This window comes from Botryllus schlosseri, chromosome 9 (assembly GCF_051294905.1).
Source record: "Botryllus schlosseri isolate E-star chromosome 9, Bs_hap1, whole genome shotgun sequence".
NCBI classification, from domain to species: domain Eukaryota; kingdom Metazoa; phylum Chordata; class Ascidiacea; order Stolidobranchia; family Styelidae; genus Botryllus; species Botryllus schlosseri.
This window is the reverse complement of record NC_137244.1, coordinates 21,539,020-21,599,467: the sequence shown is the minus strand read 5'-3', so window position 1 is coordinate 21,599,467 and position 60,448 is coordinate 21,539,020. Positions and strand designations below refer to the sequence as shown.

Sequence of the window (60,448 nt, the reverse complement as noted above, 5' to 3'; positions counted from 1 at the left end):
AGGTACACAAATTTTTTTGTGCCGCCGAATGGTATGGATGAGACTCACGAACTGTTCCCTGATAAATTTATGCTCGGATCGGAGGCATGCGCTGGTTACATACCCCCAGATCCCAATAAAGGCGTTCTGCTGGGAAGCTGGGAGAGGGGTGAACGATACAGTCATAACATAATTGAGGTATGATGCTAGATTGCTTCGCCATGAAAGTATTATATTGAAAATGTCACATCAATATGTGCAGGATATTAATCACTGGGTTACCGGATGGGTTGACTGGAATATTGCACTGAACATGGAAGGCGGCCCCAATTGGAAAACAAATTTCGTAGACGCGCCCATTATAGTTAACAAGGATGCTGAGGAATTTTACAAGCAACCCATGTTTTATCACATGGGACATTTCAGGTAATATCTACAGATAAATACAGAATATAATGATATATTGTTTATCTGAAATAGTCATGATAGAAATGAACGTCTACTCGACAAGCAGAGGTGATCGAAATAGTCAAGAAAGCTACTCAAGTAGAAGTAACGACGAAAATCTCTACTCAAGTACGAGTAGAAGTACTTCTTCCATAAGAAACCTAAAACTGCTTGAAGAAGAAGTTAGAATTGACTGACTTTAAATCTACTCAAGTATGTAGTTGTGAAAACGATCGTAATTAGGTCGCATGGACTGTCAAAAGCTGTAAATTGAGCTATGCGGAAGGTGCAGAGCTTGATTCGTATTGATGCATACCATGAGCGCATGCATGCATACCATGAGTGCACCTTGCATACCATGTAAGTAGATCACAAAATATTATGAAGTAGAAGTAGCAGTAAGATCTACTTGAGTAAGTACCCAAGGAGCGGAGAACTACTTGAGTACTTTAAAAAAAGTAGAAGTACTTCGTTACTGGCCGCCTCTGTCTACAAGTCACTGAATTTTAGTAAATTACACAGTACAATATACCTGCTTCTAAAATTTGTGTCTAAATTAGAATCATCAAATGTACTTGAGTAATCTTACATGCCTTTCTTCTCTACGTTAACTTTGAGTAGGCTATAAGTTTTGTCATGTCCTGAAATTGGCCACTTTCGCTAGTATAATTGAGTAGGAGCCTGCGCCGTTACTTCTATTTGAGCTTTCTTCACAGCAAATTCGTGGAAGAGGGATCAATCAGAGTGAAAAGCTGGACCGAAGGTCTGGAATCTGCGGTTAACCACGTGGCATTCGTGAACCCCAAATACGACCTCGTCATTTTGGTGGTGCTGAACAGATCCGAGAATGAAATACCGGTCAACATCCGAGACACGAAACAAGGAGATCTACATGATACGCTCCCGGCAAAGTCAATTAGAACTTACATATGGTCGAACTAAATTTTAAGTTTACTGAAGAATAAATCACTTACTCAACTCAAGTTTATTGTTGGCCACGGAGCCAATTGAAATTTTTGAATTTATTAAAATAAATTAAGAAATTTTCCGTCTTTAAATTTTACTGGTAATCCCATGAAATTTTCAAGTTGTCTACAAAAACGACGCAAGAGAAATTTGATGCAATTCCAACCCGTCGAAGCGAAGTTATTTGAGTTTTTCATCAATAATTGTAGGTTACCCCTACCATCAATGCTATTTTTGCAAATCCAAAACTTTCAGCTGTAATAACTTCGCTTCTACCGGTTGTAAGTAAGTAAAAATTGTTATGCATCGTTCTTTTAGACAGCTTAACAATTTCATGGGGTTGACAGTAAAATTTGAAGATTATTTTTTAAATAAATTTCAATTGGCTTCGGCTGGTTTGTTTGTGGTATTCATGGTGTTTGTCGACTACTATGGTCATTTACGCCAGGCCGATATTCTTCAGTATTTACCGTAACTGCCGACTTATAGCACGGCCCACCTCTAGGCTTTTTGTAAGACGCCGCTTACGCGGATGATGTGGCGAGGAGGAGCCTAGGTAAGCCTCCGACACTTAGGTATCGTAATTCTGAAGTCGACCTCGGTCGGATTCGAGGCTTTGGCTGGTTGGAATCGAGCCAAATTTGGTGTGCAGCTTTTTTTTTAGGCAACCCAACAATTTAATCAGGGAATCCGGAAAAAAAGCTGTTTTTGAACAACCCTAGCTGGACACGTGGACAGGGACGTGGACACTGAATAGTGACAGTATGTAAATTATGCAGAGGTGGTCAAATTAGTCACCTTCGCTACTCAAGTAGAAGTAGAAGTAACGCCGGGATTTCTACTTAAGTAGAAGTAGTGGTTCACAAGTAAGTAAGTAGGTATTCTACGCTTATTTTTGCCTACAAAACTGAAAACTGTCAAGTAGATGTATAAGTAGTCTAAAATCATAACTACTTAAAAAGTAGTGTGAGTTGGCAAAATCTACTTCAAGTACTTCAAAAAGTAGAAGTACTTCGTTACTGACCACCTCTGAAATTATGTAGACACTAGAGGTCGACCGATATTGATTTTTACAGGCCGATACCGATACTGATATTTCGACGCTCTCAAGGCCGATAACCGATATCATAGGCCGATATTAATATGGAAGGAGCAGAGAACTATTTCGCCAAAAATATTATATATTAGGCAAGGTGGCACTTGTTCATGCCACAGAAAGGTGAATAACAAACGAGAAAACTGAAATCGAAAAGACTTATTGCTTAATTGTGAACATTCGTTGAAATTTGGGATAACCCGAAAATCAAAACATGATACAGAATTGCAGATCAGTTGAGAAAAGGTAGATTGTAGTTAGATATAAAATATCGGTCGCGATATCGGCCTAGATTGGCCGATACCGATATTCGAGAAAGTTCCAAATATCGGCGCCGATAATCGGCCAAGCCGATAATCGGTCGACCTCTAGTAGACACCCGAGATCAAATGCCGGCTTCTACTAAACTTGATTGAAATCTAACGGCACTGCTCTCGCTTTACCGAAAACCAAAAGGAGGTAAAAACGGTGGAAATGTCAATGATTAGAATTTCAGAGTCAAACACCACAATTGCGCTAAGTACCAATGTTCCCTCAAGCTTAGGCTTACCATATTTTGGAAATCTAAAAAGAGGACACTTTTTCAGAAATTTGAGACTTCCAAAACCGGAGAAGAATTCTCAAAAACCGGTGAATTTTTCCCACTTTGTGATCGGTTGACTAAAAAAAAAAAGGTCATCTTTTTCCGCTCAGAGCTCAAAATACCGTTTTTCTTTCCGCATTGCTAGGTGGATGACTAAAAAAAAGGCCATTTTTTCCGCCCAGAGCTAAAATCACCGTTTTTCACTCTGAAATAACCGCCGGAGCGTCACTTCTGTGCTAATTTACGGCATATCACTCGCAATTTGCTCTAAATCTGACCTAAAATTTCAAAAAAGAGGGCAAAAGGGCGTCCTCCGAGGACACTTTCAAAAAAGTAAAAAAAGAGGACAAATCCTCTTAAAAGAGGACGTATGGTAACCCTACTCAAGCTGCACGCGTGCGCAATTGCGCAGTGCCGACACGGCCTCTACGCACAGAAAATCGAAGCTGTGCACAAAAAATTCGAAGTGATGACCATTTTTAGTCGTCAGGGACTGGTTGTCCAAGGGACCACGCAGTGAGCTGGTAAGTGCGCGCAGAGTCGTGAAGTATGAGAGGGAACATTGCTAAGCACTATTCTGTGATAACCCGATACCACCTTTTGTAAGATTGAGAGCTTCGAAATAAATTGACTTCTCAGATTGCCTATCAAGACATTTATTGTTGAGGTGAATAAAATAATCTAATCGTCTGCGAGAATGAAAGAACAGCGGTTTATCACATGAACATAAAATGCGCAATGCACTGTTACCACTAGAGTCGGAAGAAAATATTGTACATAAAATCTCGAATAAGTGACGGTCCTGATCATAAAAAACACAGACCAGGAAATAATGTTTGATATTCCACGAACGTGGGTGGCAAGCACTATGTGCCTATGGTGGTAAGGTTGGTTGATCACGCGGTACGTTTAAGACATCGCGAAAACTTTGCCTCATAGTTTGTTGCAGATGAGATCTTTCTGCGCTGGCTTGCACGATCTGAAAATATTGAGGATAGTCAAAGGCTGTCACAAATTATGCCAACTTTTGGTAGCATGAATTGATCAACATCGTTTTTTTTATAACGACCCAGATATTATACTAAAGACTGAACCTTTAGGCTAGACGCAATTTAAGTCACCATCACGTTTTTCAAGTCAAGTCATTTCAAGTTGCATAGTTCAAATCAAGTTGAGTCATCTCACAATAGACAAATGATTCAAAGTCATCAACAAAATTGTATAGTATTTCTAGTCAATATCTCTCCAGGCTCCAAGTCACACAGGATTATTCAAGAATAGTATGTTCAATATTCATATTATTGAATAGTATATTCATATTGAAATGTACCCGAATATTTTCGGCTGACACTCGTCAGATGTAATTGTCAGCAACTTGTAGAGAATTGGAAAGTACATTGTACATCAACAATCTTATCACAGATGAAAGTGAGCCTCTGTGTGCCTTGGAGTCGAACTTCATCAAAATACTTCAGCCCAAGCTTTGTCTACAGAAGAAGTTCGTGTACCATCTTAAAATAGTACATTGAACGCTCTCTTATTTGAGATTTCATTCCATGCTGGTGACGTCATATTTTGCGATACAATTGTTGATATACAATGTTCTTTCCAATTCTGTACCAGTTGCTGACGATTACCCCTGACGGGTGTCAGCCGACAATATTCGGGTTCATAAATTACTGTCGATAAACTTACATATCAACAGAAGAGTAATTAGTAACCATTTGACATACATGAGTTGAGTCAACTCAAGGCTCTATATAATTATATACCAGTAGAGTAGGCACAGAAAAAATTACCTTGATTTTATAATTTGAAACATTTGTGTCTTGAAGTGCTTCCGCTATAATTGATTTCAAATCGAAATTCAAGCGTTGGTCAACGTCTCTGATCTCGATGACATGTATTGTGTTGTCCGTCGCCCACAAAGATAGCAAAGTCGTTTTCTCCTTGAGAATAGTACAATATTTCAAATGATTCAAGGGAGGTATTCATATGCGTATGTCTCAATATAACTATATTGATGTTTGCAATGATACAGCATCCGGTAAACGGAGATGGTTTATTTATCATCATTTTGTTGTAGAGTGATGAGGGAAAGTATCCGAAAAATCAATATAGGTAGGATGTTGGTAAGATCTGAACGATTTCGAATCCATTAAATACTTAAAGACAGAAGAACTTCTACTTTTTCGGAGTACCCAAGTAGGTTTAGCACTACCTACTCAAGTGTTTATCTTTTTAAATGACTTCCACTTCCACTTCACTATTTACTTTTCACACTTTTGATTTTGTGAAGTATAAAGTAGTTTGAGGTTATGTTTACATCACTTTGAAAGTCGAAATAGCCCCCGTCTCACGATAGCTCAATATATTTGCAAATATTGCATCTACGTGTAGTGACATCAGCCCTTTTGAGTCAGTTGCGAAAACGCACCATGCAATTTTGAAAGTAGCCACGTTCGATTAATAGCTAGAATTACGCGACCTCTCGACCAAATCTGCTTTTTGAAAATGTTTACTAGAGGACTTCTAATTACGGTTAACATACCATTTGTCCTCTTTTAAGAGGATTTGTCCTTTTTTGGCAATAAATTAAAAGTGTCCTCGGAGGACGCCTAAATGTACTATTTTTTGGAAATTCGTCCTCTATTTCTAGAAAGAGTATTAAAATGCGATCACGAAATCGACCCCGACACAGCGAACGTCAGAGTTCTGTAAAAAGTCCGGTTTTCACATATTATCGTAAAAAAAAGAGGGTAATTCGGGAGTCAAGCCGAACTGATGACCTTTCTTTCAGTCATTACAACACTGTTGATTAAAAAGTTTTCAAAATCGCAATTTTTCTTTTCCAGTGCTGCAGCTTTCAGAATTTTTGAAAATTAGGTAGCCCTACTTTTAATACCTTCATTTACTACTTCAACATAAAGTAGTTTTGGCTTGTCTTTGAGATAGCTACTTGTACTTGGAATTGAGTAAAAATTAATGGTGTTACCTCTACTTCTACTTCATTACCAACACTGAATACGTTGACCACCTCTGTTGAAATCTCAGCCAAAACCTGAAATGTAAAATTTACCAAATCACGAAGTCACAGAAATTGAGAAAGTAGCCACCATCTTTCCTTTCTCCCAATCCTAAAACGACCATGATCAGTATTACTCTAACCTCTACGTTATCCTTGCTCGAGTCGCTGATATAACCGAAACTTTGTGCGCTGTAAGTTTGTCTTCTCCACTCCGCACATACAATGTTATCGCACGAACAGTTCTGTATGTACCTGTACGGGATCATAACCTGAAATATTAAAGTACCTGTGTAAGCGATATTATACGATATTGAAAGCACAGGCACTGTTGTAATTTAGCAATAATATATGCCACAACACGAGTTTCTATAGGAAAACGACCAGGATTTAGTGAGCAGGAGTAAGGTTCGAAATAGGTTTCTAAACCACACCTCGAAATTGAGAAATGCAATAAAATAGATATTCGAATATCAGAAATTGACAGTAACAGGTATTCAGGTATTCCAGCGTTAACTCAATATAACAACACCATGATAACCTAACACAATCAAGCAATTAGCACAGGAAAGGAACTCAATGATTTTTGAATATAGATATGTGTTGTGTATAATACAATGAAACACTAATTTGGCAAATCCAACAAGTTATGATAATTATTAACCTCTTTCTAAGATGCGCATTAAGTAGACTTTCATATATTACTTTTGCAATTCATACCTTGGAGCCATTGACACAAGTAGCTGACGCAGTCCTGTTTTCGAATACGACCGGCTTACAGCACGCGCAATACTGATTGAACTGTCCAGTGAGACCCCCATAGTGAGTGCTACTGGAACACTGACCCTCACAATGAGGCATCAAGACTTCTTCGTCGCTGGTACAGTCGTCTACTGAAATTCTCGTCAGAGTTCCAGATCTTGGTTGACATTCACGCTTATCGAATTTGCCTGGATATATTCAATCAGTGAAATGTATACTCAACGTCACATAATGAAGGGGAAGTACTTACATGTCAAACAGCAACCACTTTCATCTAAATCGACTTCTCCCTGTTTCAAACAAAACAGCATAACTACAAAACAGTATACCTTCTAGATATGTACTAATAACAGTCATCTATGAATGCCACTATGTATGTCATATCGCAAGACCTGACCAAAACTCGTGACTCAAAACGAGAGGGTGGGGAGTCAGTGTCAGAGAGTTTGGAATCTGATGAAAATCCATCCCGGCCAACTCAAAACAGGCCAAGGGACTCATGATTTTACAACTCTTTTCAAGTCAAGTTTGAGTCATTCAGTACTAGATGATTGACTTTAGGTATGAATCAAATTAGTTTATGATGTCATTTGTTTTAGATCACAAAATCTGACTACGTAGCAGCATAAATCAGCATCCTAGATCATGGTACTCACCCCTTGCTCAATACAAGAGTCCTTGTTGATCTCAGGACAAGAAACATTAAGCTTTGCAAGGACAGCAGCATCATTACCATCATTGAGGCACTTGTAAATTTCACAGTCTTTGCGAATCTCCTCGCCGATCTAAATTTATGAAAAATGACAAATGGGTTTCATGGAAACACTTTAGTAGAAAAAGAAGGCCACATGGAAAATGTGTTTCACAAAATATGGAGCGATGTCAATTTCATACTGCAATGAAGAAATACCAAAAATTGGAATACTTCGAAGTGTGTTGTCTGTCTATCATCCCCATAACCAGAAGTGTTCAAAGTAGTCAGCGTTGGTGCTCAAGTATAAGTAGTGATTCTCAAGACATGTCAAAGCGAGTGGAGTAGAAAATATACACACAACAACTAATCACAGTACAAATACATACACTTTTCGAAATTATATGAAGTTACTGCGATTCAGGTGCTATTTCACAACTATTATGACAAATCTCACTCTAAAAAGTGATGCAAAACCTATCCCTAAGATACTTTCTAGTCCACAACAGTACATTTTCCTGAAAAATTGTGAAGTGAAAGTAGTCTAAAAATCTACTTGAATACTCCAAAAATGTAGTACTTCTTTACTAACCACCTCGGCCGATAGCACATAAAATCGTATACCAAAACGTTCATGACATGACAACGTGTCTATGAGTAAACTTACCTCGAGCTCTGTTTCGTCGTCTTCTCCCGAGATTTTGCAAACAGTCGGAATACATTTACCGCAACAAGATCCTTCCGTCATGTGCAATTTGAAGCCCTGCGAAATCGAGATAGCTTCACGTTTCAGAGAGAAGTTGAGTTAGAGTAAGATACCTTTCCACAGGGTTCACAGTCGACGGTTGTACATAAATAGTTGTTAAAACCGTCACTTCTTTTTTCAGATTCGCACGTACAAGTCGTGCATTCGTTTAGTGACCAATCGAAGCCAGGTTTCTGTGCATAAACCAGAATTACCAGTTAAAATACCAAAATAATATGACTAATACACTTACTCGGATGGTTGTTCCATTGTAAAGACAAACGTCGTCCGGTACTGTAACAAATATGAAGGGTCAGAAATTTTGTTAGTATTCAAGTCGGTACCCACAGTGGTCGGATTCAGTCGGTTCACACCAGTTCAATAGAACTGCCTAAAAAAATTTCATAAGCAAACTGACTAGCATTGCTGGTTACTGCTAATGACGTTATGTAGCAGAACCGACTGAAAAATACGACTTTTGTGATAGAACTGGCAGACAAAAATAAATTGTATCCCATCACTGGTTTCCAGCCTTGAGTAGGTTGCAAGCATAAGTTGAGGTGATTATTTTTAGACAACTGTGACGGATCAAGTTGCTATACCCTCTAACATTTCAGATTATGTCAAAAAGAGATTAGTTTTTGGACAAATTGGCATATCATTAACAAAGAATTCATCATATCCATACAGTAGAGTTCTTGTGTCACAATAATGAAATAATGTCAAAACTTGCCAGTATTTGGAGCACGTTTAGTCTGCAAGAGACAATCAGTAAGATTTTGCGATTGAAATTGAGGTCTAGCATAATTGACAACTAAAATCTGGGGGTGACATCCCAATCAACAATCAAAACTTTAAATTTTAGCATGTCTTAGAATTGTTCAATAACAACACCATTACTTTTACGACTACTCGAGCAGCTTCATTAACTATCTTCACTCTCTCTGGTTAATAGCGGAAGACTCACCGCATTCACAGTTCGGACAGCAAGGGTCGTCATTGCACTGCACTTTGTAGCCCAAATCGCAGGCAGTTGCATTTCTGTTACAAAGCTTTCGTTCTGCAACTACCACTGGTTGATTTGCTCTCAACACGCATGTCAAGTTTTGACATTGGCTTTCACTCCATACGTCACCGACCTGAGGAAATGAGCAAGAATTTGACAATCACATTTAGCAGCATTACTACACAGAAACGTACTCTGTGTATGGTTGACGTGCCGTTTTCCTCGGTGATTATGCAAGATTCCGGAACACAGTCTGGGCAGCAAGCATGCTCGTTGGACACTTCCTTGAATCCCTGTCAGATTAAAATTAACAATGGTTTTAACACTACATACTTACATTTAACAGCAATCTTCACACAGCACCCTTATAAATTATGCCACAGTACATGTATCGAGCTTTGGATTGACCATATAAGAATATCAGTAAGGAATAAAAAAAATGAGATAGGGTTGTATCAGGCCTTATTCACACAATATTAGTCAGCTGTGGTGGATGGTGCGTGACCTATATTTGGATTATCTACGTATATAAAATATAAGAATGCAAAAAACGAGAAAGAATGCTACATCACTTGAAATATGGTCAAATATGGTACGGAATATTTATTTACAAATAAGTTAAAGCACAAAAGAGAAAATGGATATTTTGTAAACTAGGCATATCATAATAAATATTCTTGAAAATAGACAGGATAGGTACGCTGACTGAATGCCAGGGAACTAGTTGGTGCTTCATGAAATCTTTACTGAGAGAGAATCTCCAATAGTCACCAGTGAATTTTGAAGCAAAACACAAACGATTGATAGCCAACTGCGTCCAGTTCGTATCATAATTGGAAGTGCCTCACAATAAAATATATTATACAGTAGACAAGTTCACCTCCTTGCATTCTTGACAGAAACTCGAATTGTCGGTGCAGGTAGTGTTGAACATCACAGAGTCCTTATCACCTGTCCTTTCGCATTCGCAAGACCGACACAAATCCGATGGATCTTTCCAAACTTCTCCGACTGTTCTTATGATGGTTTGCAGACCATCGCTCAGAACGCAGACAGGCATTTTCTCTAAATTTTGAATACAAAAAGATTACGTGGTGCTCGCGGAGAGTAGAGAGTCTCCTGCTCACCGCAAATGACTTTCGAGCAGTTGCACCTGTCCGTGTATATTGTAGTTGAATAGCCCTGTATGAAGAAAGAGATAAAAATCACACCAGCAATAAATCACAATGTCTACATATACCAACCACATCGCATTGGGTCTCATTTCCTTCACATTCCGGACATTCGCATTCAACTTTCGAACAGCAGGTGGTGTTCAGTTCCTTTGCTATCATCGGCGATTCACAATTTGATTCCTTGCTCTCGCAACGTTCCGAATCGCACACGCATTCGGCAACTGGCTGACAGCTCTCATTTTTTGTGGCGAAAGACAGGACCATGCCGTCCTCACAAGAGTCTGGTGTTATCGGATCACAGTCGTCATAATCACACACTGAAAATTAGATATAGACATGTTAAGATACCTGCTTATGAGATAAGAATTAGGAATTGAGGCGGCAAGAAAATGTAACATGGAAAGGTCGATGATTTCCTGATAGATGGTGGCCAGTCTTGCCACACGTAATCTTCTTGTCAAAGCAAAAATGTAGAGTCGAAAACTGCCTCTGAACTTATTCTATGGATGCTATGCAGTATGAGACAACAAGTTTGATATGCGATTCCTGTTAATGCACAACAATAATAATTACTCAAATCCCACATTGAACAAAGTCTTTCTCTCTTGTAAGAGATTCCATGTGCAATTGCCGCTTGCATTTAAATTAGATTTGGATTAGATTTTGAATCATTGGCCAAGAGATCAGGGTGGTGTTTTTCAGAACGACTGGCCCAACTATAATATTAGTCATACATTAACAGTATTTGCAGTCATAATTGGGAGTTTTTTCTACATTCTACAGTCCACACTATTCCAACCATATTAAATCTCACTTCGAACCATTAATAATAATAATACAATAATTTATAGAGCGCCAAATATAACAATATATCATTACTACACTAGGGCGCTGTACACAGGATGAAATGAAATAAAATTCCATTTATTAAAACATGCCAAGTGACACATTAATACTAATAGGAAATGGTTTTTATTGTTTCATATTAGATTTTAACAGTAAAGTTTCCGAAATTTCAAGGTTTCTGCTCATTCAATACTAGCTGAATATCAAGTAGCTTGATATATCAATTTCAGCCACAAACGATACTGTGATACGCTTCTGAACCCGTCAATTATTTCCATACGAATGTGTGATTCCTCATTTTAATATGTTTTTGATAGTATTTGTACTCCAAGATGTGTTTCATTATTATTAGACTTCACCACTTCGTTTCGAATCCTACCTATCTTTTCACTGTACTGCAATCGTGCTGTGTTTTAAACCGATAAAAATATTGATAATTGAGCAGGAGCAATTTGCCAAACTCATAGAGTGCTTCAAGAGGAAGCATGGAAAGTATAGACCTAGATATAATTCTTACCGCATTCATATTCCGGACAGCAAAGATCAGAAGTCGCTTTCAAAGCCATCTTCTCACATGCTCCACAAGCAGGCTTGGTAGGCGTGGACGTGCATGTTTTCGGTCGACAATTCACTTCAAACGTTTCGGAATTGCACGTACAAACTGAGCATGAAACTGACTCATGTATCCAAAAATCGCCGGGCTAATAATTTGAAAATAACAATCGATATCGCGTTACAAGGTTTCCGAAAGTTGCCGCATACTTCTTTGAAACTGTCGCTTTCCTTATCGTAGCACATGGTGCAGTATTTCCGACCTACGCACGTCTTGTTGATGACCACCTCATCGAGATCGCATTCCATGAAACAACCCTCTTGATAATCTGGTACTTCTGATGACTTGATCGAAGATACATTTTTACATGAACGCTCATATGGCGATTGTGCGCAGGCCTTATAGGCAAGCCCCTCCGTGCAATTGATGGCTGCAAGAAAGTCATATCATAACCGACAAGTATTAATCCTATTATATTACACTTACGGCACAGATTTTCTGATCGCCAGTCGGCACAGTGGCCTTGATGTCGACAAATATCGGCAAATTTCGACAACGATTCGCACAATACCTCTGGATGCTGGCAAACAGCTACCTTGCACGAGTCATAATACAGTTCTGAACATTGATCAAACGATACTTGACATTCAGCGTGGAGAAATTAGAATAAAGAATTACCCCAGTCAATATTTTCTCGACACGTTTCGAATTCAGGCAAGGTTCTGATCAATTCGCATTGGGTTGTGCTGCCATTTATGCACGGGGGAACCTCCTCATTGTGGCAATCTTCACCCTGAAAATGCACCATTGGACAACTGACAGAATACCTTTACTGCTGTAATATAAATTATTAACAGGGTGGGCGAGTATATTGTGAGTATACATATTTTCATAGACCGGTATCCAAAATTGTGCTTTTTCAACATGATCACATCCAACTACCAAGAAAATCAACGAGGTATCTAGAAGAAAATGGGCCTGATGCACTTACTTCATCCATATCTACCTAGATATTTACAGAAAATCTGTTGATATAGCCTGCTCCCGCCATGTTGTACCAATGACAGGACAGATCTTTTGCATGGTACATCAAATTTAGTGATAGTGACATAGTAAACACTGCATATGGCACACATTACCTCTGTCCAATCGTCTACGAATTCTGTGACATTTCCAGCCTTGTCACCGTTGCGTAGTCTAAATTCATCTTCCGGTAAGTGGTTGCAAGTGCCTGTTTAACACAAAATTGGAGAGAAATGTTGACAGACTATTCCAAAAGTGAATGAGATTGTAAGATTATAAAGAACTTTTTCTCTAACATTTAACTCCCCAGTTTACTAAAATATCAGGTCACTCAAAAAACTATGCCCACCAAATTTGTGTTATTTCTGACAAGTTGAAGTACAATAATGAGAAAATTCGAAAGTTATACCATTTATTGAAATTTTATTTAAGGACCCCGACCTTCACCGATTAAATTTTCCATCTTACCACACAAGCCCTCCGTGTCATCACTCCAAATATGACCCGGCAGAGACAAGATGACGGCATTATTGTCTGGAACATACTCCATGTGAAGTCCGATTTCTTCGATTTTAACCACAAATTTGAGTTTGCCAACAAGATCAATTTCAACTGATTCATTGAAATTCTCCGGGTCAATTGAAGTGCCGTTCAGTGTCGTCTGAATTCAAGATTGCTAGCAATATTGTGCCCAGTAATGCATAGTTTATGGATGAATGTACCTCATAGCTTTTATGGAAGACATATAGGTCTCGCCGCCACGTAAGTTGGATTTCAGCGATACATTTCTGAACTCCGCAGTCCTCTTTTATGCTCTTGACAGCAAACTCCCCATAATTTCTTGTAGCCCTTTGCGTGGCTTGGACGACAACTTCTTCACAGTTGTTATCGACGGGGTAGTCCACTCCGTCAAATGTGTGATATATCGAGCTTGTTAACTGACAGATACCTGTAATTCGACAGAATAAGATATACACAAACTGGGATATCGAGATCAAACTTATCGGGCAAATTACAGTGCTTGGATTGATTGCTGCCCACAAACAATTTCAGTTAGCATGCAAGGTAAATTTAGTCCTCCGTTTTACGGGCACTATGTTGGGTGACTTGGTCAACCGATTGGAGTATGTTTGAGATGTTGTCAAACTCCTAGATCAGGGGCGGGGAACTTCTCCAGTCGGATTTAGAAAAATTAGGTACTTGGCGGGCCGGATTGCTGATAGATACATTATTCGCCCATTTATCCACATATACAAGGAATAAATCGTATTCAATGAATGTATTTTAACAACAGAAATGTCACTTCAAAGCCTATTCTCGTCGATAATGACAGAGACAATGGGGATTTGAGAACAGCATTGTTATACAGGCTTATACATGTTTGTTTCTCTCTGATCAATCAACACACGGTACAAGATTTCAAGGCGTTCGATAAGCCCAACACGCCAAGTTTACCAAGATATCAATTCATTAGGGTTAAGTAGGTGGCGAGATAGCATAGTGGTATAATCGACAGCTGCAACACCAATGGGTTGTGGGTTCGAGTCCGGCCGAGTTCGACTCCAGAATTCCTACCAAAGTGTCGGAGATTTATCTAGGCTCCTCCTCGCCATCTCATCTGCATAAGCAGTGTCTTACAAAAGCCTAAAAGTGTGCCGTGCTTCAGGTGGGCGGTTACGGAATCCAAAATAAGAAATATCGGCCTGGTGTAAATGACCATTGTAGTCGACAAACACCATGATTACCACAAACGACATAAGGCTTGAGTAGATCGTGAATGCCGATAATGCAAGTCTTCTCGCTTCGACGAACTTACGCGTGAGCTGAACTCTCGCACGCTGCGCACAAACGTATATAATAACTTACAGTCACTGAAATTTGACGTATAGTGAGCAAGTGGAATATCGGCATACTGGGGCCGCGGGCAACATTATCATGTAAGATGGGGAACTGTCCGCGGGCCGGACATAACCCCGTCGTGGGTCGGACATAACCCCGTCGCGGGCCGTATGTTGGCCGCCCCTGTCCAAGATGATAATTTTTTGTGAGTAGTGTCCATGACTACATTGACCTGGCCATAATTATGACCCATTTGATCAATGTCAATATTATTGAGAGAAATTATCAAATTTTAAAATGACTCCATAATATCAATGCGTGCCCACTGCCCATACATCATGACTAAAGCACTAAAGTAAATCTGATTATTTTATGAGATAAGTGGGTGAATTTCCAGTGCACACAACCGAGTACAAAAGCACTTGACATATTTATAGAACATAGGCTACAAGATAATTATAACTAGAATAATACAGCATAACTATCACAAGATTAATCAAGTTAAAAGTTGCAAATGTTACATTAAAGCAGTCAGTTTATAACAGGGCCAGATAGAATAGTGGAAAAGGTGAAAACTCATTTTCAATAGGGTATGTTTGCAATCTGACATTGCTTAGTCTATGTTGCCGAAGGCAAAACTCACATTGACATTCCCATTGACAATTGCATGCATCGTCCATTCGCAAAACGGGATCGAACCCATCGCTACATTTTGGTTTTGGCAATTTCTCGCACAGCACACGCCTGTCATTCACTTCGAAGTGGTCCATACTGACACACCTCAACGAAAGACAACGGTCACCATCTTTCGGAAAGATTTCTTCTCCTAATTTGACGACCTAACGAAAATAGAACACACGCAGTCGCTAAAGCTTTGCCGTAAACCAATTTCGCATACCGTTAACTCATTCGTATCATCGTTGAAGAATTCACACGCAACCATGTACTTCGTTGTCACTTCAGTAGGAACATATTGTGTAGTGAACAATTTTTCTGTACCTTCGGGGGTCTGAAAATAAGTGGAAATACATATTTCATGAACATTTTTCATATGTATATATGAATATACATTAAAAATATTATTTTTCACAGAACGGAATTTGAGGAATTGAATAGAATATTCATATTGGAATGAACCCGAATATTTTCGGCTGACACTCGTCAGGGGAATCGTCAGCAGCTAGTAGAGAATTGTAAAGAACATTGTATATCAACATTCGTATCACAAAATATGACGTCACCAATTCTGTAACTCCAGGAAGCTCGTCAATTAGAGGAATGAAAATACACATAGCAGGAAGGTGGCATGTGTGAAAGTTGTGATGTATAATTTGAGAAACAGAATTTAAGAAATCAACTTGTGAACAAGTTGATGTCCCGTAGAAATTTTTTCGATACAAGATTATCTCAACAGTATTTTTACAAAATTAATGCAGTCGACTTGACCCTGATTCTCTATATTTATTCATATCTTGCTTTAAAAAAGCAATGAATTCGTTTAGGGTTAGGGCTCAAGCTGACTTTTAACCTCTAGGTAGGTGTTGAGGTGATGAGTAACAAAGTACTTCTGCTTTTTCCAACTGCTCAAGTAGGTTTTGCACACTTGTGCTATAAACTCAAGTGGCTATACTTTTTGACTTTTACTTGTACCTAGTCATAGTCAAAACCTTTCACAATTGGAATTTTGAAAAGTAGAAAGTGGTTTGGGACTGGATTGCATAACTTCGTGAGTGAAATTGCCAAAACACGGTGTGAACGTCGCTTCGACACCTTCTATTTTATCATTGTATCGCATTTTTATGGTGTATGGAACTGATAAAATTGCTAATAAACCAATGATAATAGCCCCTGTATCGCAGTAACTAAATATGAATCCGAAGACTTCATCAATTTGTATTGATATTAGTCATTTTATTTTATTTCAATTTGGAAAGTATCCACCTCTGATCAACTGCTAAAAGCATGCGACCCCTCAATCAAGTCTACTTTGAAACACTACTCATTTGAGTACTTTTCCAACAATTATATTTTCTACCTTAATTTCAAGTCGTTTTGATATGTCTTAGAGACATGTCTTGTTATTGAGTGGAAATCTATGGTGTTGCTTCTATTTCTACTTAGGCAGCAACGCTGGCTACTTAGACTACCTCTGTATATAAAATCATATTTGTGCATTGTGCAATCGATGCTATTCCGGGGTAACAGAGATCCAATCGAATTGGCATCGAGATGCGTATTGCAACAACCACATTTGAAGAGCTTCTTAGAGGAACAGAACTTCAATATACAATTGAATAGTATAATCATATTGAAATGAACCCGAATATTTTCGGCTGTCTCATCCCATCAAGCAATCAAAGGCCACAAATTCTGTCATTGGCAAACATCTGTTGGGCATAATTTCTCTTGAGCGAAAAATTATCGAGTCGACAGGTTTCGCGTCGTTGGGAGGAGCTGTTCTAACTTTCATTTGTGTGCCTTGGAGTCGACTTTTTTCAAAATATGCCAGCCAAGGCTGTGTAAATAAAAGGAGTTCGTGTACCATCTAAAATGAGTACATTGAACACTCTCTTATTCGAACTTTCATGCTGGTGATGTCAAATTTGTGATACGATTGTTGATATACAATGTTCTTTCCAATTCTCCACTAGCTGCTGACGATTACCCCTGACGAGCGTCAGCCGAAAATATTCAGGTTAATTCCAACATTGTACAGTAGTTTGATAAGTGTGCAAAATCAACAGCTGCATTGTTCATATTACCTGATTTCAGTATAGTGCGTTTTGAGCAAACAATATTTTGCGATTTTATTTTTATTATACATAATCGCCAACACTACCACCCAAACGCGAGGTTCCAGAATGTTCAAGAATGATGCGCAAACAGCATCGCATATACTTTTGTAATAGGAAACAATCAATTCAGTGATCGATTGCCTTAATTCGATAAAGTCTTCCTGTTATCTTGGAAAGGATAGTAGCGATCCTATCCTAATTGATGAATTTGTAACCGCACAACACAGCCACAATGTTTCGTAGTATTGTGGTTGAATTCTCACGCTATGCAGGATGTAATCACTGAACTACAGTGACGGTTGCATGTCAAGTACATCAGTCAAATACGTATTAGGAGATGAAACCCTCGGTTATTTTTGATATTTTCCGACGCGTGTGAGAGTCGGAAATTGGTACAATATAGAGTCTTTCATGCAGTGGGCTGTGATTCTCCCAATGAAACAACTCTGATCAACATCAATTTCTTAGAATCAATTCCTGAGATGAGACTGAACTGAACACATAGTCTACAAAGAGCACAAACAAACATGCAAATGTATGTCATTGTGTTACTGTATTCTAACATTCAAGTATATCCACTACTGTAAAGGTTTTGTCCTTTCAAAATTTAAATTAATAATATATAATGTCAATAAACAGAATTGAAAATCAACTCCCGCCAAAAACTACTAACCCGGTAACAGACGTGAATATTCCTGTCAAAGCATGAAAATCGAACCATAGAAGACTATCAAAAACTTACCAGTGATGCTTCTGTAGGTTCGGTTAAGATTGGCAGTTGAGTTTTGTCAGTGATCGGTGTATCTGTGAAATTTCCTGCTGTACTCAGTTTCTCTATTTTATCAATGTATAAGGCAATTTTGACATTTCAAAACACCCCAAGAACGCTATCGAACAAATCATTTGTTATCGCATTCTCAAATAGCTGTCTAGACTTACCTTGTGTAGTCCACAGCTGCGACGCCATCGATACAGTACTTGTCGGTTCTGATGGAGATTCTAAAGGTGTAAGCATATAGATATATTGATATAGATTATAGAAGATAGTATCAACTTTTCTGTTTAGCATCGCAGATAATATCAAGCAACATGGTACTGTATCATGGGAATGATCAAATAGGAATAATTTCATGATAGGGTCAAAATCACAATAAATCTCACCACACAGTATTTCAAGTATTTGCGGAAGGGTGTCATGAATCAGTTCTGATCTTGACTGCGGCACGAAAATCATGTTGGGCTCGGTATTAAAACGTCTCAATAGACTTGGTCTGGAATTGCCCAATGCAACAACAATGATTTGGTAGTTTTGTTCCTCAAGTAGACTGACCGCCAAGTCGATCATTCCTGTTGATGATTCGCTCAAAAATAACACGACAGTCTGCAAGGAGAGAAAGATATCAATGATTACAAGAGCTTAAGAATAAGGTTGCTAATTGTCAGCCACGGCAATCAGCTAGGTACTGTTCTAGACCACAGTTAATTTAGGTGCCAGAAAATTGTTCTGCATATAATCACCTTTTCGGCAGTGTCGTCTTTTTCGTCTCTCGCGATATCATCAAGTTTCCTTACTGTCGAGAGGGCTGCAGCTACATCACTTGGAGAGGGAGACACACTCTTTATTCCATCGAGACTCTTCTTCAACTTTGTTAGGTCATCAGTCCAACCCAACTAAATTCAACACACTATCAGCCAAGAAAAGTTAAGTAGAGCATACCAGTAAAATAGAGACTAAAAGATATTACCAATATAAAGATGCTGACACCGATTATTACTAAATATTAATTAAACTATTTGGAATCCATTGTACATAATATCATCAGCTGAGAAGATCTAAAAGTACAGAGAAAAATATCTCACCTCATTTTGAACTGTTGTTGATCTACCCGTTCTAATACGACCCTGTGGCTGTGAAAAGAATCATATCGATAAATCGATAGCATTGCTAACATCTGTTTAGGATGCTTCTATGATTCACGTGTTTTTGTTCCTTTATAATGTTTTTCACAATTCCAGAGTTAAGGCCTTATCTGATTGAAATTGGAATGTCATAGAAGACATGTGCAAAGGATTAGTGTTGAAAGGACAGAATGACTGACTCTTACGCATGCATTCGTGTGGTTTGACATTCTAGAAACTACTATAATAAAGGGAATCAATTTTGGATTGTTTCCTTAGTAGTCCGGTGATTGCTTTTGTTTTCTTATACATCCAAATTTGACCCTACTAGTACACATATATACGAGAATGTTTACAAGCTTGTTTGTTTACGGTTGCTGATTGGTGACGAACATAGAGTTTGTTTCAAAATTAATAATTTTATGATTAACACCCGACCAAATTTGGGAAACTAGGGGATAAAACTGAAATACGATGAATTGTATCTTTCGGTTTCCTGCAATTTTTCAATTATTCACTACCAAAAATTTCTGATTAAAAATGTCTCATCTCTGTAGCGAGGTTGAGGTAACAAAACCTACTTCTGATCCAAATGGCACGATGGTGGAGCGCGTGTAGTTCTTTCCTATATGCAAATCATTTCCCATATTTCCGATAAGAATTTTAACACCCAGCAGCCAATCGGCCTGCAAGGTTTCATCCACGACAAATACGACATCCATTCTTTTGTTGCATCTCCACAATGGCGCGTCTGCTAAATGAAGGGTCCAATAGGACTTGATGATTGATCTTTTTTGGTGAAAGCTGCATTTTTCTTACGTTTAGGAGGGGTAGTAATTCCGCTACATGATTGTGAGCAGCAATGAGCACTCACGCTGTAATCGAAGCAGTTACCCCCGTTGGCTACCTCAAAATTATGGCACACCAGGGAAGACGGTCCAAGGTCACATTTCATATTTGATTGAATATATCCTCCACTTCCCTGAATACATACATATTCAAAACGTTCTCACTACTACACAATGTTTTACATCAAAATGCAGAAATGGTCAAAGAGATGGTCAACGCTGCTACTTAAGTAGAAGTAATGCCAAGAATTACTACTCAATGGCAAGTAGATGTAGTAATTCCCAAGACATGTCAAATGAATAGTTTGAAACTCAAGCAAGTATAGTTTCAATTAAGTAGATTTGATCGAGTGGTCGAGTACGTTTAGCATATAATCATAGGTGGCTACTTCGAAATTGCAAGATGTATATTCACAATCAACGAAAATGACTAATGAGTCTACGAATAGGTACAATCTTTGAAAATATATTCAGTTATGATGGTACAGGTCAATTTCATACGGTTCTAATGACAATTTCACAGTGTAGCACATAAGTAATTTTATCCTACGTACTGTTCAATTTGAAGTGGTGCTAGTTTGAGTAAGTATCGTTGGTATGCACTAGGCAACACCTACTTGAGTACTCCAAAAAAAGAAGTCTTTCATTATTGACTCCTCAGTCGAAATCACATGAAAAACACTTGATCATTTCAATGTATTCTGTTTGAGGTGTTTAGGAAAAGAATTACATTATCGAAACATCACTGACGTCATTATATTCCTCGAAACCCAACATACTATTCGGGTCAGAGGGGATGCTTGCACCTAAAATGGCTAAATATGTCTTGTACACATATTTAAGTACCATAATTCAGAATGATTTGTCTTTTCACGCAAGGTCATTAAGATCTAGATATTAACTGGTTTCCAATCCACAGATCATTTACTTGCGTCATACATACAATGAGACACTACTTGACCGCAAGTTCATCCTTACCAGACACTTCACATTCAATAATTCATGCTCGGGTTCACAGACATCACTTCCACTCGAGACCCATGACTCATCGTCACCTGGAGTTTCAGCATCAGGCGTGTTCTTGCTCGTAAATTCTAAACAACGGATACATGAGGTATTTTGACAACTTGTATTACGAAATTTAGAAATTATACTTGTCCAGTAACATCGACACAGGTCCGTAGTTGAATCTGGAGCTGACGTTACAGTTACTGCTCTTGACGTCTGTGTTGTAACATCCAGTAATGAATATATTAGAGGAGAGCATATATGAGATTTTGCTGAGTTTACGACGATTTCACTCAACAAATTTGTGTACGAGTCGACCATTATTGTGGCTTCTTCATGTGCTATAGAAGATATCTGGGCCTCCGATGCAGACTCCAAACCGATTGCTACAACCTTTGTATTTTTGTGAGCATTCCGTAAGGATTCCATTGCCAGCAATGCGGGTTGAAGATCATCCTGTGTGCAGATTGGTAATAGAATCACTACCAAAACAAGGTCTTATAATGCTTTTTTCAAGAAAGATTAGTCATGTGAAAACAGATAGGAGAGAGAGATAGAGAGAAACTTTTATTTGTCAGATCAATGCAAATCAATTACAAAATACAAGTTATTACATATTATGTGATTAATATGATCATTTCAACTGAGCGTATCATCATTCATCAATGATAATGCCGATATACTGATCTATGTGTTGTGTATCAATGACTCTTTGCAAGTAAAGCATGGAAGATAAGAGTTTGGGTTTTGGATGGGTTAAAAGCAATTTTATATTTCAGAAAAGAAATCCATAATCACAGAAAGAAAAGGAAGACTACAAGGCTATTTAAGACATCAAAATCCGGGAAAAGTAATTTTACCTTGCTCCGGCCATCTGTTATCAAAACGGTCACCCAATTACTGTTAGGCCTTGCAGAGCGAAAAGTTTCCGCAGCCAGGATGAGTGCTGCTCCAGTATTTGTTACTTTGCCGAAGCTACCAATCCTTGATATGGATTGACGTATTGCATGCATTTCAACACCGATTGCAAAGTCGAGCATTCGGTATGGAGTGGTTGAAAAGGTTATTATAGCCACCTAAAATTTTCAGCAGAATATAACTGACATTGAATGAAAGTAAACTCATGTCAATTTACATTGCTTTTGTCCACGGCGATGGTGAATTTCTCTAATACACGTAACACAAACTCTTTCATTTTGGAGAGCTTTGCGAGCTCCAAGTGCGATACATCAAGCACAAAGACCACACTGACATCGTCGGCACATTTATCTGGTATATCAACAAGCATTTATTATTTTCTATCTACACAAATCCATTTATCCGCCATACCGGTAACGACTGCCGTCGTAGGGAAACTAACTCTTTCTGTACGTGCTGTTGACGCAAACAGTTCCTCAGCAGTGCTAGTTTCCAGTGGACTTACGGTCGTAATTGCAGGAACCACATGGGGTCTATCTAAAATTGCAAGTTTAAAACAGAATTGTAAATTACAACATTTTGTTGAGATTATCAGATCGGAGCACCTCTGCATATCCGCTCGGCAAATTCTCCAATCATTGTCCTATTCAATAAATCCTGAAATCCGTTTGTAGCCAACAGTTTATTCGAATAAGGCATTTGGTCCAGTTCGGCGAGCATCTCACGGGCTTCAGCCTCCTGACCAGTCTTGGGTATCACAAGAACAAAGACACTGTGACTTTGGCTGATTGCAACTCTCGCGGCACGATCGAGGTCCTCCGTTTCACTTTGAGTAAAATTCGCACCCATCACCAAAACTACAGCTTTGCGTATTCCATCTCTGGCACCATGATCAGCTGAGAATATATTTTACTTTCAACAATAATTTACGTGTGGCACAAAGTACCATATTTATAAGAAAATTCCATGAAAATGCATGTATGTTTCAACTGAGTGATGCAACATACGCAATGCATGAATTACCAAGACTACCTACTACACTGAGCATTGCGACCCTGACTCTGAAAATAATGCACTTATAGATACAATATTCTAATACCGGCAAGGAGCCATGTCAAAAATCAAGTACTGCATCTTTGAATCGAGTAATTATGACAGTAAATATATGGGTTTCACATAGGCACTATGCAGGTTTTTGCCGATTGCTCCATAAAGCAAATCAGTCCAGTGGCCAATTTAAAGAAGCAATATTTTACCTGTTAAATAGTCGCTGACACTGGTTCTCAATGCTGATCCGGGTCTGACGCCGTCTCCTTTTGCTATTTCCAAATCGAAAATCGCCCCACTGATCCTTTGCATGTCATCGATGTCATCAAAATCAAATCCTTCATTTTGGATATTATTGCCCATTACTTTGTCGTTGAACTGTATCACACTCATCTAAAAATTTGGAATCAATAAATCAAATGAGCATGTTAATAATAGATAGAACATTACACTACCTGCACTTCGTTAGATCCCAGATTGAAATTCAAAGCCAGTGAATTGGCAAAAGACTTCATTTCATCCGATCCGAATGTGTTGAAATATGTGCTTGCTTGAAGCAATATTAGTAAGTCTAATTTCAGATCAGTGCAATCGACTGGTTGAGTAGTAGAGATTATCACAGATGTTTCTAAAGTTGTTGGCGGGACCGATTGTGTTGGTAAAGACGGCATTGTTGGTCTTGGAATTTTCTTGACTGTCGGTACTTCGCATAAAGATTCCGTGACATTTAGGAGAAGATTGGACAACTCATCCATGTTAGGGAAAGAATATTCGTAATCAGGACGCAAAATATCCACCTTTTCCGACATATTCTGAGCTGTAACCGATATCAATGTTATGTTACTATCATACAAAATCAACGCTGCGTCAAGTAGATCGGAATAGTCATCTGTAAAGTCACTTTTGGTTAATAATACAATGTATTTAGCAACATTCCGACTTCCTGGAGATCTGAGAATACCTTGTGAAGCATGAGAGATGGCATTGGAAACAAAGCTTTTCTTGGTCGATGATTGATAGTAGTCCGGAAGCAATATTTCCTTGTCAATTGTCTGGAATAACTTGTCAATGGTGAACATGCTATCTAAATTGAATACCATATTTGGAATGGTACTATATTGAAGAATTGCAACTCTGGTTTTCTCTGGACTCAATTCAAACTCTCTGACAGTGTCTTTCACAAAATCTTTCAACATATCACGATTGTAATTGTCGACCAACAATGAATCATCGATGACGTAGACTATGTCCATAGTTTTTGAACATTTTAATGGGGTGCGGGGCGGAGGTATCGGAGGTTCTACAGGCGGAAGTGTTGATAATTCACGTTTTGCACATTTCGCATTCCAAAGGTAGTAGGTTAATTTAGGAGAGAAATTTTCTAGAAATCTTGGTAGGTATCCCCGTACGTAGCGGTAATCAGTCAGGTATCTTCTCAGTTGCCTTTGGTTCATATACATTGCATCATTCACAAGCATACTGAATAGTGAGACCCCTCTCGCATCAAGATTTCTAAGCCACTCCACATCTAAATTTTCTCTGCTACGCCTCTTCAGTAGTAGCACAATTACGTTTCCAACGTCATCGCCTCTGCGGCCATTGGATTCAAGCTCACTTAACGCGTCTTCAATTCCGAGTTGCAGATTTAAGGAACCAGTGATAGGTGACGTTACCAAACCCTCGTCTAGTTTGGCGTGGAACCTATCAAGAGAGCCTGAAAATCCCGTTATTACATCTTGACTTCTCCCACTGAACTTTTTGACATTAAGTTTGAAGAAGTTTTCGCCTAACACCAAATGGTTGGCAACTCGATTCAGATAACTTTTCACATTTGTTGCTGTGGAAGTAGTTTTTAATAAATCTTCATCAATCATGAATACAATATCAACCATACAAGGCTGGTTGGGTTTTGTGATTACAGGAAGTGTAGTTGGAACAAGTGTCGTTGCTTCTGGAGGACGAGAGCATATCAATTCGAGGGTCTCATATTCGAGTGTTTCCAATCTGTTGGCAGATGATACCGGTATGCCGCCATAAGACACGGTTGTTAACTGTTGGAGATTTCTTTCGTTGTATCCTACAGCAAGTGTGATTACATCAGCAGAGTGTCCAATATTTGTTACTACTGTCATCACGTCATCATTACTTGATCTTGATAAAATCATCATAATGGTCAATGTTGTATTTCTGAAGCCTCGCTGTGCTGAACTTGCAACATTTTCCGTTACAAACTCCAATGCTTTGCCAGCATTTAGTTGTCCAGTTACGGCAGAGTGGTTTGAATTTTGTATGAGTCTGACGACTTGTGCTGGGGATCTTGAATCGGAAAGTCCAAAGTGAAGAACAGGTTCATTTGCAAAGCTGACCAATGCAAACCTTGTCTTAATTCTTGAGTATGTGTTGCTCAACAAATTAACCAATTTTCCAAGATATGATTTCATGGACTGCTCCATTTCTGGGGTAAGCAACATAGCATCATACATAATCACTACATCTCCAGGGGGACAGACAAACACAGGGGGCGTCGCCGTCACAGTTGCGGTCTCTTTAGGAGTAATTGGTGCCTTGCAGATCTCAGAAACAACGGCGTCGGTCGCTCTGGACAGATGCTGTAGCGAGACGAGTGGTATTCTCAGTATCTTAATCCATTTACTTGAGTCAGTCTGCAAGAAATCAGAGTTTATAGTGATGACAATCAATGAAATTTCCTGCTGTTGAAGCGACTTCCACTGAATAGCTGATATGGAGCCTCGAACTTCACTCTGCAGAATTAGAACCGCCTGCCTTTTTCCAACATCTTGAGATCCTGCGAATTGGAAAGCTTCAATGACTTTATCCATAGTCTGAGCAATATCAATCGCATTGGCGATCTTACGAGAATGTCTCCTGTCTTGCATGACATCACTAATTGTGGATTCAAAATCTGTCATTGGCTTCCACACCGTGAGATCATGTGCTCCTATAATTCCGATCTTGGCATGGTTCTGATCAACAACGATTCGGTTTTCGATGGCAGACACAAATCGTCCAATGTCATTTGCTTCATTCAATATTGAGTCATCAAGGACAAAAATTATATCTGCAGTAACATTGCAATCTGGAGTAATCGGGGTTGTTGGCACAGTAGTCCTCACAGATGAAATAACTGATTCATCAGATGTAGTCTCCACAGGCGAATGTACAGACGGAGTTGAATAAGTAGTAGATGGTAGGGTATGTCTCGGCAGCTCCTTTGTCGGTGCATCTCTACATAACGATTCAGTCACATTCGAAAGAAGGTTTGATAATGCGTCCGAGTTTGTGAATGTAAATTCTACATCAGGATGTAAAACTTCAACACTTTCCGTTAAATTTGGTGTTGTAAGCGACACTAACGTTATGTTACTTGAATGTAAGTCCAGCATGGTGTTATATAAATCAATGTGATCATCTCCAAATGAACTTTTGGCTAGCAAGACAATGTATTTAGAAACATTCCTTTTGCCATGAGCCCGTAGAATTCGCTTTGATGCATAACTTATGGCATTGGAAACAAAACCTCCATCGTTTGGCGATTTGTAATAGCTCGGCAATCTCATTCGTTTATCTACTGCTTGGAATACTTTCTCAATGGTAAAAACGTCATCTAAATTGAAGAGCAAATGAGGAATGGAACTGAATTGAAGAACCGAAATTCTTGTCTTCTCGGGGCCTAGTTCAAACTCTCTAACAGTGTCTTTCACAAAATCTTTCAAGTTGTCGCGATCGTAATTGTCAACCAACAATGCATCGTCAATGATGTAAACAATGTCCATAGTTTTGGAGCACTTCAATATGGCAGGAGGAGATGGGATCGGAGGTTCCACAAACGGAAGTGTGGGAGAAGGACGTTTTGCGCATTTTGTATTCCAAAGATAAAAGATCAACTTGGGTGAGAAATTTTCTAGAAATCGCGGTAGGTATGCTCGTACATAGCGGTAATCTGTCATGGAGCTTCTAAGCTGATTTTGGTTCATATACATTGCATCGTTCACAAGCATACTGAATAGGGAGACCCCTCTCCCATCAAGATTTCTTAGCAAAACTGTATCCAAATTTACTCTGCTGCGCCTTTTCAGTAGTAGCACAATGACATTTCCAACGTCATCGCCTTGGCGACCATTAGATTGAAGCTCACTCAAAGCATCTTCTAAGCCTAGTTGTAGATTCAGGGAACCAGTGACAGGTGATGTTACCAAGCCCTCGTCTAGTTTAGCGTGGAACCTATCAAGAGAGCCTGAAAATCCAGATACTACATCTTGACTTCTCCCACTGAACTTTTTGACGTTGATTTTGAAGAAATTTTCGCCTAAAACCAAATGATTTGCAACTCGTTTCAGGTATCTTTTAACATTTGTTGCTGTTGAAGTCGCTTTCAATAAATCTTCATCAACCATGAATACGATATCAATCCTACAAGGCTGTTTCGGTTTCGTAACTACAGGAAGTGTAGTGGGAACAAGTGTTGTTGCTTCTGGAGGATGAGAGCATATCAATTCGAGGGTCTCATATTCGAGGGTCTCCAATCTGCTGGCAGAGGATACAGCTATGCCTCCGTAAGACACAGTTGTTAATTGTTGAAGGTCTGTTTCCGTGTATCCTATGGCAAGTGTGATTAAATCAGCTGAGTGCCCGATATTCGTAACAACTGACAGCACATCATCATTACTAGATCTCGACAAAAGCATCATGATGGTCAAAGTTGTATTTCTGATGCCTCGTTGCGCTGAACTTGCAACATTTTCAGTTACAAAATTCAATGCTTTGCCGGCATTGAGTTGTCCAGCTACGCCCGAATGGTTTGAATTTTGTATGAGTCTGACGACTTGTGCTGGAGATCTTGAATCGGAAAGTTGAAAGTGAAGAACAGGTTTCTCTGCAAAGCTCACTAATGCAAACCTCGTCTTCAATCTTGAATATGTGTTACTCAATAAATTGACTAATTTTCCAAGATATGATTTCATAGATGTCTCCGTTTCTGGAGAGAGCAACATTGCATCATACATAATCACCACATCTCCCGGGGGGCACACTAATGAAGGCGTTGTCACTTCTGTGGTGCTAACGACCATGCTACATATCTCTGACACAACAGCATCGGTTGCTCTAGTTAGATGCTGTGTAGAAAGTAGTGGTATTTCAAGCAATCTTATCCACTTGTTTGAATCAGATTGCAAGAAATCTGAGCTCACAGTAATGGCAATCAGTGATACATCCAGTTGCTGTAATGATTTCCACTGTATGGCGGATATTGAACTCTGTACATCACTCTGTAGGATCAAGACAGCTTGCCGTTTTACCACATCATCAGATTCATCCATTTCAAAAGCTTCAATGATTTTATCTATTGTCATTGCAATATCGATTGTACTTGAGGTCAATGGGTCATTTTTCTTACTACCAACAATGCTACTGGCTGAAGATTTAAAATTTTCCAAATGCTTCCATACATCAAGATTATGAGCATCGATGATCGCTATCTTAGCGTGATCCTGATCTACGAGTATTCTTCTTTCAATCGCTGCCAAAAACTCTCCGGCATCATGCGCATTGTTGAAAATCGACGAATCGAAAGCAAAGACGATGTCGGCCTTGATTGTACACTCGGGAGTCGCAGTTGTGAAGGATGCAGTTGTTATCAAAGGTGGCACAGGATATGAGGGAGTTGATGAAATCTGAACCAAAATTTCAAACATTCATGGAGTAATTTCACTCAGTTATGCGATAGAATTTCCACCTGGCTGTGTGATAGGATTGAACTCCCTGAACAAACAATTTACATAAAGCATATTTCAGAATAATCTGCAACAAATTGAGCCAGATTCCTGCATTGGGAATTTAGGAAAAATGTTAAGACAAGACTGAGAAAGTCTACTTGGGTAACCTCAACTTCGTCTACATATCATAAAACGTATTGAATTCTGCTTCTAAACTATTGGGTTTGAACTATGAAATTTGCACACAGTTGACTTGGAAGTCTGGTTTGACCAGTGTTAGTACCAACCTGATTTCGATATCAAGATTCAACACTCTGGATTTAGACATTGGCTACATATACTTTGGGTGTACCTCTAATGAAGAGTTATTGGGACAATTGTGTGTGGGTGGGGTCCGGGTGTGTGCGCAAGTATCGATACCAGACACCGTAAAAATTTTTAGGATCGATAAATTCTATTTCAGATGAAAGATATGAAAGCAGCCTGTGACGTATTCGTCCCAATCTGCTGATTGATCTGATTCATGTACCACCTTGGAGCAGGTAGTCTCAAGCTCTGGGACACTTCAGTGAATACTGTACCGCTCGCCCACAACATTGCACCTGCCTGCCGTGTCTCTGCTACCCAGAAAAACCCAGGTGTCATAAAGTGGTAGATAATTATATGATGATACGGTAGCTCGTTTTACGGCAAGGAAATTGAGGTCAGCTCAAATGTGCTCATGTGCCCATTTTTTGATGACGCCACAGGCCGCAGCATCAATAGGGGTATTCAATGTCTTTCCAATTCGGGCTTATTTGACGGGATGAAATTGTCCAAAGGAAAGTGAACCGACCCAGCAGACTGACATTCCAGGCGCATCGCGAAAATTTGATTTAACACTATAGTATTTTACACCTAGCATGAAAAAAATCACATTTATAAGTATTTAAAAAAAATCTTGTACTTGGTAGAGAGTGAGCATAATTTGTCCAAACTGTGAGATTTATACGCCATGCGAGATGACAAATGCATCGCATGTCATTATAAAATCAGTCGTGTTATGATTATGCAGCGAGCGTACATTTGACGTGCCACAACTAAAGCTATAGGATATTTTAGAATTTAGGAATGATGGATTTGATATCACAGCTGTCTAATCCAGGATTTCAAGTATACTCCTGATAAATAGGCACGATTTCCCTTCAATTGTTGGAACACATAAATAACGTAAATTTAATAGTCGATGTGTCATAGTAATAGAAATGTCCAATCTACGAACAACCCATTGGTGTTACAGAGGTGGAGCATGCCACTATACGTTGCTCGCCCCCATGAAGTGGCTTGAATAACATTGATAAAGGGGGCAAGGAGCCCAGCATGTAAACTATTTTCTGAACTATTACAGTGTACTATATTCCCCATGACGAAGTCACTTGGTGTCAAGTCAAATTATCTTCATTATGTCACCAAGTCAGTCCAAGTTCGAGTAATACTACGAAAGGTAGAGTCCAAGCCACAATTTTCAGTCACTAATCACCTGCTGGTGAAGCTTTATCATCATAAATAGGCAGTGTGACGAAGGCTATCTGATCATCCACCGCATGGCTGCTTTCAAAAGTGATGTGTTAGTGCCGTTTAATGAGTAGTCTTTCCGGTTTTGAATCAATTTTAGTGTGAATTATAACTTCTCAAATCAGACAAAAATTATATATACCACTTAAATACTGTCATATAATTGAAAATCCAAAATATCGACACGGGCCGCACTAAATGGGCCGCGTGTTTGAGACCACTAGGCTATACTGTAAGAACGGCAAGGGTCAAAATTCACACGCCATAAGCCATGATTCCAGTATCAAAAAGTACTAAACTGAACTTGTGCCAGGGACAGTGGTGTGTAAAATGCTGTCTAAATGTGTGGGGAAATAATTAAATATAATCGTACCAGCGCTAATCACCCATCCGTGACACAACCTTCATGTTTTGTGCCACTCCATCAATCATCTATTTTCACAAACGATTGGTTGAAATTTGAAAGACACATTTTGAATACTAGAATGTATAATGAGAACAAATTGAATAGACACTGTACCTTCTCTGTTGATGTCGTCTGTATCGGTTCTGCCAAATAAATCAAAATAAATCATTTAATTGTCAACATATTGACACCGTATGCGATTGAACGCTTACCTCCACAAATAATTTTCTTCAACAACTCTGTAACTGATGTTAAATTCTTCATGCCACCTGGCACAGACAACTTGTTGGATTCGTCAACCACCGGGCCAATAGCATCATTGATTTGTTGATTCAGAAACTCTTCGCCTGATCCCATCAATACTATTGATTCTATCCCATCTTCTGATGCATCCCTGAATACATCAGCAGTGTTCCTCCCATCCTCTGAGAATGGCGGTAACTCCAACAACACAACCCCAACTTTACGAGCTCCAGGACGTGCTAAAATGTATTTAATGTATATACGAACTCCTTCCTTTAAAACTAAGATTATTACATGAAAAATGGCTTGATAGAATATCGCTCAAGGAATTGACAACGTTCTCTTGCATTCCTGATGTGAGCTCCATAGATGTTACTGCCGACATTAGATCTTCCTCAGTCGTGAATTGCGAAATGTGAAATCCAGTAGGGTGATTGTTGAAAACACCATCAGCATAAAATGATACCCCAACCTAAAAATTATTTTATTTATAATAAATTTAATTCAATATTTTAATAACTTATAAATTTTATTACATATCATATATTTTATTAATTTATAATAAAGATAATTTATAATTTATCTATATAGCCCAAAAATGAAATTTATTTGTGTCTATTACACCTCGCGGATTCAAATCAATGGATTGACTAGGACTGCAAAGTTCAAATGTAGAAATGAACAGCTCACCTGTGTATTTTGGGATCCAATTCTGAACATTTCAATCATCTTTTGCAGAAATGCTTGATAAATACTTTTTCTGTCATTCGACTCTATATCAACAGAACCGTCCAAAACAAATAGGATATCGGTTGCATCCATGTCACTGCAAACTAATTTTCAAAAGCATGAGGTATCGGTTTTAAAGGAACCACAAATGACTTTTACCTGGAGCTTCTGTGGTGGTCATTGGAGAAGTAGTTGTAACTGAAGAATTAACAAAAATGTTAGAACAAAACAATTGCATAATATATCTCACTGCAATAATTAGAAGATAAGCAAGTAGCCTACTATATAATATCACTGAATTTTCACAACTCTTACCCCGTGGACGTTCTTTGAAGTTGCATATCTTTGCGGAAGTATTTTTAGAGAAAAAGCCATCTGCAAAGGTAGAAGTTTCTTCAATAAATGTCCCGCTGTCCGAGAGATCATTTAATTCCTCAGGATTCGCCGAGCCGAATCCAATAGCCATCACGTTCAAGAATGTACCGCTGTTGTGCAAAGATTTTCTAAGCTCATCCAGTTTGTTTTGCATCTCAAGCTTGAGATGTGGATCCTGGAATATATAGTTGAAGTCTTTTGCTTGTATTAAATGAAATATTCGAGAGTAAAAAAAATCAAATTCACACACAAGTGAAATATGCATTCAATGGCTTTCATACGGGAATGATATAAGACTATCATCTGAGAAAATACAGCGTAAATATCTCATCGCATACCTGATTTCATAGTTAAATTCTAATAGCAATATATCACATTCACATGACTTTGGCACTGGTTATTTAAGAGTTCAAGTCTTTCCATGGTAATTGATCCATACTAGTTTCTCAATTCCCATTGAAACCAAATATTGAAACTGTATTCTTGAGAAAGGCATCATTCATATACGCAGAATTAGCACTGTACTTTGATACGTCCGTCCGTGAGTAGTAAAATTGATAGGGGTGCGTGACTTCGTCTTCCCGCTGCTGCAACTATCTCGTTTTCCAGAGCATAATTTAGTGCTGTGTAGGTGTTTGTGGTACCCTCAATCAGCTGCATGCCAGATAAGGAATTCTTCATTCCAATCGAATCACCAATATAATCGCTCATGTGGAACTCAGTCCTGACCCCGCTGCTATATTGCAGCACACCAATCTGAACAGAAGGAATATCGATACATATATGTCAGTATTGTTAACCAGATAGGCTGAAAACATAACTTAGTTTGAGAAAAGCTTCAAACCAAAATTGTTTAAATGTAGTTTATACTTGAATTTGGCTGTATAACCTACTTTATACTTTGAATGTTCGACAAGCATTGGAAATACACATACAAACAGAAGATTTGTTTCGATGAAGAAACCTTTGGTTATGCAAAATATAGGAATATAGTTACAAAGTATGGTACGGTTCAGCACATGGTGTATTTCCAATATAGGCAAAATACAATATTACCCGAACAACATCTCCATCAATATCCAGATTATCCACCAATCTGACTAGGAATTCCTTGATATTATCAAATGAAGGGCCAATGCTGTAGGAGGAGTCAACAATGATTTGGATATCCATCAGGCAATATGGCACGGATGTACCTTTGAAAAATAGATGAGATAATACAATATATATGTACAGCAGGGGTCGCCAACTCAAAACAGGTCGCGGGCCACTTTTCACATTTCGTAGCGGCCGCGGGCCGCATGAATTCAATATCGATATAAACCAGGCAACGTCAGTACGTCAGTACATCGCCGTACTACCTAACATAGGCAATGGGCATAGTGACCACAAAAAAGTAATATTCTATTAAAGGAATACAAATACAACAAAAAATTATCATCATCAATTTCATTTTATTTTGAACTCTGAGCTGTGCACGATATATGAAAACGCTTTTCAGCGACTAAGGAATCGATATTAGGGCTAGCGAGATACGTTACTCGCTGAAAGACCACCTCCACGTAAAGCTCGATCTTGTGGGGAAGCCCTACGCCAGTGTTTCTCAAACTTTTTTAGACACGCCCCTCTTTATGATATTGAAAAATTTCGCTCTCCCCGTATCGTCATATAACCAGAATGCTAACAACCACAAAGGATAGTTTGATGGCATGGAAAGTTAAGACTGTTGATGAGAGAATTCTACAATAAGAATTCCGGCGTACAGACAAAATATGTATTTCATGTAACTCGCGCCGAGCGCGGAAAAATTTCCAATTCATCACAGCTCCGCGCCCCTTTCAGATGATTTCACGCTACTAGAGGTGCACACCGCCATTTTAAGAACCACTGCACTATATGACGTTCTCCAAGCGTCTCAGTCTTGGCAGTGTTTAGCCATTGCACGTTAAGGCAATATGCCCAGCCCATTCATATCAGCTGATTATTCTCCCTCGTTGGAATGCTGTTTCCATCGCCAAAGCCGTTTTAGCTAGTGACGAATAGTGATGCTTGGGCACAGGAAAATAGCTTGTTTTGAAACAACAACAACAACAATATGTTGAAACTGTTGTAAACTTCATCATTTCAAAATGGTTTTCTTAGCTTTCTTTCAAAATCTCAAATCAAGTCGCGGGCCGCAAAATATGACCTCGTGGGCCGCATGCGGCCCGCGGGCCGCGTGTTGGTGACCCCTGATGTACAGATTGACGCAAAAAGATATTGGAAACAAAACTAACAGAATTCACATCCCAAATTGACGTTATTAACCACACCAATAGAATGTTCAGTTTCTTCACATATTCCGTGATTAAACAATAATGAATAATGGCAATTCTGATAGTTGAAATTGACAATGAGTATAGTACAAGGACCAAAAGTTTAAATGAAACGTATTGAGATAGAAACTCACTTTGTGACGAAGATTCCATTGCGATACTGGTCGGTATTACAGTTGTATTCGCTCTTGTCGGAACAGAACACATCACATCTAATAGCTCTTTACCAAACACCGTTGCGTCATCACTGTTCTCTAAATAAAAAGAGCTGGACTCCACGGATTCAATCCAATCCTGCTTTTCCCGGCTTGAAAACCCGACAAATGTGTTGTCTTTATAAATCATGTAGGCATTGATTTCTTGTTCGAGCAAGTCGTCAATGGTGGACTTGACGGTGTCCAGGCTATTGTCTCTGACACCATCCAATTCATTGTGCGGCAACCGATTTGTAATGAGGAGAATGTCTTTCTTTACTGGGATAATAACAGAACGGGGCTGTTCACGAAACATAATTTCATTGGCCATTTTCAGACCTCTCACGACAGGAAATATTTGCGATGGCGATTGTGACGAGTTCTCTAGCTCCGTCAATTTCTCAAATACCAATCCTTTATTGCTTCCTTCTTTTTTAATATCTACCAAGATCAGAGGGTTTTCGCCGATAACAATAACACCGACACGTGATGATTTATCGGTGTCTCCTATTTCGAGATCATAGAGTAATTCCTTCAGAGCGATCAATGCCAGATTGTCGGAGCCATTCATGGAATTAAGACTAATGTCGTAAACAACAAGAAGATCTGACGCCATGGAACAAGCAGCAGCAGGGAAGCCTGTTGTAGTGTATATTGTTTTCGTTGGCATTGAAGTTATGTGTGAGGTGGTTATGGCAGGTGTTGATTTCGGTGGTGTAGGAGTGGTACCAATATGCTTAGTACTGGGAGTACAAATTTTCTCTGTGATTTTCAAAGCCAGAGCATTGTCCAGTATTTCTCTGGACGAAGCTACGTGTCTGTACAGTCCACCGTCGCCTGCTATCAATTCCAGCTGATCCCCTTCCACAGTTGGACCGAATCCGATTACAACTCTGTTCACTGCGTCAGCATCCATTTTCGGAACTGACGAAATCACATCGTCAGACGACGGCTGCGATGTGAAGATGATCAAGGTTTTGTTACGAGGAGTTTCCGCTTCTTCAAACTTCTTCATCACCTCCTCTGTGGCATTTCCGAGCTTCGACGCTGCATTGGATTTCCATTCCAGTATGTTTGTGATGGCATCTGTCACTGTAGATGGGCTGCTTGATTCAACAATGAAATTTGTGGCATTGCTAAAATCGGCAACCCTAATTTTAAGAGGTGGCACTCCATCGTCCGGTGACAGACCCGTACCTAAAGACCCGACAATTTTGTTGGTGGCCTCTATCATATTTTTAACGTCAGAGAGGGTCACACTGCTGGAAACATCCCAAAGAAAGGCGATATCCATGTTTCCTTCACAGAAGACTTTGGAAATGGGTAGTTTTTTAGGTGTGCGACACAGCTTTCTCATGATTCGGGCAAATGTGGTTCTGGTAGTCGGTTGGTTTAACATATCCGCAAATTCAGCATTGTCTCTCGATATGGCAGAAAGCCATTCATTCTTCCTACGTATATCAGATTTGTAGATGCCTTTCTGTGACACCACCGTTAAAACAATAGACTGATCGGCCAGATTTTGTAACATCTTTTCCAGAGATACCAAATCACTGGCATTCGGTAAATGTGCTGGTCTATCATGAAATACAAGAATGGATTTGTGAGTGGTCAAATCCAATGTGCGGACAGCGCCTCGTTTGCCAGACGAAAAAATGCTTTCTGCGGTCTCAAGGGCGAAATTGAGATCAAAGTGCTGTGTGTCAGATATAGAATCAACTTTTTGCATCATAGCAATTTGAAGGACGTTCATCAATTCATCACGGTTGGCCTCGAATAGGATAACTTTCCATGTTCTCGAATCGGATAACAATATTGTTACTCGAGTCTTATCTGGACGAATTAGGGTTTCGGATAAGACAGACTTCAACAATTGCATAAAATAGCTGTTTTCCGTGTTTTTCAGCAGCTGGATGTCAATAATCACAATTAGATCGGCTTGCATTGTACAAGTTTCCACAGGTTCCGTGACGGCAGTTGTTGCCGGCATTGGCGTGGTTAAATCAGCTTTTGGTGTTGTAGTGACCTTGGGAATACGTACAAACTCTCCTTCGCACATCGCTGCCACAACATTGTAAGCCTTTTCCTCATCATCGGTGAAATCAGACAGAGTTTCAACATAATATGCAGTTGATTCTTCACCTAACATTTTTTTCAACTCATCATCGGAAGGACCATTTCCGCTGCTCAAAACAATCACATTCACGTTGATATTCTGAAAACTGTGCAAGACATCGATGAGAGCTTCGTCCGCAGGAGAGAATGTGACAAGGAATAAAACTCTGTCGGTAGTGGTGTTTGTGAAATTTCTCGATTCGGAAATGTCAGTACGGAAGTCGCGTAGCAGTTGCTTTAGCTCGCCGCTTAAGTTTATCTGCTTGGCATTCTGTAATTCGAGATTGTATATAGAATTGTCAAGTGTCACTGCGTCTTGTTTGGATTGAAACGACATGGCTTTTTCCGTTTTGTTTCCTATCTGAGAGATTGCCACTTTCAAGGGGGAGTCGTCTAGGCCATAGTCAGTGGGCATAATCGTATTGGTCAGAACTTGCATAATCCACTTTATAGTCTCGAATTCATACGGTGAGACCCGATGTGATCCATCAATTACATATCCCAATTGTACTTCACCAGAACAATACCTTTGTGTAACATAGTCGGACAGAACGTCGAAAATTGACGGGATAGGAGTCACTGGTTCTGTAGGGAGAGGTTTCGATGAAGTTATTGAAATATCAGGTGTTTCAGATGAAGTTGTTGAAATATCAGGGGTTTCAGTCGAAGTTGTTGAAATACCAGGTTGCGCTGTTGTGTTGGCAGGGAGACATTTTTCAAAAACGTAACAGTCGATAACGCCGGGGCTTTTACAAGTGCTGCAACAATACGAACATTGTAGCATTTGCGTACATAATCGAATAAATGGCGTAATTTACCATGTCCGACAATCATCCGAGCTGACAACTTCATTGTATTCATAAGATCGACCATTAGCATGACAAGTCGTACCGCATTCCGTAACACATTTCCTCGTTGTTTCATCGTAGAGGGTACCTTAATGTGAAAATGTATATCATTTGCCTTCATATGAATATTGCACTGCAGACCTTACCATTTGGACAAACAGGGAAACACCCTTCAACACAAGGCATTGACAAATGGCATGTGAATGAATCTATCGAATGGCGATGTTGGCATGTCTCGGGGCAGACAGATCCACATTCATTGTAGTGCCATGTGCATTCTCCTGGCTCAGATTCATATGCCTCACACATCAGAGCTGCACATGATAAAAGCATATTAATGGTGTCGTAAATATTTCAGCAATAACAAATGTGAATCGTATGCAGTTTACTCACGACAAACTTTATCGGTTCGCCATCGGATGCTGATTCCTTGCTCCGCGCAAGCCGTAGCATATGCCGCGATTGCAGTACAGAGGCATTCGCAATCGCCACCATTGTCACATGAGCAAGCATCAAATATGCAATTTGTGTGGTACCAAACAACGTCGACCTGATTTGGAATAAATATTTCGGCATAATAAGAATTTTAATATGTAGCTGTCTAAGTTTCAGATAATTTGACAAGTCCTTCTTGAAATGCACATGAACTGATAGTAAGAAGTAAAATACATGACATGATTTGTGAGTAATGGGGCACTCATATTTGGAAAGGACTAAATTTGACGACCCAGTATCTACTTCAGTTTGGATCGGCAACTATTTTGATGATTTCATCTTGAATTTGGCAGTTCAAAACAATAAAAGTACTCACAACGGAATGACAGACTGCAAACATTTGATCGTACAAAATTTTGCAATTTCGTTGCGCCCATATGTTTCTTTGAGGATACCTCGTGCACTCGGAATCAATTTCTATCGCATTTTGACATAAAGCTGTCACCTGAAGTTAAATACCGATTGGTATTAATGATATTCATGTTAAAATATAATACAAATCAAATGGAATTACCTTCCAACTGTTGGCAAATTCTGTTGGGCTAACTGCCAACATCCGATCACTCATCATCATATCGTCATTCTCATTGTTATCAAAATTTCCACATAGGCCACAAACACGACCCTGGTACAAATCAGGATACGCAATAAGTAGGAAATTAGCAAATGATCAACGTTCACGTTCACGTTTTTTATGGGAAATATGCACAAATGAAGTTGTTACCTGATATTTTGGATCAAGTTCAACGTAAACTGTTGTCTTTCGGTCCCAAATCACAGTCAGGCCGATATCAGTCGTTAAAATTGTGTATATGCCAGCGTTATGGTAATCCCACAGGACTTTAGTTTGGTTTGTAGTCGAGCCATGAACAACACCCCACGTTACCAACTCATTATTTGCTGAAACAGCAAAATGTTGATTAAAAGAAGCAGAGTTTGAATGATATCACAAATTACTCACAATATCCGAAATTATCTTTATGTAGTTTCACATAAACATTCCCTGTGAAGGTTATTGTTACTGATTTGGTACAGGAGACACCGTCTGAGCCACAATTTGAGTTTTCAACATCGACACGAAACTGCCCCTCATGATTACCACAATAATCCTGGTAATTCACATACAACAATGTCATTTTATAGCAACTTTAAGATGTGTTTAAAATGAAATGAAACCAGCTTGCAGTAAAAATTATTACCTCGACTGTGATCAATAAAAAAATCACCTGAGTCAAAACATATCCGCATTGCCCCATAAAATTGAATTTATAGCCATCGAATGTTTTAAAATGTGGGTCGCCATAGACCATGCACGTTCCTGCACATTTCTTTTCGGTACAAACCCACTCTCTATTACGGCAAGTACTGCAAACATAAGTATCATATCAACTCAAGGTGATATAGTTAGTCTCAGAGTGTTACCAAGTGTTGCAGTCTACTCCGACGTGTTCTCCGGGATGGTAAACCCTGCCCATATAGTGACACGGGCAACGGTTCTCTTCTACACATCCATTGGTGTTAGTATCCAATACCAGACCAGATGGACAACCACATCCAGAAGTGCATTCAGCTGAAGAAATAGTAAAATCTGATTTCTGTCAATCTGCAAAGTTGCATATTCGATCTTACAGGACACGCATTTATCCTTTAGCCTTGCACAAGTAGCTTGACATTGAATACCTTGAGCCAACCGATCAAATGTATCCACGGGTGCTTCACAATCATAAAATTGCCAGCCGCTAGGACATTGGGTACCTGTATAATGTACCACCCCTGGTTGTTACACTACATCCGCGGAAAAAGGATCCTTACCGTTAGGTAATGGAAGACTGGTATTAGAGATCGGATCATTATGGCATGAGTACTGTCCATTTCGGCAATGACTGAAAATAGAGAGAACGGTTTTCAATATTTACAATAGAGAGAGAGAGATATGATATTCTTTTTCGCCTGCACCATCAAGATGCTTTGACGACGGAGTTGCGATACGGCCCCATGAGGTCATCTAGTCTGCGCCCCCGTTTTTTTTTTCTCCTCCATGCTATCCGTGATTGCTGAGCGCCTAGCAGGATAGCTGCGGATACCAATTTTCGAGTCTTTGGTATGACCCGACCGGGGATCGAACCCACGACCTACCGCTCGAGAAGCCGGCCGCATAACCATTACACTATCTCGCTCATTCGCTATCTCGCTATCTCGCCCATTCTTTCATTAAGTAAAGAGTCTCATAATAATAAAGAAAAATCATCGAGATGGAAAACAGATGTAGAGACCGACCGAAATACGTGACAAACATACAGCATCAATGATGATAGAGCAGAAAAACGCCTACATAGCATTTTGTAACAGATAGGAGTGATCGATACGACCCTAAAGGTCAACTAGCGTAATAACGACCACATCAAACAAGTGTAGGGGTAGGCCTACAGTCTCAACATGATCTAGCTGTAACGAATGTAAGTATATATTTCCCTTTGACGAGGACCTTGTATTTCAGGAGTGAGCAGCTGTAGCAAGTATAAAAAAGTCAACAAAAACATGAAGCAAACTCTTTGAAGAACACTGGTGCATAACTCTCGACACCTCGAAGCAATATAGTTAATCAACTTGCAAACTACTTACCATACAGAAAATTCTCTTCTCCGAGTATGAAAAGGCTGATATACATCTCCATTATGATAGCATTGACAGTTTGATTGCTCGACACATATATCATATTCGTTGAGGTATGTATTGAGAGGGCAATTACAACCTTCGATGCAGGTTTCGCTACAACGAACTTGAGGATCTGATATTGATTGACAAGTAGAAGAGCAAGAAGTACCACATTGCTGATAAGTTTTGCCTCCAGTGCAAATAACGGCTGAAAATTACATAAAGAAGATGTTAGGAATGTCACAATTTGTAGAAGTAGGCGTAACAACCTAGTAAGGTATATTGATCCAACACCAAACCTGGCCTACAAATGACAGTAAAGTATGTGTAAAAATGAGGCATAAGCAGATGAGAAATAAAGGAATAAAATCAGAAAATTGGCTGAGACAGTAATTGGTGTCAGTATTTCGTGCTTTTAAAAACAGGTACTATAGTCTGTCGTTTCATTTCCATTCATTGGGGGGATTATTGAAATTTAAGATATGATGAAATGAAATCGTAAGTTTCACACAACTTCACATTTTATCCAGCAGCCACCTTGTGATCATTTGAACCGTGTATTATCTTACGGCAGATTTCATCTGTTCTCCAGTCGATAACTTGACCATTCTTCGCGCAAAGTCTTGCATAATGAGCAATCACATTGCAGTAGCAAGCGGCGCCCTTGTTACATTGACAAACGTCATGTCTGCACATAGTCTCGGCTTCTTGGGGGCTCACGAAAGGATGGCATTTTTCGAATACTACACTTTTCAAGATGCTACATCTCTGCTGTGCCAATTCCGCTGTAAAATCATCTGGCGTCAATAGATAGGTATCATTGAGGAAGTAATCGGTTCTAGTGACCTTTCTCCGAGTTGGCGACACATGGGTCCAGAACTTGATCGGGATTGGCATCTCTACAACCGGCATTGACCTTCCACAGATTACTGAAGGTTGTTGCGGATTTTTCAATCAAACCTGTATCAAAGCATTGATTGAATTCTATGAAGTATTTTGAACTGAGTAACCCCACCGTTTGGATTCATCATATCATCTCGCTTATTGTCGTTGAAATTCCCACAAATTCCGCACATTTTATTCGTCCACTTTTGTTCAGCCTTTACGTACAGTCTAGACTTGCCGTCCCACTCCACAGTTACACCCAAATTCAAATGCAACTGAACAAATTCGGACGACACTTGGAAAATTTGGTAATGTTCTAAAAAGAGTTGACATTTTCAGTATTTTAACAGGCGCTGTAGTGCATTTAAACTTGACTATACCGTGCATCTTTGGTAAGACAATTCTTTGGTCATCGACAGTGACACGTCCATTTTTCCCAAGTGAGATTTTAATATCCCGGCGACCATTTGCCAGTAATGGAGTCCTTGCTGATCCTGCACTACTCACTACTGGACTCATAATCACAATCACTTCGCTCACACACGTCTCAGTAAGATCTTCTGCGCAGAGCGAGTTATCCACAATTACTCTGGAATCAAACAACATTCCTGTGAGTCAACATTGTTTAGTTACAATACTCACATGCTGCCATACTTACGAGAACAGTTCACTGTCGGTGCAGTCTTTTGCAAATATATACTGACATTCTCCGTATATTTTTGACAACAGTCCATCGAACGTGGTGTAATGAGAGTCGCCCACAACCGAGCACTCTCCGGGGCAATCCAAATTCTTACAATTCCATAAAGCGCCCATGCATGTGCTAAAATAGATATTGTACATCACAGCAAAATTTGGACTCACCAGAAAATTTTTACATACCATTCCATACAGTTTTCTATGAGCACCTGGGAGGGCGGATAGAATGCATCCCCCCGCATGCAAGGACATTGATCCTCTGGTACGCAAACGTTGTCGTGTCGAAGAACTGTACCGTTGCCGCAAATGCACCCGTCCACGCAACGCTCGTCGCAATCCGCTTTGGGTGTTACCAGACTTGCACATGTCCTAGGACAGGAGCTTCCACACTCCTCATACACCTTTCCAACAGGGCATTCCACGCCTTGAACATGATATCAATAATGAGAGCTTACGGATAAAACAAATAAGATGCTTAAAGATAACCAGTAATAGGTGAGCTTCAAACTGGCCTTAGAAGCGAGCTACTTCACTCATTCATTTGTTTATTCCAAGCATGGATTTGTAAACTGGTTGAAACTGGTAAATAGCATCCACTGTATGGACCCTTCACAGAGGCGGTCATCAATAAAGAAGTACTTCTACTTCTTTGAAGTACTCAAGTAGATTATTCCTATTTGCCTACTTCTTCGAGTGGTTATGATTTTTGACGACTTTTACTTCATAATTTGCAGTTTTTAGTCTAAATAAGTCTAGAATACCTATAATAATACGTGGAAATCGCTACTTCTACTTCTACTTGAGTAGAAATTTACATTGTTTTATCATTTCAAAACTTCACATGTGACATATTTTATGAGACATGAATATGACAATACAAATAAGTGAAGTGAAGTGTATTTATCAAACAACTGCCTCGTCTACAATAGCATTTACAGAAGTTTAATCATGCCTATGTTACAATTGTCCAAATTAGACCAATTACTATTACTACCTAACATTGAAATTTCATCCCGATCAGTTTTTTCAAACAAATTCAACGAATTTGGGCACAGAATCAAATTGTTAAACAACATTTCTCAAAAGATATAGAATATATACTAACATCACGGTACCACATGTATTGTAAGCAAATGGGAATGTAGAATAGAGTCGCTCTAATATAGCAAAAATACTTGAGCCTTGAGTGACTCACCACATAAGCCTGGCCTTCTCCACGTTGGTGACATCCCAGTTTCATGTGAGCACAATCTGCTGTACTGTGTCATCGCGTTACAGGCACAATCCACTCGGTTGTCCATCTGACAAGAATTCACAAAATCTCCGTATTTATCAAGGCATATTGTGTACATAATGATTTGAAAAGGAGAAGCATACCACACATGTGCACATATCAACCCTGCAGGCGCTGGCAAACGCCTGAGCGTCGATTCCCCTGTCACGGCACGACTGAAACGCAGAGTGGGTCAGCAGCAGAACGTCGCAAACTGCTTTATTCTCGTCGATTTGCTCGCTACTCAGACCCAAGCAGGGGAATGTTACAGATGTAACATCGACGCAAATTTCGTCCGGCCTGTTGAGGCGCCATCCCATTGCAAATTGTAGAACATCAGACGCTTGCGAATCTGTAAAATGGTTGCGTAAGATGGATAGTGACTGATGGCAGGTAGGGCTGAGCAAAATCCAGTACCTGGGTGATTCGATTCTAATTCGAGTATTAGAATTCGAGTGTAGTATCACTCATTATGACGTCACAACAGCGTGATGTGGGAAGTTCAAACGTGTACCACAGAGAATATACCGCCTGTTCTACAACACATTAATGATGAATACTTGTCCAGAGTTAGACCCTATATCCAATGACCAGGAACGCAGAACGCCGAGTCCAATACTACTTTATTATTAGCGAGACGTACAACTTAACAGCATCTCGGCAAATAAGGAATGACGACACCCACGTCAGCGGGTGCGATATAAGGCAGCGTAATAATTACATAAACAATGATTACTAACACCACATTCTCCCCGCCAAAATAATATACAATACGAAATGAGTATCGTTACGAATGCATAACAGAAATCATTGTGTTCAGCGCAGGTCTTACCGTCTCGCATGTTCATATCATTTCTCGGATCAGAGTCAAAATTCCCACATAGACCACCGAGAGCGCCTTGATATTGGTGGCTCTCCAAAGCAATATCGACCACGCCTTCACCGTCCCATAAAATCGATACTCCGTATCTAGTCTTGACGCGGAGATAACGGCCGACCGTCTCCACGGAGACACCGTCGTGAACATATTGCGTTTCATAGATTCTGATAAAGGTTTGAATATAAGTTTACGAAGGCATGTAAAATGACTTTATTTTACCTTTGATTTCCAAAACGAAATTGTTTATTCGGTAGCAGAGTTACAGTAGGTGCCATGCCTCGAATTGATAAGGTAATTGCCATGAAATTTTCGGAATTGTGACGCTTTGCTTTCTAAAAATAAACCATGGAAATTGTGCAAACCTTCCAAGTACCTAATCCTCGCCAATTCAAGCGCTTGAACATAAATTACGCAGCGGCTCAAAGTCCAAAATGAGAAAACACTTGATATATCAATGAGCATCATCGGATATGTTTTAACCATCATTCCAACGACCCGTGATATTAGATAATATGTGATAGAGAATGTTCCAACATTCATAGGTATTGTCAACAGCGCGGTATGAATTAAGCCAAGGTATATATGGGTATGGTACTGATAAAAACGGATATTGAAGAAATTTGTCGATGTCAAATCAAATTGACGATAATTTTTGATAAAATTTACAATTTGATAAAAACTCATGATCGTCACTTACTCCTATGCTCATGCACCATGCATGGACGGTATGCATGTATGCACTACAAGCCAGTAAAATATGACAAAGAACTGGATACAGTAGACATGCCTAAATGTTTAGCATACCTATATGCGCTAGATTTTGTCCATTTCCTTTTTTTAACATGGCAGGCCTTGATGTCAGTTGTCTGATTTAGCCTATTGCCTAGTTTAACAACACATTATTAGCCCTTAGTCTTGCAGACGCACAATTCATTGACTGACATTCGAACATCATCGAAAAGCACTTAATAAATAGTATTTCGCTCCTCCACTACCCTAGCATACCAACCGCGTTCAGACCGTCCTCTGCGTCGCCTAAGCCGTTTAGATCCGGATCCTCGGAAGGTAAAAACTTCTCGTCCTTGATTAGCGCAATGGAGAAAAGGCCATCGCGTGTATCTTTCGATAAGTCGTACCGACATCTTCCAGGAAAATCGAACGTGTATCCGTCAAACGTACGGAAATGGTAAGAGCTCCATATAGTGCATGTTCTCCCGGCCTGTGCCTCTCTATCAAGGGCTGAACAAAGTGTTGTATTTAGGAACGTACAGACATTATAGACAATAGCTTCCGCATGTATAATGTATATTACCAATTTGGCAAAATTCTCCTTCGTACTTTGCCGGACATTGACATACACCTGGTGAAATGCAGGCCCCACCATTTTGGCAGCGATTTTTGCACACAGCTTGAAAAGAAAATCTTCATTTATTTCAGTTGTTTCGAGATGTACATCACCCTGCAATCTCACGAATATCGCATGAGTAGCCTCTCCACCCGTTTGTGCAGTTACACGAATTCGGACTGGCACAGCGACCACCGTTTTGACACGCTGGATTACATCGAGCTAGTAAAACGAAAATACCGACGTATAATTTACACTCAACACGAAAATATCCTAGCATACTTACGCATATCGCAGAGAGAGCCCTGCCAGCCTGGATCGCAGTCACATTGGTTTGGCTTGTAACAACTCCCATGCGCGCACGGTGGCGAACAAATGGCTGTGATAAACGGCAAGAAAATTGATTCACGCGAAGTTCACGCAAGGCTAAATTCATCAAAAGACCCACCATCCTGGCATCGCTGCCCTGAGTAGCCTTCGTTACATCGACATTCATTCGGTCGCGTGCATGTCCCTTCGTTCAGGCAACTTGGATTACAGATTGCTAAATTATAATTTATTACCACGTTAGCCAGTCCCGCAGCAACAAAGTTTTCAACAATCGACAATTGCGTAGACCGGGATGACATTGACACAATTGATGTGAAAGCATTATACTGTCACACAGATAGACATTGTTTATTTCCGAAGTACGAGAATTTAATCCGGTGAAATGGTGGCCAGCGATAGGACCATTTGGTCATCAAGTCAGCTGTTGCGTCCAATTTCATAGCAGACATCTGAACACCGACGACACTATATCCAGTTGCCTTCAACTGATAAACAATACCGCGTCACTCCAAAATATCAAACAGCAAGATTTGTAATATCATTGGCATCGAGAAAGCGAGTTCGAACAGTCGTACGTACAATAAGCACTGTGCTATATTGATGAAATCTGTCCCTATACCGATACTTACGCCTTGAACAAGTAGGACCAGTCCACCCTGATTCGCATATACAAGTATTTGGACCGGTGCAACGGCCGTGCACGCAGCCTTCTGAGCAATCAACTGCAAAGTTAAATCATGAAAATGTGTTCAGCCTAATGTCAGGATGATAAAAACCTACATTCAGAACAGGTCGGCCCGTACCATCCGTTTATACACCGACACCTGTCATTCTCAACGCAAATACCATTATTAGAGCACGGAACAGCGCAGACACCTAAAATAACGGCACAATTACTTCAACAATTTGATTAGTTTGCAATACTTAAGATTTATATACTTTGAGCGTGTCCATTCAGCTGTTTAGTTTGCACGTATGACTTGAGCTGAGAGGAAACGTTTTGAGCATTTTGCATGATTCCCATTAACTGGTGCCACACTTGAGAATTTACACTTCTGGATCTGAAAATGATTGTTTGATTATTTTGCATTGCCTATGAATGATTATGGTTGCTGGATTTTGCACATAGCGGCAGGATTTATTCATTTAGCTGCATGCATATTGTATATACCCAGTACCCACCCATGGCGTGATCCTTGCGAATAGCTTTGACCTGTAATACAAATCGTAGAAATAGGGTATCGAACGTTTCACTAATTACATCGCTTACCGATCAAACAAACAAACACGATAGTAAAAACAGCTAGATATTTTCCTGTCTCCATACTCTTTCTTTGTGAATAGATATCGTACCTCGGACCACTTGTCCGGACAGGCTGCTGAAAAAGCTTGCAGCAGCTTCTAAAGTCGCTCCCTCCTTTACGGAACGTCGTTCGCGGGTAGCTTGGCAGCGAAAAATATGGGTACTGAACCAAAGGACTTTTGCCCGCTTCTGACGCGATGGCACATTATTGACATTTATAATATGGTCGTTATTCTCAATTTATTATTCAATACAGAAGTATCATTTCCTTGTTCAAATTTAACAACTGCCAAATGCATTCGAATTACACAGCATTATAATGGAGATTTACCGCGAATCTTTAGTGACAACTGACGAATAAAAATGGATTCATGCTATCGGTGAACAAAAACATGACATCTCTCAATGGGTTTGTAAGAAGGCACTTTGGTCAGTGCAAAAACTACAATACCAAATTCTCCGTAGCGTTGCTAGCGCCCCAATATGGCCTGAGTGTGCGACTGACAATTCACTACTCAAAAAGATTTAGTGTTGTAAACCCACAAAAGATATGAGCAATCTACAGAATAACAGAGAGCCAAGTAGGCTATATGTATCCGGATCTATTGCGGTCATTGCCACTCAATTTTCAACGACTTCTTCATCCCTTCAAAATCTAAAATGCATAGTATAGTAGGGTTACCATATTTTTGTGGAGCAAATTCCGGACACTGTTTAGTGCCCACTAGCGGATTTTAAAATGAGGTATAACACATTGTCTGTCAATATGACGTCACACTAGCAAAGCATTGCCTATCGACTGTATACAGGAATGGAGTGGGATATAGGTCATGAATTTGGCCATCTGTAATGTGAGCTCTGGTGATTGCTACTTGCTAGGGTCTGCAATAGATTCCTCCACGGGCCGGATGAAATCATCTGGCGGGCCGTGTCTGGCCTGTCAGGATTGTGTTTGACAGCCCTGCTATACTGTTAGCTCGGTGCGGCAATCTGTTTATGTGTTTTAATCAGGTCCGAAACAACATTTTTTCTGTCCCCTTCCGCCCAAAAAAGCACTGATCTTTGGCCTACCATAGGGTATAGTCGACGTAGCTTGCTGGGCACTTACTATATGCATTTGGCTGTTAAATTTTATGTATGAATTATGTCAATAATATTGAATTTTCCATAGATTAGGCTACTATAAAATGCTCTAGCAGGTTCCACATCCGGTGATTTCCAACCTATCATGGTCGCGACCTCATTTCTCACTTAAAAATGTTCCGTGGCAAAGCTCAAAACTTCATAAGCTGATTACTAAAATATTTCATCTTGCCCAAACTTACTCACGGCCTAGGAAGCTGATTACGTCCAACATCATCGCGATCCCCTGATAAAGGGAACGACGCCAAAATTTGGAACCACTGTCTGTGACTGAAGCATATCCAATCGGCATTCGTTCGCTTATAATTGTGATTACAATCAGACTTATTCCGTAAATGATGGTTATTTATATTTATTTTGATTGCATTTTTGGCGAGGGTGGTGCCTGGTGCCCAAACTAATATCATTATACGTTGCATTAACTCGAACAGCTTTGAATAGCATAAATCTGCTTGAAAATGATATTGTTTATGTTGGTTTACCAAAATCTTTTGAGCCTGTTTCAAGCCTTTGAAATTCCGGACATTTAGCCATATTTTAGAAATTCCTCCCGGACGCAGATTTTTCAGTGAAATTCCGGACATGTCCGGGAAATTCCGGACGTATGGCAACCCTATAGTATAGCTATATAGGGTTACCATATTTTGGGAATCTGAAAGAGGACGCTTTTTCACAATTTTCGGACTTAATTACAATACCGGAGTAAAATCCGGAAAAATTGGTCAATATATACTATGAGTTCGTAGTCGGTTGACTAAAAAAAAGTTCATTTTTCCGGCTCGACTCCAGAAATATACACTTTCATTGAATTCTCCGTCGGTTGATTGAAAAAAAGGGCAACTTAATTCCAGGCTCATCTCCCGAAATACCCATACATTTAGCCAGAAGAGGACAAATTCTCAAAAACGAGGCCGTTGGCGTCCTCCTAGAACAATTTCAAAAATATCAAAAAAGAGAACGTAGGCCAGACCTGGGCAAAGTGCGGCCCGCGAAGCTATTCTGTGCGGTCCGCGAAAGCAGGTTGCTTGGAATTCAAAACATAAAACTTGCTTTTTGAATGACTAAAACCATAGGCTGTATCAAATGAACAGGACATTCGTTTATTTTGAAGCCTGTTCATTAATATGCCAAGATTACGCTGATGCCTACGTATACTTGGCATGCGCAAATCCAGATTCAAAATAAAGGCAATGTGGAAAAGTATGAGAAGCAATTGAAGTCACAATTAAGAAATCACTCTTTCCATATAGTTTAGTTCAAACCTTCCTTGTTAACATTGTCACATTACGCATTATACGGTATGTGTTTCAATTTGTGACGTGATGTTTACAAATCCCTAATTCGTAAAACTAGTCAATCAGTGCTCGCAATTACTATATGACTCATCATATCTATCACCCATAAAGGATTAACGGGCATGCCAAAAGAAAAGAAAGCCGAAAATTCAAAGAAGGTTTAGGCTTAGAATTTAGAGCATTAAATATCCGCGCGATATACCCCCAGCTTATAGTTGTTCCTCTTTGTACTGTCCGACTTCAATATTTCACAATTCTCTCATTAACAGCCATAAACTTACATGCCATCAAACGTTGGGATTGCTAGCATTCTGGTTGCACTTTTTAATATTTTGTGATATCATGTTAAGAGGGCGCGAAATTGTTCACTATCATAAAGGGAGGCGTGCCTAAAAAGTTTGAAAACCACTGTTTTAGAGTCTTAATAGAAGAACGTGGATAGGGGTTTAAGGAGAGATAAAATGTATCACGTTTAGCATTGTTACGAACCATCACAGCTAATAGATATTTTTTTAAATTAACCGTCACTTTCTCATTACCTTATATCAACGCACATTCACTGAGAAGCATTTATTAACAATGTAATTTAGAAATGAAATTAAAATACACTGGAGAATATAGCTAAATGTTTTCAGTTGGCCCGCAACCGTATTTATTTTTTTCAAGTTGCCCACCCCTGACGTAGGCTATGGCAATTCGTCCTCCTTTATACAGCTTTCAGAGTTAAGATAGCGGATAGATTCAAGTGAAAATGGGGAATGGGCGTAAATGACGCTAAATAGGAAATTCGTCGTTGGTTGCTTGGTTCGAACGAAAGTGACGACCTTTTTTTAGTCAACCAACATAAAGTGCGGAAGAAAAACTGTATTTCTGGAGTTGAGCCGGTAAGTTGACTTTTTTTTAGTCACCAACCACAATGTCGTGGGGTAGTGCAACCTCGTCATCCATTTACCATAAATTAGTGGTTCTTAAACCTTCACTAACCTGAGGAACATTTATGCAAAACTGCAAACCTTCGGGAACCACAAAATTTTGCCGAGGATTCTACCACAATACACATCTGTACGTACGCCACTGCACACGACATACCACCACAACAGTCAAGATTCGAGAATACTGTTCATGCCTAATTGCCTGCAACAAACGACGACGAACACGGGCGACATCCCAAGAGTTCGCTCTGGGTACCCCTGGAGCACCAATAAGACCCTCAGAAAGAACGATTCGGTCTGTAGTCTATACTGTGCAGTGTGCATGCATATTTTCTGTACCACCATCGTTCCCGTCTGTTTGTTATGCATTTTGGTTGGATGAAAACAAAGACACTCTCTCTATATATATGAGATGAATGACCAGTGACCACCGCTGTAGAAGTGCGTCCAGTATTTCGCTGGTAGGCCTAATGCCAGTTCGGTCTCTTCACTGGTCAGAGTGGTCAGTGGTCAACAGCAGATTTTATACGGATATGAGATTATTAGGTAATTCTTGATGGGTTTTGACACTGATTCTGAATATATCCATATTTGTTGCTGGCACATCAGGTCCTCTAGATATTTGCATTTTAGTTTCACTGGTCAAGCTATTATCTTCGTAATTAGGAAGATTGCGCCGTCATTTAATTCAATTGTTATGCAATTGACGGCGAATGACGATGCGACTTGCCGTTCCTCGGCTAACAGTACCACACTATCGATCGCCGTTGCCAGCATACTAAGCAAACACAGCTTTTTCCGATAGATCCGTCTATTTTCTAGTAAGAAATAAACAAATCGCTATGCATGTGAACATATTCTACGACATACTGCTTGGAAACCCGACACCCTCACACGTTCACAATGCACCGATCGCACAGGAACCGGCATTCACATTAGCCGCCGCTGAACAGCAACACCCAACGCTGACAAGCGTCAGCTTACAAAACCCCTCACTCCAGTAGGAACTTTTCCAAGAAATAGCAGCAATACATGATAGTCCAGAGGTTGGGCACTTCCCCACTGGGTTATCTCCTTCCTGGGCTTCTGACAGCTCTACGCTACAGATTTTCTATCAGCCCGACACGGGGGCTACACTGAAGGAATACCGTCCAACACGAACCACTTTGGCCGAGACGCATATCACTCCAAATCTACGTTCCTTCCTTTTGCCGCGGTGGTCTGTACGGATTATTTTTGCAGCATTGCACCATCCACTCTATGCCTTCGTTTACCCCTCGCCTGCAATCAACAATTTAGTTAGGCCGCTAGTTAGTCTACGGCTGGCGCACAAAGTCTCACCCAGTAAGCGCCGACACGGCACGGATCATACAATCCCGACTGCCTATGGATGTTGACGAGTCGTGAAACGCCTTCTTGATGTCGAGCACCGACGCGCACCCTTCGATGTCTTGCTTGTTGGCTAAAATGAGCAGCGGAACCGTGTCGAGAGCGCTGCTCTCAAGCATTTTATCTGAATTTCGGAATGTGCTCGTCAATTTCAGTCAAGATTTCTCCTGATATCAAAACGCGACATATTCCAGCTGAGTTTTCGATCGGTGGTGGTAACGTAAAAAATATGCCCAAATCCTCTCGTATGTACTTGCAACAAGTCTCTAAGTAAAATGATAATACTTCCAGTCCAAAATTTGTATTTGCAATGTGGGAGACACACCTTTTTAGCATTTTCAATAGGAAGTAAACTACTATAATTGTGGTCCTCGCATATTAATCCAACAGAACTGGAAACCCTTCAACTTGGAACAATTGTGAGAGTTATGACATCATCGAACAGTAGGCTTACCATATTTTTGAAATGTGAAAAGAGGACACTTTTTCAGAAATGTCAGACATGCAAAACTGGAGAACTCAGAAACCGGTAAATTTTTCCCACTTCGTGATCGGTTGACTAAAAAAAAAAAAAGGTCATCACTTCCGCTCAGAGCTCAAAATAACGTTTTTCTCTCCACATTGCCAGGTGGATGACTAAAAAAAAAAAGGTCTTCTTTTCGCTCAGAGCTAAAATAACCGCTTTTCCCTCCGAAATACCCGCTGGAGCTTCACTTCTGCGCTAATTTGCGGCATATCACTCGCAATTTCCTCTGAATTATTCAAAAAAGAGGACAAAATTTCAAAAAAAAAGGACAAAAGGGCGTCCGCCGAGGACACTTTCAAAAAAGTAAAAAAAGAGGACAAATTTTCTTAAAATAGGACGTACGGTAAGCCTATCGAACAGGCCCATTAATATCGATCGGAGTTAACTGATACTGATATTTATACGGAGATAGATATCGGTTACCCAATGTACCGGTTGGGCTGTAATCCAGACCACCCAGACCCAGCTTTCAGCTATCAATTTTCTTTGCCAAACATGCACAATTGTAACGAAGCTACATGGGCAGCTATCAGATCTGATTGGACAATGCATTAGTCAGTCCATCAATTTTGAGAACATCTATGAAAATCACCTAGACCGATAGATGACAAGTAGCTTCAAACGGACCTATGTTGAATAGATGGACATTTGAGTGACACCTTACGTAAAACAATATTTTAGTGACAGTTGACATAACAATGGGTTTGACGACCGGTCACAATTCATCAGTCCTAAACTAGAACATTACTGCGCCATAACGATATCCTCCAATGCACATTCAAATCTCAGACAAAAAAATTATGATAAATTCAAGAATTCACACTAGCTTTCTAGTTTGTCAGTGAAAACAAGCATATACTCAACTCGCCAGTAAGGGCTCGACGAAAATTTTAAAAAATGATTGCACGCACCAACAGACTATGCCGCAGCGGACAAAATAAGGCATTTCATCATTATACTAGCACCTACCGAATGCTAGCTTGGACTCCGGGATTCTTGTGGTGTCCGCAGAATCGATGATGTATATGATGCCATGCGATTCAGCGTAGTACTTGTCCCAAAGACTCTGCAACTCCTCCTGACCGCCAAGATCCCAAAACATCAACCGAGCTCCTTTGATATCGATCTTTCCAACTGTATTATGCAATGCGTGGCATGATGTTCCAGCACTCATGCAAAACAGAAGTGCGCTCACTATTCAAGCCGACAGTCGTTGTGATCTTGCTCGGGTTCATCGCCTTGTAGTTCTTGGAAAATTTTGTCTTGGTTTGTTCCAGGAATGTCTTAGGAAAAAATAATGCACACGCCAATTAATCAAACGTAAATTGAATGCAACACATGTTTACAGCAATATTAAAATAATATGATATTGGATAAATTGGGCAATATGAATACCATAGATTGTTGCGATGTTGGAGTTTTGTACCATCAAAAGCCTACCACAGTGGTTCTCAAACTGTGGTACAGGTACCACTAGTGGTATGCTAGAGCATTTTAATTGGAAAGCGAAGACATCCGCTGTTTTTAATAGTATAATATACTTCTTGTGTCCAACATTAAGTCCAATGTAGCCTACATATAGTCTTCAATTTGCTGTCCTTTGCAGTACCTAACACCCCTGTAAATATACGATGTAAGAATTTATACAGCTGTGCCACAATTTCACTACCTTGGCATTAGTGAGTCACAGACGAAGCAGATTAACAACAACCAAAACTAAGCAACTAGTAAAATAAGCTAACTAGGCTACTAGAGGGCTGAAAGTAGAAACGTCCAATAGAGAGTAGACATGATCTATGATTGCTGTGAGTAATGTCACAGCCTGAATGGACAAGCTTGCGGTGAAACAACAGTTGCCTGGATCATATCAAATTCTGTTTTCTTGCATTCATTGACGTTATCGTGTACTGTATACACAAAAAACCCGATTTCTAATAAATACAGGTACATTTGAGAATAATTTGTCATTCAAGAGCCAGGTCGTACGCAGAGTAGTAAAATGCAAATGAGTGGTACCCGAGCACAAAAAGTTTGTGAAACACTGGCCTACCATGATTCAAGTATACAGCTTACATGCTGTACATTACTACAAACAAAATAGGCTGCGAAATTTATATCGGCCCGCTATTGTACAAGTACAGGACTACAGGTCGATCGATTTTTCTTACCGTCTTCCCTGCATTGTCCAGGCCAATGATTAGAACACAAAACTCGTCTTTCTGCAAAGCATGCCTCAGTAATCCCGACACCAGAGTATACATGGCAGTGTGACGCCTTCAATTCGTAACTGGGAAGAGTAACTTCTCTCATGTAATCTAGGCTAATATTCTAGAAAGAAACAGCAGTTACACAAGATGCTTACAGGCAGATTGTTGTCACCCACATGATTGATATTGCAGCGACCAAAAACGAATCTAGTCAATCGGGTCTAAGTGATTAGTAGCTTTGAAAGTTTTGTAAACAAAATGCGAGCGATGCAACCGCCGAGCGTTGAACAAGGCATCTAGAAATTTGAATAAGCTGCAATATTCTAATCGTGCATCCTAAACAAAGGTACATTACACTTTTTTCAACACTCAAATGCCACAAATATAATAGGCTAAATATAACTATACACTGGTAACACATGAGAAATAAAAACTTCGGGTACATGCAATGATTTTCTGAACCGGGTCCATTTTCACACAAGAATTTCGAATGAATGTCCTCAATTTACTGATAATAATACGTTCGGTTAGTGTGCTACTGTTCTTCATCGTCATCCTTATCGCCAGCGTCCTGATCCGAAGTCCACAGGGTTAAATTATCTCGAAGCAGCTGCATGATCAAGGTCGAGTCTTTGTAGGAAGACTCGTTCAACTGGTCAAGTTCCGTGATTGCATCGTCAAACGCCTTCTTCGCAAGGGAACAAGCTTCCTCTGAATTCTTTGATATTTCGTAGTGAAAAACGGAGAAGTTCAGCGCTAAACCAAGACGGATTGGATGGGTCGACGCCAAGTGCTCTTCCGCTAACGCTTTCGCAGCCTCGTAAGCTCCCTTACTCTTTTCAGTAGCTGTATCCTTCTCAGCTTTAAATTCTGCTTCGTATCTATGATAGTCTCCTTTCATTTTGTGATAGAAGACTTGTGCTTCATAATCGGAACCGTTTTCAACGCCTTTAATGAGCTTGTCCTCGAGTAACTTGGTTATTTCGTCACAGATATCAGACAGCTCAGATTCGATCTTGGTTCGGAACTCTTTAGAGAGAGCTTGTTTACTGCTGCCTTCCTCGTTTCTAGATTGAATGCTGCTGATGATCCTCCACGACGCACGCCGTGCTCCTATTACATTCTTGAAAGCTACCGACAGCAAGTTTCGTTCTTCCACAGACAGCACGCCACTTTCATCCGAGTTGATAACTTGCTTCATAAACTCGACCATGTCGTCATATCTTTCGGCTTGTTCAGCTAGCTTTGCTCGATACACTAGTTCGTCGCGGGTGGCCATTTTAATCACGGTACAGTGAAGACAGCCGAAAGCTCAAAAATAACCTGCTGCACAATAAAATAAAATTTTGATGTTCCCGTAAAAGGAAACTACACGCAGGGCCCGCAACAAGAGCAGTTCGTCAAAAATTGGGAAAATGGTCACTGCCTGTCTGGTGACATTCGAACTAACTCATGGCTAATTCCATTATAATTTAGCAAGGGCTGTAATGCATACCCTCAGAATTGTACAATATTTACAAATGTTGTTCTTTCATGAATTCTAAGTGGATTACAAAGAACAAAACTGAAAAATTTCCAACGGTTTAAAAGATATTGCGATTCAAAATTCTCTTGTTACTAGGTGGCGCTGCATGCAAAAATCTTTAAAATTGATAATTTTTGCTTAACCGAATGGCAACGGCTGCAATTTTCGAAAAATTTTACTTCAATTTTCAAAATCGAAAAACTGTGCCTTAATGGGATTGGAGCACGGTGAACAAGGTAGCGTTCGATTCAGAATTTCAACGCGGATCCGATTGCGCCACTCAAATCATTTCGAGCTCTGTGTCTGGCCACTTATATCGAGAGCAAGCCGAGAAAACGTTGCTTGGAAGCAGAAATACTAAATTGCGGACCTTATGAACCTTAGTATAGGTATTCGACGACCATACAGTCTGGTGTATTGTATAGGCTCAGAATTCATCGTTCTAGAGAGCCCTGAGTCGACGGTCTACGTCTAGCAGGCGCTAATTTCTAATCAAAACAATACCGACCGTTTTAGTCAGCTCGCGGCAGGCCTCCGAGAGAGTGAGTCATAGCGAATGATTCGCGCGCGTATGGTAACTTGTAAGGCTTATAACTCAAACTGTTGTGACCCTATATTAGTCATTTTAGTATTCGTAGACGGATATTTACAGTCCTTACCATAATGATTTACTGCAAATGCTTATCATTACTACAACGTAAGATGTATATCGATGTACGACAGCTCTTTGTATACCCAGACGCACACTTTTGCGTAGGTATAATCGCTGAGTAATATTGTATGTATTCCGAATTATACTCTACCATTAGCCGTTATTTCGAATCATATGTGCAACAACAATTCACAGACACAATCTATGAAGGTTTATGGCTATTAGAACACGATATATTTCACGTTATGTGACGGGTATTCAGCCATGTGCTTGAAGCTGGTACGGTAGTCTGACGGAATTCGCTTCCCGGCTTTCAAATGAAACCTTGAGCGGTATAGAGGTAACTAGTATAGTTGCTTTAGCAAAATATAAACAGAAACTGACAATCGCTATTCATAGCAACAAACTACAGCTGGTTATGACGAATAAAACCAACTAAACGACAATGTATATGCCGCGTATGAGGAACGCGCGTGTCTGCGAAATGATGCTTCGGCGGATATTTTTGTCACGCGGCCTATCACATAGCTTTTGATCAGCTTAGATGTAACTAATATCAGATATGAAGATACGTGTGGACTTGTATGGACACTAGCTATTCACATAATGAAACAACTATGCGCGAAGACGGCTAGAACGAAACATACAGAACGTAATCTGAGAGTGGTCAATGACGCGCGAATTGCCGACACAGTGTATTTTGCAACATGTTTATCTACGGTGTTTGATATACGATTTTGACGTCTTCGATATAATAAATATCATATAACAAGGTATCAATGAACTTGTACGAACAATATCTATTCACAGAAATGAAAAACAACGACCCAGCACGATTAATGTGTAATATATCGTGGTTTCAATTACGGTACTCTTCTCTCGTACCGGCATGTCGAAAAATAGACACGCCGGTGCCAAACGGTTAAATTGATGGTGGAGAACCAATTAAATTGTCTAATTATACCATCCTGGGGCCAAGGAATTGGAAAAAATCAACTTTTTTGCTCTAAACTCAATGAAAAAAAAGTTACAGATGAAAAAAATGGGGGGGCCCGGACTTGAGAATCCATGTGGTGTTGCATTTCCACAAAAAAAAAATTATTGCAAAATGTATTTTGAAGCAGTTTGGTTGATATAAAATTGGATTTTGGAAGTGCAATCTATTCCTTTCTAAAATCTCAAAAAAATATGGTCTTTCAGATCATTCATGGCTCAAAATAGTATTTACGGTGAACAGCCGCTCACCGTAAATACTATTTCAAGCAATCAATATTTCAAAAAAAATAATTTTTTTCTGAGATTTTATGCATCCTGGCATCCATATTCGCCAATGACATCTGACACGCAGGTTTAGAACTGTGCATTGCCATTGTCATAGTAACTGCCATTGAGATAGTGGTGCTGGTGAGTATAGCGAAAGAGCCCTACTGGAATCTCGGTACGTTTTACCTAATATAACAGGTGAGTGGTCATGATTCTCCAAGTTGAAGTAATTTAATAAAAAATACATAAAAATGAAGAATTGTGCGAGCACAGGACACCGATTCCCGGCAATTCCATAGAGGCTAAAGAGTATAGTGATATATTTACCTGATACATAAAATAACCATTCATATTACTACAATGAATAATTAACATGTTGGCTGCACTATTGTTGGGATGAATTATTACAAAATCAATTGTGTGACATAATCATCTATATCTATAAATCATATGACCATAGCATTGACCGTGCGCAATAGTTGACGAAGTCTTCATGATTGCGCAAATGCACATGCCACCGATGACACCGATTCCATACTGAATCTTCACTTGTCATGGCAGTCAAATATCAAATCTCTAACGCTAAGCAACGGTGACATAACAATGAATAAACTATCATGGGAACAATTAGAACAAACGTTTCAAATGAATTTCATGAATCAATCACAATCACATCAGAGTTAAACAATGATTAAGTTCCGGTAAGTTTTTAATTCATAGTAGGTGCCGTGTCGTGTGGGGACCTACCCGGCCTACGCCGTACCGCGTATGGTACCGACGTACCGTACCGTATGTGATTATGACAACTCTTCTCTATTTCTATTTTTTCTCGACATTTTGATGCAAGTGGACTCTGGACTGATGGTATATCTTTTCGTTATATCGCAATCTTCAATCTTGTGAGTTTTGATCTGATGACAATTTCATTTTCAATAAAACGATGACGATGCTGTTATGCTACGAAGACAATACGATTGAATAGTATATATTCATATTGAAATTAATATTATGAATATTTTCGGCTATAACTCGTCAGGGCCCAGAGGTTATCGTCAGCCGAGTGTCAGGGTTCATCTCAATATGAATATATTATTCAATTGTATATATTGAAGTTCTGTAACTCCAAGAATCTCTTTACCAAAACAATCGACACTGACGCTTAATTTCACCTTGTCAGTAACTTTGTCTAATAGCGCCTAATTTACGTTTACGTACTTAGACTTCTTTTTTGCCTGATTAGTCTGTTTTATATCTTCTACTGCGGAATTTCACTGAACACCAACAATAAAGTACTCAATAAAAAGTAAAAACTCACCGTGCAACTCCCTGTTGCGAAACTTTTCGGAGACGTCGGCAAGATTCGGATGTATGCGGAAGTGATGCGCTTGACTAGTCAATATCTATGGTTAAATTCGTATAGAATGATAATGACTTTATAGCTCAGTGCTTTATATACGTAGCTACTGCGAAATTGGAAGAATATGCGCCTGGGAAGTTATTTAACCTTTGAAAGTAATTTACACATATCCCAACACAACTGGCTGAATTTTAAGTGTATTAGAGGCTTAACATTGATTTTTGTGTCATGCCACATCATTTGTCGCTTGCTTTTATATTATCTTCTTTTACTTTTCCTTCAGTGTGCAATGTGCTGTGCATGCCTCCTAATTACATCGCCCAGGGTCCTAGGCCAAGGGCGGTGCCTGATTTCAAAGACTATTCCAAATTCATTCGACACCTTCCTATCTTTTCATTGTACCGCTATATTGTGGTGTATTGAACTGATAAAAATTGCTAATAAACCGAACGAGATTTGGTTGGTCGTTGTGTGTGTGTGGGAGTGGGTTCATACAGAATGGAATTATAAATATTATAGGCATTACCAC

At 39.6% G+C, this 60,448-nt stretch overlaps 4 protein-coding genes across 10 annotated transcripts in view; 1 reads left to right on the top strand and 3 right to left on the bottom strand.

The window, feature by feature from the left end:
- Positions 1-1,409, top strand: part of LOC145446280 (lysosomal acid glucosylceramidase-like) — a 6,961-nt gene extending 5,552 nt beyond the window's left edge. For both annotated transcript variants that reach the window (XM_080324532.1, XM_080324531.1), the window contains exons 8-10: positions 3-177; positions 242-405; positions 1,143-1,409. In XM_080324532.1, coding sequence (XP_080180658.1) covers positions 3-177; positions 242-405; positions 1,143-1,368 — 565 coding nt within the window. In that variant the 3' untranslated portion in view covers positions 1,369-1,409. The remainder of the gene's footprint in view (positions 1-2; positions 178-241; positions 406-1,142) is intronic.
- Positions 1,410-3,711: 2,302 nt separating this feature from the next.
- On the bottom strand, positions 3,712-47,841 carry LOC145446276 (uncharacterized). 6 transcript variants are annotated; one of them, XM_080324523.1, is made up of 79 exons: positions 47,598-47,841; positions 47,510-47,540; positions 47,267-47,388; positions 47,108-47,203; positions 46,957-47,049; positions 46,446-46,541; positions 46,284-46,376; positions 46,124-46,219; positions 45,965-46,060; positions 45,662-45,891; positions 44,872-44,984; positions 44,605-44,816; positions 43,877-44,124; positions 43,695-43,800; positions 42,683-42,923; positions 42,459-42,623; positions 42,181-42,389; positions 41,931-42,116; positions 41,762-41,875; positions 41,485-41,700; positions 40,883-41,123; positions 40,073-40,143; positions 39,890-40,015; positions 39,683-39,830; positions 39,487-39,625; positions 39,222-39,369; positions 38,985-39,160; positions 38,775-38,885; positions 38,577-38,705; positions 38,159-38,315; positions 37,912-38,079; positions 37,736-37,853; positions 34,743-37,675; positions 33,350-33,489; positions 32,819-33,049; positions 32,234-32,468; positions 32,078-32,116; positions 31,880-32,022; positions 31,484-31,661; positions 31,159-31,428; positions 31,061-31,089; positions 23,707-28,944; positions 23,461-23,644; positions 22,810-23,100; positions 22,616-22,741; positions 22,422-22,555; positions 22,147-22,362; positions 21,433-21,742; positions 21,257-21,372; positions 20,250-20,412; positions 20,012-20,184; positions 19,392-19,439; positions 19,050-19,202; positions 18,693-18,912; positions 18,471-18,530; positions 18,274-18,347; positions 15,635-15,745; positions 15,380-15,575; positions 13,620-13,846; positions 13,366-13,558; positions 13,014-13,105; positions 12,553-12,667; positions 12,361-12,492; positions 12,084-12,304; positions 11,839-12,022; positions 10,545-10,792; positions 10,428-10,482; positions 10,181-10,365; positions 9,495-9,593; positions 9,262-9,433; positions 8,548-8,588; positions 8,369-8,488; positions 8,217-8,312; positions 7,515-7,643; positions 7,109-7,148; positions 6,817-7,046; positions 6,234-6,368; positions 4,871-5,017; positions 3,712-4,050 (listed from the first exon to the last, which is right to left on the bottom strand). In XM_080324523.1, the coding sequence occupies exons 1-79, from the start codon at positions 47,650-47,652 to the stop codon at positions 3,946-3,948; spliced, it is 19,527 nt and encodes a 6,508-aa protein (XP_080180649.1). In that variant the 5' UTR covers positions 47,653-47,841; the 3' UTR covers positions 3,712-3,945. The 6 variants fall into 6 exon arrangements, with proteins under 6 accessions (XP_080180649.1, XP_080180650.1, XP_080180652.1 ...); XM_080324524.1 differs by having other exon boundaries at positions 4,871-5,020; positions 6,240-6,368; XM_080324526.1 differs by having other exon boundaries at positions 18,274-18,335.
- Positions 47,842-51,793: 3,952 nt separating this feature from the next.
- Positions 51,794-55,226, bottom strand: LOC145446292 (ADP-ribosylation factor-related protein 1-like). Its single transcript, XM_080324546.1, has 5 exons — positions 55,084-55,226; positions 54,111-54,198; positions 53,885-54,049; positions 52,342-52,513; positions 51,794-52,281 (listed from the first exon to the last, which is right to left on the bottom strand). Exons 1-5 carry the CDS (start codon positions 55,174-55,176, stop codon positions 52,194-52,196), a joined length of 606 nt encoding a protein of 201 aa, XP_080180672.1. The 5' UTR covers positions 55,177-55,226; the 3' UTR covers positions 51,794-52,193.
- A 15-nt stretch (positions 55,227-55,241) lies between these two features.
- On the bottom strand, positions 55,242-59,902 carry LOC145446289 (uncharacterized). The gene is made up of 2 exons (XM_080324543.1): positions 59,878-59,902; positions 55,242-56,448 (listed from the first exon to the last, which is right to left on the bottom strand). Exon 2 carries the CDS (start codon positions 56,399-56,401, stop codon positions 55,658-55,660), a length of 744 nt encoding a protein of 247 aa, XP_080180669.1. The 5' UTR covers positions 56,402-56,448; positions 59,878-59,902; the 3' UTR covers positions 55,242-55,657.
- Positions 59,903-60,448: the final 546 nt, after the last annotated feature.

Excerpts from the sequence above, each read along its gene's own strand:
- LOC145446289 (XM_080324543.1), bottom strand. The coding sequence starts at position 56,401 with ATGGCCACCCGCGACGAACTAGTGTATCGAGCAAAGCTAGCTGAACAA.
- LOC145446292 (XM_080324546.1), bottom strand. The coding sequence starts at position 55,176 with ATGTATACTCTGGTGTCGGGATTACTGAGGCATGCTTTGCAGAAAGAC. Across the intron at positions 54,199-55,083 it reads TGGACAATGCAGGGAAGACG|ACATTCCTGGAACAAACCAA; the intron begins GTAAGAAAAATC and ends TTTTTTCCTAAG. Across the intron at positions 52,514-53,884 it reads GGAGTCCAAGCTAGCATTCG|ATAAAATGCTTGAGAGCAGC; the intron begins GTAGGTGCTAGT and ends TCCGAAATTCAG.
- LOC145446276 (XM_080324523.1), bottom strand. The coding sequence starts at position 47,652 with ATGGAGACAGGAAAATATCTAGCTGTTTTTACTATCGTGTTTGTTTGT. Across the intron at positions 41,876-41,930 it reads TGATATGATGAATCCAAACG|GTTTGATTGAAAAATCCGCA; the intron begins GTGGGGTTACTC and ends GCTTTGATACAG. Across the intron at positions 9,594-10,180 it reads TCTGTCAAGAATGCAAGGAG|GGATTCAAGGAAGTGTCCAA; the intron begins GTGAACTTGTCT and ends TTAATCTGACAG.